The sequence below is a fragment of the Girardinichthys multiradiatus genome, chromosome 3 (genome assembly GCF_021462225.1).
Source record: "Girardinichthys multiradiatus isolate DD_20200921_A chromosome 3, DD_fGirMul_XY1, whole genome shotgun sequence".
Lineage (NCBI taxonomy): Eukaryota > Metazoa > Chordata > Actinopteri > Cyprinodontiformes > Goodeidae > Girardinichthys > Girardinichthys multiradiatus.
This window is the reverse complement of record NC_061796.1, coordinates 45795784-45867872: the sequence shown is the minus strand read 5'-3', so window position 1 is coordinate 45867872 and position 72089 is coordinate 45795784. Positions and strand designations below refer to the sequence as shown.

Sequence of the window (72089 nt, the reverse complement as noted above, 5' to 3'; positions counted from 1 at the left end):
AAATATTTTATGGAAGAAGCCTGAGTAATCATCATGGACCATAAATATTAACCAGGGTGACATGAGTAGAGTAGCGCTGTCCAGTTACAATTAAAAATCTGCCACTATCATCACTGATGAGTTTTTATATGCTGAAAGGTATATTCTTTTTAATTTGGGTCATTGTCTGAAACATAAATGAAAATGGAATACAATGATTTGCAAATCCTGTTACTTATTTGCAATTGAATCCACCACAAAGATAAGATATTTAATGTTCATAATGATTATATTTATACCGAATCATGGCATTCACTTTTTCCCAGTTAACCTATTCACCTGTGGTTTGTTCCAAACAGGTGTTTGTGGAGCATTTCTAAACTCTTCCACTCATTTGTTGTCCCTGTCCCAGCTTTGTTGGAACGTGTTTCAAGTATCAAATTTATAATGAACAGGATTTGCAAATCATTGTATTCTGCTTTTATTTACGATTTGCACAAGGTCCAAACTTCATTGCAATTGGGGTTGTACAGGTCCTTCTCAAAATATTAGCATATTGTGATAAAGTTCATTATTTTCCATAATGTCACGATGAAAATTTAACATTCATATATTTTAGATTCATTGCAAACTAACTGAAATATTTCAGGTCTTTTATTGTCTTAATACGGATGATTTTGGCATACAGCTCATGAAAACCCAAAATTCCTATCTCACAAAATTAGCATATTTCATCCGACCAATAAAAGAAAAGTGTTTTTAATACAAAAAACATCGACCTTCAAATAATCATGTACAGTTATGCACTCAGTTATGCGGCGTGGCATGGAGGCAATCAGCCTGTGGCACTGCTGAGGTCTTATGGAGGCCCAAGATGCTTCGATAGCGGCCTTTAGCTCATCCAGAGTGTTGGGTCTTGAGTCTCTCAACGTTCTCTTCACAATATCCCACAGATTCTCTATGGGGTTCAGGTCAGGAGAGTTGGCAGGCCAATTGAGCACAGTGATACCATGGTCAGTAAACCATTTACCAGTGGGTTTGGCACTGTGAGCAGGTGCCAGGTCGTGCTGAAAAATGAAATCTTCATCTCCATAAAGCTTTTCAGCAGATGGAAACATGAAGTGCTCCAAAATCTCCTGATAGCTAGCTGCATTGACCCTGCTCTTGATAAAACACAGTGACCAACACCAGCAGCTGACACGGCACCCCAGACCATCACTGACTGTGGGTACTTGACACTGGACTTCTGGCATTTTGGCATTTCCTTCTCCCCAGTCTTCCTCCAGACTCTGGCACCTTGATTTCCGAATGACATGCAGAATTTGCTTTCATCCGAAAAAAGTACTTTGGACCACTGAGCAACAGTCCAGTGCTGCTTCTCTGTAGCCCAGGTCAGGCTGAATGTTAAACTTTCATCATGACATTATGGAAAATAATGAACTTTATCACAATATGCTAATATTTTGAGAAGGACCTGTATATATGGCAACATGACAATTGACAATATAACCAAATAGAACCTAATCATACCTATACAAACATCTACTTGTGGATAATAGACAGTTAGGAGAAAGGCCTTATGCCTTATAGTTTCAAGTGGGTTTAATATTATGCAGACTGCAGAAGATTAAAGAGCAGGACAACAGAGCTTGCATGAGATTAAAAAACTATGTCATCAGCATAAATATGTTAAGAGACATCATTAATCTTCTGTCCACAAAGTTAATGTATGAAGACAGCAGGCAACACAGTGGACAACTTGAACTGTTGCTACACATGTTTTGTGTTGCCCTGAAACTTGTCATCATTCTGCCTCCATCTTATTCAGTTGTCATGGAATACGTTTTTGAGGTGTTGCATCAGCATATAGGCTGCCTTATCAAGATGTCTGATAATCGTTATTTCCCTGCATTTGCACAATTTTTTGTAACCACTCTAACCAGTCATCCTGTTTGTGTTGTGTACTTGAAAAGAAAACAAAAAAGAAAATATTTTGCGCTGATATATCAATATAAAGAGAGGTGTTGCTAGGCCTTGGTAATCCAATCAATTTGTTCCCATGTTTTGCATTTCTAAAAAAATATTGAAGTTGGAATGTGAAATAAATTTCAAAAAATAAAGCAGTGTCCAATGAGAAAAGCACTCAGTGAGCGCAGACATCTGCCAAGGTATGTCAGCTGCTGACAGGGTGAGGAAACATGATAGAAGTTATCAAACCATGGTCTAGCAATGACAAACATTCTTCCAAAAAATTCTAGGTTCAGGTATTGCTCTGCATCACCACTGAAATCTAAGCATTTTTTCCTTGTCATCCTGCTTCTAACTTTTTCAGTTATTTTGCAAACAGACAGAAAATTGAGTCATACAATTCTCAAGTCAGGTTCATACATTCCAAATAATCCTAACTATCAAACAATGCAGTCAGATTCATTTTATTATTCAAATTGGTTAAAAGGTTTTCTATCTAAGGAAACCCAGCAGATTGTATCCAGTCAGTGACTTGCAGAATTCACTCCTCCTGGATGAGCATGTAGAGACAGTGGACAGGTTTGACTGGGGGTTTGAGAGAAAAGAGCAGAAACACAAAAAGAACACAGAAGCACTGATCCAGGAGTACTTTCTATGGCAAGGAAAGTGAAACATTAATAGTTATTGCTCCTTTAGAGGCTTCAACTAGGAGAGAAAGACAGCTAAGCAGATTAATTCTGAGCCAGTTTTCAAGTCTAGAGGATGAAAGAGAGCACATACAGGTCCTTCTCAAAATATTAGCATTTTGCGATAAAGTTCATTATTTTCCATAATGTCATGATGAAAATGTAACATTCATATATTTTAGATTCATTGCACACTAACTGAAATATTTCAGGTCTTTTATTGTCTTAATACGGTTGATTTTGGCATACAGCTCATGAAAACCCAAAATTCCTATCTCACAAAATTAGCATATTTCATCCGACCAATAAAAGAAAAGTGTTTTTAATACAAAAAACGTCAACCTTCAAATAATCATGTACAGTTATGCACTCAATACTTGGTCGGGAATCCTTTTGCAGAAATGACTGCTTCAATGCGGCGTGGCATGGAGGCAATCAGCCTGTGGCACTGCTGAGGTCTTATGGAGGCCCAGGATGCTTCGATAGCGGCCTTTAGCTCATCCAGAGTGTTGGGTCTTGAGTCTCTCAACGTTCTCTTCACAATATCCCACAGATTCTCTATGGGGTTCAGGTCAGGAGAGCTGGCAGGCCAATTGAGCACAGTGATACCATGGTCAGTAAACCATTTACCAGTGGTTTTGGCATTGTGAGCAGGTGCCAGGTCGTGCTGAAAAATGAAATCTTCATCTCCATAAAGCTTTTCAGCAGATGGAAGCATGAAGTGCTCCAAAATCTCCTGATAGCTAGCTGCATTGACCCTGCCCTTGATAAAACACAGTGGACCAACACCAGCAGCTGACACGGCACCCCAGACCATCACTGACTGTGGGTACTTGACACTGGACTTCTGGCATTTTGGCATTTCCTTCTCCCCAGTCTTCCTCCAGACTCTGGCACCTTGATTTCCGAATGACATGCAGAATTTGCTTTCATCCGAAAAAAGTACTTTGGACCACTGAGCAACAGTCCAGTGCTGCTTCTCTGTAGCCCAGGTCAGGCGCTTCTGCCGCTGTTTCTGGTTCAAAAGTGGCTTGACCTGGGGAATGCGGCACCTGTAGCCCATTTCCTGCACACGCCTGTGCACGGTGGTTCTGGATGTTTCTACTCCAGACTCAGTCCACTGTTTCCGCAGGTCCCCCAAGGTCTGGAATCGGCCCTTCTCCACAATCTTCCTCAGGGTCCGGTCACCTCTTCTCATTGTGCCGCGTTTTCTGCCACATTTTTTCCTTCCCACAGACTTCCCACTGAGGTGCCTTGATACAGCACTCTGGGAACAGCCTATTCGTTCAGAAATTTCTTTCTGTGTCTTACCCTCTTGCTTGAGTGTGTCAATAGTGGCCTTCTGGACAGCAGTCAGGTCGGCAGTCTTACCCATGATTGGGGTTTTGAGTGATGAACCAGGCTGGGAGTTTTAAAGGCCTCAGGAATCTTTTGCAGGTGTTTAGAGTTAACTCGTTGATTCAGATGATTAGGTTCATAGCTCGTTTAGAGACCCTTTTAATGATATGCTAATTTTGTGAGATAGGAATTTTGGGTTTTCATGAGCTGTATGCCAAAATCATCCGTATTAAGACAATAAAAGACCTGAAATATTTCAGTTAGTGTGCAATGAATCTAAAATATATGAATGTTAAATTTTCATCATGACATTATGGAAAATAATGAACTTTATCACAATATGCTAATATTTTGAGAAGGACCTGTAGAGTTAGTCACAGTTGAAGCCCAGCCAGTAGATTTGTCTTTGAGAGAAAGAGTTAAACACTGAAAGACGGGGGATCATCTGTAGAAGATGAGCATTAACAGCTGATTGCTCTAAGATTCAAGCTTCTGGAAATCCTGAATCAACCTCATTTATGTCTCCGGGCTTCCTTCAAATCTTCAGCCTCTGGAAACTACTGTCTTTGGAGACATATGACAACAAAGTTCCTGTTTAACCATCAAAGCCTGGAGCATCAGTGCCTGCCACTTAAAGGAAGAAAACTGAAGATTAAGTCATATTCCCTTCAAGAAACCACTCGTTGTTACCAGAAGAAACATCTCCATCAGGTGCATGGATGAGCCTCCGTCTTCAAAGCCTCTCCAACCTCATTAGTTTCAGCATCAGGGAAAGACAGGTTGAATTGATTAATTTATTTCTATTATTGAAATTATTACTTGTTGCTGAATTTAAGCTGTTATTGACCCCTGCAAAAGCGTTGCTAATTAAAGAAAGCATATAAAATTCTAGTTAAATCATGGACATTCAATTAATTGAGTCACCTTATTTTGGTTTTTCATTGGTGGTAAAAAGTCTTGTTGCCTGGTTCTAAGAAATTTTAGGAGGTTTTTATAGGTTGCCTTAGCCAAGTTTGTTAAAACAGTGCCCTTGGGGCTCGTGCCAAGCCACTAAAATTAACCAAGCCCATATACCAAGAGCCAGTTGTAAAATTAGGGAATGAGCAGCCGTGAACAAAAGTGACTGTTAAAGTGTGGATGACTGCGATAGGCTACTCAGTCGTCCAGACAACCAGTTGAAGAAGGGCGAGACTTTTGTATGAAGGCTGTCAGAGGCTAGGCGAGTCATTTCCCGACACCAGCTTAAACAGAACTTTCATTAAACCTGCTTAGTAAGATCTTTCAGGTTTAGGGAAGTTCGGACCCGTTGGAAGGAGAGCTGGTTTGAGCAATCCCTTTAGACATAGGGAAGTAGGAGGGAGGGGTTAGCTCATCGGACAACAAAAAAATAAATAAATAAATATATATATATATATATATATATATATATATATATATATATATATATATGTATATATATATATATACACACAGTGCCTTGCGAAAGTAATTGGCCCCTTGAACTGGTCAACCTCTTGCCACATTTCAGGCTTCAAACATAAAGATATAAAATTCGAATTTTTTGTGAAGAATCAACAAGTGGGACATAATCATGAAGTGGAATGACATTCATTAGATGTGTCAAACTTGGCGTGCAATATTATTCGGCCCCTTTCCTTTCAGTGCAGCAAACTCACTCCAGAAGTTCAGTGAGGATCTCTGAATGATCCAATGTTGTCCCAAATGACTGATGATGATAAATAGAATCTACCTGTGTGTAATCAAGTCTCCGTATAAATGCACCTGCTCTGTGATAGTCTCAGGGTTCTGTTTAAACGCAGAGAGCATCATGAAGACCAAGGAACACACCAGGCAGGTCCAAGATACTGTTGTGGAGAAGTTAAAAGCCGGATTTGGATACAAAAAGATTTCCCAAGCTTTAAACATCCCGAGGAGCACTGTGCAAGCAATCATATTGAAATGGAAGGAGTATCAGACCACTGCAAATCTACCAAGACCCGGCCGTCTCTCTAAACTTTCATCTCGAACAAGGAGAAGACTGATCAGAGATGCAGCCAAGAGGCCCATGATCACTCTGGATGAACTGCAGAGATCTACAGCTGAGGTGGGAGAGTCTGTCCATAGGACAACAATCAGTCGTACACTGCACAAATCTGGCCTTTATGGAAGAGTGGCAAGAAGAAAGCCATTTCTCAAAGATATCTATAAAAAGTCTTGTTTAAAGTTTGTCACAAACCACCTGGGAGACACACCAAACATGTGGAAGAAGGTGCTCTGGTCAGATGAAACCAAAATCCAACTGTTTGGCCACAATGCAAAATGATATGTTTGGTGTAAAAGCAACATAGCTCATCACCCTGAACACACCATCCCCACTGTCAAACATGGTGGTGGCAGCATCATGGTTTGGACCTGCTTTTCATCAGGAGGGACAGGGAAGATGGTCAAAATTGATGGGAAGATGGATGGGGCCAAATACAGGACCATTCTGGAAGAAAACCTGTTGGAGTCTGCAAGAGACCTGAGACTGGGACGGAGATTTATCTTCCAACAAGACAATGATCCAAAACATAAAGCCAAATCTACAATGGAATGGTTCACAAATCAACGTATCCAGGTGTTGGAATGGCCAAGTCAAAGTCCAGACCTGAATCCAATCAAGAATCTGTGGAAAGAGCTGAAGACTGCTGTTCACGAACGCTCTCCATCCAACCTCACTGAGCTCCAGCTGTTTTGCAAGGAAGAATGGGCAAGAATTTCAGTCGATGTGCAAAACTGATAGAGACAAACCCCAAGCGACTTGCAGCTGTAATTGCAGCAAAGGGTGGAGCTACAAAGTATTAATGCAAGGTGGCCGAATAATATTGGACACCCCACTTTTCAGTTTTTATTTGCTAACAAAGTTCGACACATCCAATAAATTTCATTCTACTTCATGATTGTGTCCCACTTATTATTGATTCTTAATAAAAAATTTGAATTTTATATCTTTATGTTTGAAGCCTGAAATGTGGCAAGAGGTTGAAAAGTTCAAGGGGGCCGAGTACTTTCGCAAGGCACTGTATATATACATATACATATATATATATATATATATATATATATATATATATATATATATATATATATATATATATATGCGTGACGCCCCATGACAAAAGTAGGAACAAGTCAGCAGAGCGCAAATGAAAATGCAAAATGTTCAAGTTGAAGTTATGAAGTAACCACTCAGTGCTCTAAATGACAGTTTTGAAGGTTTTAAAATTATAAATTTTGTGTTTAAACTTGGCCTGTTTTCAGCGTAAAACCCAGCCGGCCCGCATCTGCATACTGGTGAGGGAAAACCCACAGCTCATTTATATAGCAGCTTTGTTTGGCTCTTGCTGGCTTTTGTCATGCGTGTCGGCCAATAAGCTGCATGCTTGAAGTAAACACCTGGCTACTTAAAGCAGCTGCTATTTGAAAAAGAATGTGTTTCTTCAAGATGGACCAAGCTGAACGAATGGCCCAAGAACTGAACCGCGGCTGGAGTACTTGTTCACTATGACTAATGATGACGCCGGACTCTCTTCAGATTATGAATCAGAAGAAGATGAAGTGGAAGAAATTCATGATAGCGACTACATAACTTTGGATTCCTAGTTTCCAGCTGACATTAACCCAAGACAAGGCTGACGAAGAAAGCTTTGAACTTGCGGCAGAGGAGCTATAACGTAAGATATCAGAAGCTATTGCCATCACAACATTTGAAGAAGACAGAGACATCAAAATGGAGAAGATCCGTAAGTGTGACTGTAAATGCTAAGGGAGAAGAATGGAGAATTCTTCATTTGGGACATAGTCCTGTAGCCGCAAACTTTCTTCGGAGCTCATGTGCAACATACGGATGGAGTCTTTAGCAGCAGAAAGGGAGTGGCAGGACATGAGAATCATTGGACATCTTGAAGCAAACCAGTGTACATTAGAAACTTTCAAGTCAAGTCAAGTTTATTTATATAGCGCTTTTCAGCAACAAGGCACTCAAAGCTCTGTACATGAGGAAAAACATTATAATGATACAGAAAATCAAACACAGAAAAACAAATCAAATGACACTAATAATCCTTGGGAGTTTACTGGTAAGAGCTGGTTCTAATCCAATCTTTCTAATAGAGGTAATAGCTCATTAAGTCCTCTGTGGTAAGAAATGTATCCGGTGCTAGAAGAAAAATGATAATATTAATCCTTGAGGTCGCTGGTATGAGGCAGTAGTGGTCCCATCATTCAAATAAGCTGGGTCACTGGTATAAAACAGTTTTAGTGCAAACTTTTAAAATACTAATAATATTTGGCTTTCGCTCGTAATCCTTCTGAGAAATCTGAAAATCTATGAAAAGTAATGAAATCACACACTTAGGTAGATGAGAAAAGAGACCAAATTAGGTAAGAAGAGGGGAAAAAAAATCATATTTCACACTTTATCCTTAGTAGGATACAGTTTGAGCACAAAGAAGCAGCATATATACGAAACATCATGCAGGGGATCCGGTGAAGGTGGTGTGAAGGGGTGCATATGTTTATCTTGAGCTGTGTGTGTGTGCAAGTGAGTGTGTGCAAAGTAAGTCCATGAAGCACTGTCACAGAGGCCATTGTCCTTGATGGTACGATGGAAGGTTCATCAACCGGCCACAAAGTTCTGAGCAGGTCCACAGATGTCCTCAGAGAAGGGAGGGGGCAGAGGGAGCAGAGCGTCATGTTTACATAACTTCCAGGAGAAGTTAAAGATAGCCAGCCATCAAGGCCGTGCAGGGGAGCCAAATTCAGAAAAACAACAATTATTTAGGTTAGGCTGACTCTTAATTTTCCGTCAGCCTTGAGAGTCTCGCTGGTTCTTCTCAAAGGCGAATCCAAAGAGCCAGATTCCAGGTCCTTTCCACCAGATCCAAGAGAACAACTTTCTCCAAGATTTATCCCATTTCACCTCTGAGTCCAGGAACCGCAACCTGCCTGCGATCCTGTTACAAACTTGACAACATCCACCAAGAAGACACCAATGAAAAGAAAACACACCAGGACAACTTATTTGATCAGAGGCAAGTCTGCAGGAATACCTTTCAGTTTCTCATGGGGTAAGTTTGACAGCTTTTTAAAAACAAATACCATGATGCATCATATTGAAAATAAATAATGTATTTTCAGCGAAGCGGACAAGTTCATGTATACCTGACCAGTTAAATATTAAAAGCTGAGAGAAATATTTCCTTTGTTTTCTCTGTTCAGAATTTCCCCAGAATTACCCCTGTTCAGAAACACCTATTCAAAAGGTGTAAACTATTGGTCCATAGCTCTATTTATACCTTCATTCTGATCAGACACACACACTGATCACCAACCCCCAAACTGCTGTCATTATTGTCTCACCTGGTGAGTGATCGATTGTTGCAACCTGGGAGACAGCTTGGATTTCTTCGTATTTTAAAATGGCCCATAAAGCAATTTATTTGAAAAGTTCCTCTAAAAAACAAAAAGAGCAATTAAAAAGAGCAGGAATAACAATGTATCACCATGTTAATTTCAGACCAAGTCATTATGCAATTTGCAGACACAAATAACATGTAGACATTAAAAAAAACTTGGACAGTTGACATTTCTCAATTTTGTAAATGTCAAGTGTTTTAAGTTATGTTTTTTATTTAGTTTTTCTTGTGTGTGTTACCGTTTAATTTGGTGTTGTAATGGACAATTGAACAATGTCTGGACAATTGAAAGATGTTTGTGAAATGCACAGAAATATTGTAATGCAATGCAGTAAATTATCTTTACCTAGAAAAATAGTGTTGTGAGTTCAAAGACAGGGCAGTCATTGGAGCTTCTGCTGACAAGCATTGTTGGGGGAGGTGTTGCAGCAAGCTATACAAAGTTATTCAAATTAACAGCTTTGGTCACCCCCAACTTCCAGGGTGAGCCTTACAAAACTTTGAAGCCTGTTTTCTCCTTTAGGTACTTTCGGGAATGCCAACATTCAAATGGTCATATGTTCTTCAATTCGTTTTTGATTTCCACAAGTTTGACATCATTGGAAAGCTTAGACTCCACTCTTCCAGGATCTGTAAATAACTTAAAATGACCCCGAGTAGACTTGTTCCTGGTTTTGCCACGGCCTGACACATATGTGTGTGTGTATAAATATATATATGTATATATATATATACACATTGGATCTGAAGAATATCTGTATGGAGGATTGGTCCAAAATCCCTCCTGCTGAGGGTGCAAACCTCGTCAAGAACTAGATGATACGTCTGATATCTGTAATTGCAAACAAAGCTTTTTGTACCAAATATTGAGTTTTGTTTTTCTGATGTATGAAATACTTATGTCATACAATAAAATGCAAATTCATTACTTAAAATCGCACAATGTGATTTTCTGTGTTTGATTAATTGATTGATTACTTTATTGTCACTGCACCCTGTGTTTACAATGAAATTAGTTAAAGGAACTCTCACCTTTGTGTAAAAAATAATAAACAGCATAAATAGAGCACAATAAATATAATGTAAAAACAATATAACAATCAGTCAAAAGTAAATATTAAGTCTGACACATACATGTATTGCATATAGTGCTATTCAACAGTCTGATCACCCAGGGGTAGAAGGTGTTTCTGAGCCTGTTTGTGCGATGCTTCAGAAGCCTGTACCTTCTACACCTCCTGCTGCAGAGCAGTGGGGTAAAGTGATTGTGGCCAGGGCGAGATGGAACAGCAAGAATCCTCTCCGCTCTGCATAGCCCCCTGAGACTCTGCAACGTCCTTCAGGGAGGACAAGGGGCAGCCGATGATGTCTGTGGCTGAACACCATGAGACCAGATCCTGAAATTCTTCCGTGTATGCTGACTCATCTCCACCGGAAATAAGGCCCACCACACAGCCCTGAGGCGAACCTGGTGGAGTGTTCTGGTGGAGGATGTGTGGTCCAACCCTCACTGTCTGTGGGTGGTCTGTCAGGAAGCTAGTCATCCAGGCACAAGTGATGGATGGGAAACCCTGGTTAGTTAGCTTTTTGGCAAGGATGTTTGGCAGGATGGTATTAAAAACTGAGCTAAAATCTGCAAAGCATCCTGACATCGCTCCCCCGATTCTCAGCGTGGCTCGCAGCAGTATGAAGGACAGTTGCAACTGCATCGGCTGTTGACCTCTGCTTTATAGGCAAATTAGTCTCGGTCATAGTCCCTGGGTAGATAGGACCTGAGGTGGGGTAAAACTAGCCCCTAAGCAACTTCATGACTACAGAGGTTAATGCCACCAGTCTGTAGTAATTTAGACTATCACTGTTTTTTTTGGGGACAGGTATGATGGTGGCTGCTTTCAGGAAGATGTTCATTATCCTCGTCAGGACGCCTTAGAGGTAGTCTGCACAGGCTTTCAGTACTTTACTCAGTACCACATTTGGTCCCACTGCCTTGTGGGGGTCCACAGCTTTCAAAGCCTCTCTGACTTGATGGTTGGATGGTTGTCATGGGGGCATGAGATTGGGAGGGCAGAATGCAATCTCTCTGCCTCAGAGCGGGTGAAGAAGATATTTAGTTCCACTGCCAGCGAGGTGTCGGCATTTAATGCCTCAGACATTCTGCCTTATTGCTTTAGATTCCGTCACTCACAGTTGAAGAGTATCTATGATAAAAAATAAAAAGACTTCTACATGCTTTGCAAGTGGGAAAATCTGCAAAAAAAGCCATGTAGCAAATACTTATTCTCCCCACTGTGTGTGTATATATATATATATATATATATATATATATATATATATGGAGATATATCTATATCTCTATATACTTAAAGAAATCACAAAATCATCAGATGATAGTTGTTTCTTTGTTTGAATTTATACATTAACTTACATATATAAACATTTGCATCCTGTACAGTTAAGAACATGTCTTTTTTGAGACTGAAACCACTTGTTTGATTATCTGTACAAATAAAGGCAAAGCTAAAAAACTGTCTCATTTAAATCATACAAGTATCTCAGTTCCATTAAATTAGCAATAAACAGACTTCTGTAAAACCTTTTTATTATAGAGAAAGGTGACAAATGAACAGATTGTGTAGATAGTGCTCAAGCAAAATGACTCTTTTAACTTCAGCTGTAAACCAGAAGTCATTCTCACTGCGTCCCCTTGAGTTCATTGTTCAAATTGCTGGAGTTTTCCTGAATTGTACTACATATCATCCACTGCTTGACATAGTTTGAATTTAAGTGTTTGTGGTCAGGAAATGAGTTTGAGTTTGAGTCCGAGGCTCCAGGGCTACTGCACTCTCCGAAACCACTATCGATGGTGTCCAGGTCCACATGCGGGTAGCCATCCTCCGACTGTTCATTTGAGGCAAATGAGTCCAGCGACACCCTCTCGGCTTCGTTAAGCTCAGCATCTGGCTGAAAGTTTTGGTTCTCCAGTATTAAATCATTGGCAAGTTGGTTTTCTCGTAGTGATATCCCACTGTGCCGGTTCAACCGGGAAACCTGTGATTCCCCTAAATCGTAAGGAGCATGCTCCCTGTTGGTATCATCAAATGAGCCAAAGCTTTTCCCATCCTGGTAACTTCTGAGCGAGCTCTGTGATGTGACTTCCTCCTCGAACTCTTCTCCAGATAGGGTCACAGTGTTGATAGAGATATTTCCCGTGGAGTGGACGGTGCCATGTGATGTGCTGCTGTCCTGGAAGTGCAGCAGCAGGTTGTTGGAAAACTGTGGAGCATGATAGAAGGGACCACCATCTTTCACTTTGTTGTCCTCGTTGTAGCTTAGCTTCTCGTTGCTCCAGTGGAGGATTTCGCTCCGATTCTCGCTATACATCGTTACACATGTGGTGATCTTGAGGTAATCGTACTCACTGAACACAGGCTTCACCCACTCCTACAGGAACAAACAGAAAAGATTAACTTGGATAACTCCAGAAGATTATTGCGTTAACATAAATAATTAAACACTTCCATGCTTTAGATTTCATCGGGAATACCTCATACATTTGTGGAGATAAATTGATTGGCATGTTCAGCTGACTGTTTTAAAGAAACTAAACTTAAATTTAAATATGCATCTAAATTTGAAGATCAAAACGGCTCAAATGGCAAATGAAAATATGTTTTACATTTTGGCTACTGAATAATGGTTTGTTACCAATGTGTGAAATGTGTGGGTCATCTGTGCTGTCTTACTGAGTATCCTTGTAATGGCAAAGAAAAACAAAACCTACCAATGATTTAACACCTTGTAAATCACCTTGAGCAGCACGAACTTGATATTTAGATATTGAGATTTTCAGTATGACAAGTATTTTTATTGTTGTGGAGGAATTTTGGTCCACTTATTTTTACAACCTTACTTCGCTTTATTAAGGTTTGCAACGGTTAATTTCCACACTCTCCCAGTCTCTCATAGAGGACTTCATGGATGGACACAATGACTGCAAGATGACCAGATCCTACGGCCAAGTCACCGACTATCAAGCTTGATGGTTGTTTTAAAGTGTTTGGTTTCTACCAATAACTATATAAGTTATTATTTGGTCAAAGGACATTGTTCTAAACGTCCGGTGGTTTATTCACATCCATTTTTGTAACCCTAATTCATGACGACAAGCTTTCTATGAATTGGTCTTTCTCTGTGTAGGATGATGGACTTCAAATAGTTTGAATTCTAACCAATCCAGGTTGCTGAGTAACATTTGCTTCTTTAGGATAAATGCTGAGGTGCATTTTCCCACACACCTGAATGCTCCAGAGCAACAAAACAACAAATCTCCTGCTGGTAGAAATGTGGTCACTTTTACTGATGAATAATTAATCAAGTCCATCTGATTAGCATTATGTAGCAGCTATCTTTCCTCTTAAATCCAATGGAAACAACAAGGGTGTAATTTCTTTTTCCCATTACTTTACATTCTCTTACTTGTCCTGTAGGAAGTCACCAAGGCTCAATGATTACCCCCTTCTGCATAAAGTTCGGACCAACTTCAAGGGTTTTATTACCTTCTTGCATGACTCTTTGTTTTTAACTGATATGCAGATGACATTCAGTTTTACATCACATTACCACAAGATGACCCTTTGGCTTCAGGACAATTCTAGGCTTGTCTCTTTGAAACTTTCACATGGTCGGCCATCTAAGATCAGTTGCTTGGAGACTGAATTAATCATTCTGTAAAAAACATATATATGTAGACTGCCTCTTTCTTTCTCTCAGGTTAATGTGGTGAAAAACCTGTGAGAAACTTTCTGCATTTCTCCCTCTAAGAGCAGTACCAGGCCTTATCTAATTCTCTTTAAAACCACACTCTTGGTACAGGTTTATGTCTATCAGCATGACACAGCAGCTCTCCCATAATGCCCAGTGAACATACAGTGGTTTTAGTAGTAAATGTAAATGGCCTGCACTCTTTATCATCTTTATTGAAACGTCTGCTAAATTATGATGCTAATTTTAAACATGCACATATCAGCGTGGAGGAACAAAAATTGTGACAACCGTTTTAAAAATATGCAAGATATTTACTTTGATGCTAATTTAATGCACAAGCTTCCTTCTTATGTTCACATAAGACATATGCAGCCATCTATAGCCTGAGATGTCCAGATAAGCTTGAATCAGTCTTGACGCCAATGCCACCACATCCTGGCTACAAAGCTCATGATCGGCGCTCGAAATCTGTAAATCGAGAAAGACGCAAGCAGAGTGCACCACAAGGACGTGAGATATGGCAGGAGAACAAAGAGCAAGCTCAGAGATACAACTATGCTTCAGTCAGTCTGAAGTTGCAGAGCAAAAAAGATGTACCTAAAATAAAGAAACAGAGTTTCACTTTTATAGCTTCATGGGCTGGTGATGTGGCAGATTCTTTGTTTAAGTAAACTAAAACAATCTGGATCTTCTCTCATAAAAAGCTTTTTCAGATAAACGCATTTCAAAGTTAAAAGTTTTTCTTAAATTATTTAATCTTTTTCTTTGTCTTTTTAATGTTTTCACAGTAATTAGTTCCAGATTGTTGTTAAGATTTAAAGAACTCACACACACCTTTGTTTTATTTTTTACATCAACTTCACTTCCTTTATGGTGACTTTTCTATTCTGATAAATACTCCAGTATCGCCCTCTGCTGTACAACATATGTACTTGCATATAAATCTCAAGGGTCCTTTTAAAGAAAATCCTTTCTTCTTTGGTTGGAAAGGTTTCTAATTGCCTGAAATGACTGAGGTGCAGCCATAATACCAACTGGTCAAATTCATTAAAATGTGAAGGACAGGTAATTAAAGGGCTCATTTAGCACATCCTTTATGAAAGAGGATTATTCTAATTGGATCGGGAACACCTTGGGATGAGGAGCTGGATAGTCTGTCCAGAGATGTTTCTCTCCACAAAGCAACTCATCACATCTTTCAAAGCAAAGTTCACACAATCTTACCAATAAAGATCAATGTAAATATCAATATATTATATTATATTACATTATATTATATTATATTATATTATATTATATTATATTATATTATATTATATTATATTATATTATATTAATGTAAGTGATGGCTTTGAGTGTGAGATTTGTGTCTTGCTTGATTACATGTTAAGGCCTCGCTTATGCAAAATAATAATAAGAATGTAAGCGTCTAACTACTTCATCTACTTTTTGTGGGAACACTCTGAGAATCCAGTCCCAAGTGGATACAAAAAAACTAGTCTGAGGATTCCTTACTTTTAGGCTGGCCTATTGTTATTCGCAATTGTTTTAATGACCTCTCAGACTAAGCCTTGTCCACCGTTGCCATATAATTGATCATGTGGAGGAAATGTTGTAAAGTGAAAATTTAGTGCCATATGCTGGATTCCTTAGATAGATGAATGTTTTAACAATTTTTACTGTCAGTTTGAGATCACCTCAACTTGAGTGTATTACAATACATTATAGTCAGTAAGTTTGGATTGCCTTAAGATGTTTCTTATGAATAATATATATAACCTCTCTGAAATTGTTCTGGACTACAGATGAAGTGCTCCAGATTCACAGTTTATTGTCAGTGTGGATAAATTCGTGTTGCAATATTTCTATTTTTTGTAAAAATTTCTTGACCTTTCTACATATTTGTTTCAAAGGTATTTTTGTTTTCTGTTGTCCTATGATGCAGGTGCAGTTACAATGATTTCACATGGTAGTTTCATTAAAACCCATGTATGACGCAGGACATTATTATGTTCTGCTATATGCAGAAATATTAAGGTTTTTAGACTCCAACATATCTATAAGTTGTCAGGAAGCATACTGCTTGTTGGGTTGAAATGGAATGCAGCACAACCCATTTGAGAGATGGCTGCCTACACAAACACATAATCTGTCTGCTGATATATAAAAATAGCAAACATGAAAACAGTAAATTTACATTTAGGGGAAAAGACAAGTGTTACAAAGGACAAAGAGCAGAGATAACCATACAACATTTGTGAAAGAATAAAAAAAATTAAACCACAAAGTTCTCAGTATGTGTCTCCATCAGGTAAAAAAACAGGCTGTTTTCAGTGTGACACCACAGCAAACCTCTGGGGGTAATTTCCACAGAGGTGGAACAGGTTTGACTGAGTGAGACAAATATCCACCCACAGTATGTCAGGCTCGTGAAGCCCCTGCAGACTGAGTCATGCACATCACACAGTCACTTCAGTCTGCAGTCAAAGGGAAAGTCCCAGCCAAACAGGGTTCAGATGCTCTGTAAGTCCCCTCTTCAGCAACACCTGCTGGGCCATGTTGGAAACAGAAAACTACAAACGATGTGAAAGGGCACTTCTGCTTTCTCTTACCTTAAAATTGCCTTCGTAGTTTTGGTAGAGAGGCTTGAAATATTCGTTGGGTCTGGGGATGTATGTAATCATTCTGAGTTTCTTCTGCCAACACCTGGACAAAAGCAAAATATAAGTTAAGAGAGATAGATGATGGAGGGCCCTTTCTTGACTTTTTGGTGGCATCGGCCATCTTCTATGGCAGAAGGCAAAAGTTTTAGACCTTTTTTACATTTTGGATCTAACATGAAAACCAACTACTTTGTTTCTTTCATTTAAAAAAAACTTGTTTAGATTATTGTTGAGCATGGTAAAGTAAAAAAAAAAAAATCATTTTGCATTTTTATGTAACTTGGAAGTTTCGAGTAGCAAAAACGTTTGGACACCACTGTTCTGTAGTATTAACTGCTGAAGCAGGAGTTTATCAAGAAGAGAAGGAAACGACTGGATAAGCTCATCAGGAAGACTGGCTCCTTCCTGGGATGTACCTGTGACCCCGTGCAGGTGGTGGGAGACAGAGGAGGTAGCAAAGATAACACCCCTGTTCATAAAATGGCAGAACTCAAGAGCTCGTTTAGTGACGTTTAGTCTTTCCTTCCTCCCTGCAGTTGTACGACTCTCTAACAATCACTGCTTCCAACAAACACAGTGAGCTGTTTATATTCCTGTTGTTCTCTGCACACGTCTCCAAATTCCTGGAAATAGTCTGTTCTTGCACAAATATATAAAAGCACAGCTTGCTGGTTTCTTTTTATTACAGTTTCACAATACAGTTGCATCTGCTATTATTCATAACTTTAGTTATGAGTTTTTCTTATGTTATATATTTGTTTTATTGTAACTAGTATTTCTTATTGTTATTTCTGTCTGTGTGCTTATATTTACTGGTGATACAGCTACATTTCCTTATGGAGGTAGAATAAAGGATAGTTCTATTCTATTCTATTCTATTCTATTTCATGTTTTTAACCTGGATCTTGGCTGCTTTACGGTAAGCCACTTACCATTATAACCAGTAATCTCAGTAAAACAACATGGCTTTCATGTGAATGATTACACAGCAATTTGCTGAATTAATGAGTCAAAGTTGGATCTTAACATTTGATAATAACTGATCCCACGCACCGACTCTCAGAACAAAATTATGATTATCATCAGAATGGATTATCTGCAAGGAGGCTGTGATTGGGAACAAAACTTTGAATATTTTCAGAAAAAAAAAAGGTCTTCTTTATTAGAGGTGATTCCTCTCTTTATTGTGTCCTTAACACAAAACTAGCCCCTTTGAAGGCACACATTATGATTTGGACACTGATGCATGTTGGTTTTAAGGTAAAATGTTAGCAAAATCAGAACTTGTCCTAAAATTTAATGCAGCTCTTCTTGACACACTGAGTTTATCCAAAATGGCTGCTGTTAAATAGGCTAATTCAAATCGAGCTATGTATAAATTAGGGAAAAACATTATTTCTGGACTTTCTTGTCCAGATCTTTATTTTTATGATAGATGTACCAACAGCATTGACAAAAATAAAAAGTCATTTGAGTTAAAAACAACAGAGCAGAGAGTCGCAGAACCTTTAATTTGCTTACTCTATGGCCCTGTCGGGGGTTCACCACTGATCCTTCTTTGGACCACTTAAAACAAACAAATGAAATATTTTATTCTACTAATAAACTAAAACAGTCTGAAATTTGCACCTGTATCAAATATAACAGCTTTGTGGGGTTAGTTTTGGAATTAGCTGATGGGGAAGTGTAAGACTACCTTCATACAACATTGTTTTGAACTTTTAGAAAGGTTTTATATTTTTTATGGAAATGTACTTTTAACAGGGTTCTGCAAGTGAAGCTGTTGGCTTCACTTCTCCATGCAGTGATCTCCGTGATTCTCAGAATCAGGATCACTTTGTCTGATGCAGGTAAATCACTAACTTTTAATCACACGGTAAAAATAAAATGGATCTTTATTTTGGAATGTGCAACTTTCTTCAAACAAAACAGTACACCATAAACATCCTGTTTAGTGAATAACTCAAACTGTTGTGGAAGCTGGTGTCTGAGTCATATATCCATATTCAGTACTGAATTAAGGGGGATCATCATTCTGTTTTAAGAAATCTGAACTCCACCTGATCATCCCTGCATTGATCTACACTAAACAGAAATTCTTTGAAACACAGTATATGATTAATTAGGCTTTTATTGTGTTTGAGAAGGTCCCTAAAGGGCATTTTCAGTGTTAAGGCCTTTGATTTGATTGATACCTGTTTTTCCTGGACTTAATTTTTCTATAATAATCACAGAATTTTTTCATTTAAGATTCAGAATTTGTGAAACCTTTATTTATTTATTTATTTATGAAAACAAAACAATAAAGTATTTGGAAAGGCTCGCCCAGGGAAGCATTTATGCAATAACCGCCATTGAGTGCATGTGAATACCAAAACTAAAAGTGTGAAAACTATTTTTCACAAAGACTTGTAACGTCATCCTATAACAACAAGAGAAAAGACTATCCGGTTGGTTACTCTTCAGATTTTGCGTTGGCTTCATGAAACTGTGGTGACCTAAAGCAAGTTGATCTCGGCTCTCTGATGCTCTGCTGCATGACTTCCTATGTCTGTGAGCCATTCAGTGCAATGTGCCACTGCACGTATAGCAGTGCCGTGGTTTAACGTATGTGGGAGGTGATGCCAGGAATCAACTGATGCGGTGAAATGTGTTGCTAATCATTTACTGGAAGGCAGCATGATGGTGACCTTTAACCCCTACACTCCACTTTATTAGTTAATTTTTACTGAGTAATTAATCAGAATGTGATAGAACAGAAGCTAAAAACCAGGGTTCAATAAAATATTTTAGGGTTGAAAACCTTTTGTTCGGTAATAACTACAATCAGGTGTGAGTAGGTGGGAAAATCCACTTAAAAACACAAGATACTACAGTTTTAAAAATACTCACGGTTTTTGTAGGTATCCCAATAACAGGAGGGCGAGGATGAGAATGATGGGCATTGAGAAATAAACCCAGTAAATGTTAATTCCTGGAAAAGAGACAAAGATCACATAAATATGATATGAACTTTGAATATTTAAGAACACTGGTTTTGGCGTAAGATGCGTTGTTGAACTCCTTTCACCTTTTACATCTGTATACGGTGTGGCTGTGCGCAACTCAGCACCAGAACTCCATTCACTCCATGGGCCTTGCATGTAAGAATCAGGACAGACTTTTTCCTGAATGTTCACAATGTAGGCGGCATCGGGTTGCAGATTTTCCTGATCCAGCTCATAGTACTTCTCACTTCCCTGTAAATACACATAGATTGGATCCTGTTTGGAAGAAACAACAAATTAAATTCAGCATTAATTCATCAGCAAATAATTTGTCTTTATCAGTTACCGTTCAAATGAGAGATTCAACATTACTTTTTGTGCTCAGATTACCTGAAATGGGTCTTTAGCATTTCTTATGCGGACTCTGCCTATGACACAGAATATTTTGTTGCCGCTCCAGGTAATGTTGTAGATTCCAGAGTCTGTGGCGTTTGCCACTTTGACATCAAAAGGAGGCTCAGGTTTCACTGTAAAAAAGAGTCCGGTAGGTTCAGAGGAAACATGAGGTTAAAAGGCATTTATTCCAACAAATGATGGTTAAGTAGAATAATATTTGTTTTATTGTGAAAAACAGATGGACGGATTTTTTTAACACATTTTCACTGCACTTTCAATTGATAAAGGTACAATTAAGAAAATATTCTTTAATTGCCAAAGATTGCTGACATTAAAACAGTTCTAAGTGGCATTTCAGTTCGTTTATCACTTAAACAGAAATGATATGTACCGATATGGGTTATTATCTGTTGAACCTACCCACACTAGAGAGCTCCCAGCTGGATGACTCACTGGGATCCATAAACTCCTCGCTGCCAGGCTGACTGGCTGCAGCAGTGCAGGTTGTGTCAGAAGATGCAACGTAGGTGAGATCCTCAAGGATTATGCACCAGGACTGAGGTGGCTTGATCTCACAGCTGACTTTTAACACTGTATCAAAACTTCTGTAAGAGAACAATTGGGTGTCGGTATAGGAATTTGCAGCAGGCAAAGACAAATATAATTACTGGTGTTTGGTAATAACAATAAAAAAGTGTATTACTGCTAATGTCCTTTAATATCCGAATCCCACAAGGAATTATTTTGCAGATGAGCATAGATGGTGCATTCATTTAACTGCTTATTGAGTTTTCAGCATACTTTTATGAGGAGATTATTTTAGTGTGCAAAGCGTTCCACAGTAGTATTTCACAGCCCACCATTGAACTAGTATCCAAAATAATTTCATATTTATATAGTTTACCTGTAATAAGCTAAGCAATCACTTTTCATGGTGCCAATGTAAACAAAAAGTAAAGCATGCAGAAGTTTAACATAAAATATGGTTTCACACATGTTGGTTTTGCTGCAAACTCTGGAAACTATAACTCTAAGATGATTTCACACATAAGAACTGAAACGAGCAGAATGTTTGTCAAGACCTTTGCTTTAGTCAGACATCTGTACAGCCAGAGGTTTGGTTTGGGGGGGGGGGGGGGGGGGGCGTGGGTTGAAAACCTATGTTCATGTTCCAAGTAAATATCTGGAGATTTATTGTTCTTCTCATCCCATTGACTTATCCCTGTTATTAAAATGTGGAACATCAACAATAGAAACTCAGACCAAATGCTGCAGAAGCTTGCATTCATAAATAACAGATCTGTGTGACATATGTAGAAATGCCTCATGTGCCATCTGTCTCTGTACGGAGAGTTTAACAAATAATGTTTCTGCAGGTTGTTCTTTGTTAGTTCCAATTAAAACTAAATGAGGATAATTCATGGACATATGTGCATTTTGTTGTGAAATATAGGTCCTGAGAAATAGATTAACATGCTCATGCAATAGTGCAAAATGACATTAATCTTTAGTCTAATGATGACAGGACAATGTTTACCTGCAAGTCACATTAAGAATAACAGGAAGCGCTGGCACAGAGTCTGAGCAGGAGCAGTTTAGCTTCTCATTGTAGTCAGTGGTGCAGGTGACATTGCAGACAGATGCAGCTGCTGCAGAGGAGAGAAAGGAGGTCAGTTGCAGAAGTTGCAATACCTAGATGTGCTGTTTCTAATTCCAAATGTCACCCAAACTAAAGGTTGACTCAACAAAGAAGTTTCACTAATTTTAAAAAACAAAAGCCATGTTAATTTAGGGATTATTGAAATGCAGATATTAAGGCAGGATTAAAACACTCTTACAATGAAAAATAATATTTTACAAGGAAAACCATCTTCAGAAATGTTAATAAACAGAACAGAAGAAAAGACTTATTAGATCCATTAAAAACCATCTTACCTCCACCAAGAAATAACGTGAGACCCCACAGTAATGATAGGAACAGAGGTGGAGGAGCCATGGGGATGACTCACTGTTATCAGAAGTTGGGCAGGCAGGGGAAAACACAGCAGAAGAGGCTGAAAACAGAAACAGAGTTTTGTAATTTACTTCTAATTTAGGCTTCGACTTTCATCTGTTGCTAAACTGGAGCAAAGATTAATCATTACAATGAAACAAAAACTAACAGTCCGATAAGAGATAATGACATTTCATCAGCATCAATAAGAACAGTCAAAATTATATGAAGATAAATAAATTATACTTACATTAGTATACAACAATACATTCTATATGAAGCACAGTTTATAAACCAGGCAAATAATTTCTCAAAATCATGATATTTTATGCATAAATACAGAAGAGATGGCAGTTTTACCTTTTTTAACGAGAATTTCTACAACTTGTTGAGTGAAGTCGGTGTGGGAATCACTAAAGCATTGACGCCTGAAGACTGAGTGGAAGAACGCTCAAGCAGCAAGCTAAAGGCGTCACTGTCAGCACAGTGACTCAGGATGTGGCTTCAGAGCGGTGTAATGTGGTACCTTCCCACCACTTCCACTTTTCAGCTATGAATATGCATCAGCTACTCAGGCTAAAATAAAAGTCAACAGGAAACTGAAAATGTTTTCTGCAAAATAATTCAGACGTCATGTTCGATTCATCTACTTCAACCATAAAGGAGGACAATTATGGACTTTTGCAGTTGCATTTGAAAAGTGGAGTCCCTCAAGACTTGACTGTTTACGCTCTAAACAAATAAATTCATTCATTTAAATTAAAGTATTCCAAAAGGCATCTAGTGGTTGCTGACTTTAGTCACATTTTAATCAGAGGCAATGCCAACAGACCCAAGATGCTAATTAATCAAAACAAGAATGAAGAAACAGGATGGCAGAATAAAAACAATATATAATGTATACATATACAATACAAACATTTTAGTATATTTATCTAAATTCAAATTAGGGGTTTTTAAAAATGTACTTTAGTGTTAGCTTTGTTTGAGACTTAGTTTGGTGTTTTTATGAACTGAGGAATGGCTGAGGTGTGTTATGATGAGAGATCACTGATCGTCAAACAATTTGGTTGGAATTAATTAGTCAAACTATTTGGTTTTTAATCTGAGCCCCATCTAAAGGGGGTCTACATGCCCAAAAAATAGAAGGCAGTCAGCATTTTCATCTAGAGTGAATATAAAGAAGTTTTGGTTTCAGCTAAGTCTGTTGCTTTGTAAAGAAAAAGATTGAGCTTTGCATGAAAAACATAAACATGCAACTTCCCTTTGGTTATATACAGGGGTTGGACAATGAAACTGAAACACCTGGTTTTAGACCACAATAATTTATTAGTATGGTGTAGGACCTCCTTTTGCGGCCAATGCAGCATCAATTCATCTTGGGAATGACATATACAAGTCCTGCACAGTGGTCAGAGGGATTTTAAGCCATTCTTCTTGCAGGATGGTGAGCCAGGTCACTACGTGATACTGGTGGAGGAAAACGTTTCCTGACTTGCTCCTCCAAAACACCCCAAAGTGGCTCAATAATATTTAGATCTGGTGACTGTGCAGGCCATGGGAGATGTTCAACTTCACTTTCATGTTCATCAAACCAATCTTTCACCAGTCTTGCTGTGTGTATTGGTGCATTGTCATCCTGATACACGGCACCGCCTTCAGGATACAATGTTTGAACCATTGGATGCACATGGTCCTCAAGAATGGTTCGGTAGTCCTTGGCAGTGACGCGCCCATCTAGCACAAGTATTGGGCCAAGGGAATGCCATGATATGGCAGCCCAAACCATCACTGATCCACCCCCATGCTTCACTCTGGGCATGCAACAGTCTGGGTGGTACGCTTCTTTGGGGCTTCTCCACACCGTAACTCTCTTGGATGTGGGGAAAACAGTAAAGGTGGACTCATCAGAGAACAATACATGTTTCACATTGTCCACAGCCCAAGATTTGCGCTCCTTGCACCATTGAAACCGACGTTTGGCATTGGCATGAATGACCAAAAGTTTGGCTATAGCAGCCCGGCCGTGTAGATTGACCCTGTGGAGCTCCTGATGGACAGTTCTGGTGGAAACTGGAGAGTTGAGGTGCACATTTTATTCTGCCGTGATTTGGGCAGCCGTGGTTTTATGTTTTTTGGATACAATCCGGGTTAGCACCCGAACATCCCTTTCATACAGCTTCCTCTTGCGTCCACAGTTAATCCTGTTGGATGTGGTTCGTCCTTCTTGGTGGTATGCTGACATTACTTTGGATACCGTGGCTCTTGATACATCACAAAGACTTGCTGTCTTGGTCACAGATGCGCCAGCAAGACGTGTACCAACAATTTGTCCTGTTTTGAACTCTGGTATGTCACCCATAATGTTGTGTGCATTTCAATATTTTGAGCAAAATTGTGCTCTTACCCTGATAATTGAACCTTCACACTCTGCTCTTACTGGTGCAATGTGCAATCAATGAAGACTGGCTACCAGGCTGGTCCAATTTAGCCATGAAACCTCCCACACTAAAATGACAGGTGTTTCAGTTTCATTGTCCAACCCCTGTATAGTCTGCTAGTACCATGTGCTGTAAGACAGATATATTTTACCTGCAGACCACCATGATGTCCCTAAAACCTCAGTTTAAGCATGGTGTTTTTGAGGTGATGTTAAGAACCATTCTTCCTCCTAACACAGTGAGCACCGTGACATCCAAAGAGCTCAACTTTGGCCTCATCTGACCTGACTATGGTCTCTCTATATTTCATTGGCTAGTCCAAATCTTCTGCACCAAACTTTGAAAAGCTTTTGCATGCTTTTTCTTTAGCAGTAGAGTCCTGATTAGCATTGAGTGGATGTTTTTGTAATACTGGATTGCATAACATGATCTTTAATTTATACAATCCTAATGAACTTTTACCTTGTTTCAAACTTATCTTGATTTTCTTATCTTTCTGACCTGCCACCCGGACTAAAGATGGAAATGAGCTAAGAAGCCAAAATCTGGTTCAGTGCGTCCTTGCTCTATTATTGTGTAATGTTTTTTGTTCATTATCCCTGGTTAAATTTATAAAATCAATATTCAAATTCAAATCTTCTTTACACCACTATATAGATCAGTTCGTATTAGTTTGAAACTCTATTACAAACCGCAGCCTTGCTATTCAGTGCCCAAGTGACCAAATATATAATTCAAGGATAAATTGAGAATTTACTGGGGTTTAGGGCCCAATGTTTGCAGTTTGTATGAATGGAAACTTCAGGTACAACATGACTTTTGCATTCTTTCCTTTCTATAGAAGTCAGTGGGAGAGTCCCAACCTGTTTTAACCCCCCCAGTCTCATTCAGGGGTCTTCAAAAAAAACTTCCAAAGGAAGGCACCGAGAAGGCATCTTGATCAGATCCATGAACAAACTTAAATGACTGCTTTTGATGTGGAGGAGCAGCAAATCTACTTTAGGCTCCTCCTGGATGATCAAACTTGTAACCCTTTCTCTGAGGCGGAGGCCAGCCACCCTATGTAGGAAGCTCATTTGAGCCACTTGTGTCTCTTGTTCTTTCAATCATGCTCCATACCTCATGACCATAGTGGAGAATCAGAATGTATACAGACTGGTCAATTGAGAACTTTTCTTTGTGGCTCGATGATTTCTCCACCATGGCAGACGGGCGCAGCAGCCATATTATGGCAGACGAGGCCCCAATTCATCCCTCCATTCGTACCATCTCTCCTGAGCAAGACATGAAGATAATTGAACTCCTTCACTTGAGACTGAGACTGAGCTCCAATCAAAAGGAATCAAACTTTTTCCACTTGAGAACAGTGGCCTCAGATTTACAGGAATTTTCTGACCTGAAGCACCCTGCTTGGGCGAGGGATGTCTGCGTTTCCCTCCAGGTCCTTTTACTGGATGGATAGATAGATAGATAGATAGATAGATAGATAGATAGATAGATAGATAGATAGATAGATAGATAGATAGATAGATAGATAGATAGATAGATAGATAGATAGATAGATAGATAGATAGATAGATAGATAGATAGATAGATAGATAGATAGATAGATAGATAGATAGATAGATAGATAGATAGATAGATAGATAGATAGATAGATAGATAGATAGATAGATAGATAGATAGATAGATAGATAGATAGATAGATAGATAGATAGATAGATAGATAGATAGATAGATAGATAGATAGATAGATAGATAGATAGACAATTTCACCCTTCAGATTTAGTACTGCAAAGCATCGCTGCTTATATTGTTTTTAATATCAGTTTAACACACAAAAAAGTCCTGTTTCAGAACTAAAGCCCCTCTAAATGGTGAACATCACAGTTGTTTTGACACATTTCGAAAGACCCTAATCTTTCACCTACCATAAAGTTTTATCAGGGGCTTTTAGTAGACTCCAGCTGAGTGGAGGTGTCTGAACTGTTGTGAGTCATAAAAATCTTCCTGTCAGTCCTCTCTACCCTCTTTTTTTAAATAATCAAATTGAAGTTAAAAGTGCATGTATCATGACTTTAAACCATGTTTTAAAAGAGTGAGATAAATAGTGTTAAGTTGTATTATAAGTTGCAGATTGCTTTGTGCAGTTTGGATGGCTTTTGTTGTATTCAAATCACTTTGTAGGTGTGTGAGCTAGTGCTGTTAAATCTCATGATACCAAACTTCATTCACACCAAATTACACAAAGTGTAGCTCCTGTACTCCTTTGCATTTTTTAGTTATTATGATCACAAGCCAGAAATCTTTATGTATAAGGGTAAAATTACTTTGTTTTTAAAAAGGAATAGAGGCAATCGAGAATCAAAAGAAATCTGAGTATCCCTCGAATTTCAAGATCATGTCAACAGTACAATAAAAAAACTGAATCTAACAAAAACATTTCACGCTGACTGTGCTAATGATCAGCATATCTGACAATAAAGAAAAGAGTTGATTTTTAACAAAGCAGATCAAAAATAACAAAAAACAGCAAAGAACTATAATAAACTATAAAACTATAACTGATGCAATTGGGAGGGATAGCTTTCTAATCTTCACAAGATGGTGAAAGGTAATGGAAACAAGAACATTCATTTCATCACATTGTAGAAAGGTAGATTGTTATTTTGAAGTGTTATTGTCTCTGTGTTGACATGGGTGTTTAGTTGCTGAGAGACAGTATTACCAATGTCTCTGGAACACCTACACAAGCAGTTTGTAGCAGTGTTTTTATTCATCAATGACCAGATGGAAGCAACACAATTGTGTCAGATAAAGCAACGCTTTTACAGCTGCTGATATAATTAAGAAGTTAAGAAGGAATATGGATTTGATTAATTCTGGAATTTTCTAAATAAATCACAGTAACCTACTTCCAGTACAGCCAGGAACAGGAACAAGAATTGCACTAAATTCAATTAAATTCAGTTTTATTTATATAGCGCCAATTCAGAACACATGTCGTCTCACAGCACTTCACAAAGGGTTTGGAATGGTGGGGGGTTGTTGGGGAGGTTAAAATAAACTACTGAGTGTTAGAGTTTGGCCATTTTAGGATGGGCTATGTGTAGGGGTACTAAGTAATATGATAAACTGATAAAGTTTGTCCATCTACAGCCCACTGATGGTCATTGTTATACTAAAAACCACAAGGATTGGGATACCTCTCTCTGTCAGATTGATTATAACCACTGAAAAAGAGAAGGGGTCACACAGGTAGCAGAAATGGAGGGTGTGTTTGCATCTCAACCTTAACTGAGCTGGTTTAGGCTAAACCTGACTCCCCCTTACTCCATCCAATAGGGAGGGTGGAAGGCAGTGGTAAAAATAATTGGCGAGTGTTGTTTCCTGTTGCATTGTGTGAAAGGTGGGTAACTTTAAAATAGGAAAGTCATTTCAGTCGAATCATACAGATTTCAAGTCAGGTACATACATTCCAAATAATCCTAACTATCAAACAGATTCAGTTATTTATTCAAATTGGTTAAAAGGTTTTTCTGTCTAAGGAAACCCAGCAGATTGCATCCAGTCAGTGACTTGCAGCATTCACTCCTCCTGGATGAGCATGTAGAGACAGTGGACAGTCACTGGCGTTGACTTTGCAGCAATCCCTCATACTGAGCATGCATGTAGCGACAGCGGAGAGGAAAAACTCCCTTTTAACAGGAAGAAACCTCCAGCAGAACCAGAACCAGGCTCAGTGTGAGCGGCCATCTGCCACGACCGACTGGAGGTTTGAGAGAACAGAGCAGAGACACAAAGAGAACAAAGAAGCACTGATCCAGGAGTCCTTTCTATGGGAAGGAAAAGTAAATATTAATGGATGTAGCTCCTTTAGTCGTTTCATCTAGAAAGAAAAAACAGATAAACTCTGAGCCAGTTTTCAAGGTTAGAGTCTGAAAGAGAGAACATAGAGTTAGTTACAGTAGAAGCTCAGTAAGGTAAGGTAAGGTAAGGTAAGGTAAGGTAAGGTAAGGTAAGGTAAGGTAAGGTAAGGTAAGGTAAGGTAAGGTAAGGTAAGGTAAGTTTATTTATTTAGCACTTTTCAGTAATGAGACACTCAAAGCGCTGTACATACAATTACAATACAATCGCAAAGAAAATAAACACAGATACAGACACAGACACAGAAAAAATATCAAATGATACTACAATCCTATAAGAAATCTAAAAATCTATGAAAAGGAGAAGAAATGAAGAAATGAAATCCACATTTAGGTAAAAATAAGGAGCATGGGAAAGCATCACACATAAGCAAAGATTTTGCAGGGGCATGGTGGACTCATGAGGGTGCCAATATTTAAGTATGATCATGTGTGCAAAGAATTAGACTGTCAACACTGACGAAGGTGCCATTGTCCTTGAAAAAGATATGGAAGTTTTATCAAACAGCCATACAGTTCAGTTCACAGATGAGGGGGTTGCTGGGGCAGAGCGTCGTGTTTACAGAACATCCAGGAGAAATGTTTTCATAAGAAGCCTGTGAAGGCCATATCGGGGCGACTGATTTAGACAAACAATAAATGTTTTGGTTCAGTCTTACTGGCATTCTCAATTTCGAATCCAAATAGCCAAATTTCTGGTACTTTCAGTAGATCCTGAGCAAACAACTTTCTTCAAGATTAAATCACATCACCTTTGAGTCCAGGAAACGCAGCCATCCTGCGATTCTGTGCAAGGATCACGTCCAGCTTGCGATTCTGCTCTCTTAACATATCAGTCTGAGTCCTGAGAGCTCTAAAGATCCCTTCAAACATCCCAGGCAGCTTAGGAGTGCCTTCATGTGTGCAAGTCCAGGTAGTGAGAGTGTCAGGATCTGTGCTTTGTGTGTCTGTTGGTGCTTTTACTGTGCTCAGCCCCTAGATGGCGTTGAATCTGGAGGAGAGGTGACAGGTGTTCGCTATTCCCCTGATTATTCTGCAGAGGACTATTTAAGGAGGAGGCTGCCAGCAACTCACTGCCAGAGTGTTGCCCTTAGTGGTACTACTCAGCAACGTTACCTTTGCCTTTGACCTTGCCCTGTACACCAAGTAACTTTATCTTTGTATCCTGCAGGTTTCCTGAACCTGATTTTGCCTTGCATTGAATCCTGCCTGGATAAACCGTCTTCTGGAAGGAAGCAATCCAGTTCCATGAACAATGACTCAAGTCTCTCATGACTTCGTTGGATCACGCCGGCTGGCAACCTCCTGATGCGTACCTCGGACCTCCATCTGCGAACCCTGTTCACCCTCCTCCCTCCATCGCACCTCATGGACTACAAACTCTCCTGGCTTACCATATCCACCAACATCAGTCTCACCAGCAAACAACCACTTGGTTTTTCCACTCCCCCTCTGGCGGATCCCTCCACCATTCTTTGTAAGACAGATTTATTATTTTCATGAGTTCAGCCCCAGAGTTATCCCTGCTTACCTTCTTGTTTATTTCTACAGTTTGCATCCTGGTTCCAGTTCCCTGCATTATTCACCCAGTTGTAAATAAACACTTTACCGAACAATACTGTGTACTGAATTGCTTTCTGCATGTGGGTCAAATCCTTTAAACTCAATATGACAGAAAGCTACCCTGCCGCCATTCAAGGGTCCGAACGTGCCTTTGTCATACGGTTTGGCCGGGCCAGCTAAAAGCCCTTCCTCACAGCTACTGAGGTTAGCTGTAAGTTAACCCTTTGTTTACCCACACGTGGATGTTTTTCCTGACAGCTTCTCTTCAGCACAGTTCACGTAAGAGTTGGTGTTTGAGCAGAGAAGATTAGTTTAGAGTTAAACAATCTAAATAATGTTCGTTTAATGACTTTCTTTGGTTGTGTTGAGAAACTCAGCTAAGGATGTGTTCTGTGTTTTGTTTTTAAAGTTAAGACAAACTTTATTTAAAGGGTGGTATTTAAACACAGATCGGCCATAATGTATTTGTGGTATTTTAAAGGTAAATGTTTGATACCGGTAATAATTCAATTCAATTCAGTTTTATTTATATAGCGCCAGTTCACAACAAATGTTGTCTCAAGGCACTTCACAACAGTCAGGTATATACATTCCAATTAATCCTAACAATTGAACAGTGCAGTCGGAGTTAGCTTTTTATTCAAATTGGATAAAAAGTTTTTCTATCTAAGGAAACCCAGCAGATTGCATCCAGTCAGTGACTTGCAGCATTCACTCCTCCTGGATGAGCATGTAGAGACAGTGGACAGTCACTGGCGTTGACTTTGCAGCAATCTCTCATACTGAGCATGCATGTAGCGACAGCAGAGAGGAAAAACTCCCTTTTAACAGGAAGATACCTCCAGCAGAACCAGAACCAGGCTCAGTGTGAGCGGCCATCTGCCACGACCGACTGGGGGTTTGAGAGAACAGAGCAGAGACACAAAGAGAACAAAGAAGCACTGATCCAGGAGTACTTTCTATGGGAAGGAAAAGTAAATGTTAATGGATGTAGCTCCTTTATTCGTTTCACCTAGAAAGAAAGAACAGATAAACTCTGAGCCAGTTTTCAAGGTTAGAGTCTGAAAAAGAGCACATATAATTAGTTACAGTAAAAGCTCAGTCAATTTCCATGTCTAGGAGAGAGAAAGGGTTAAACACTAAAAGACAGGGCCATGTGGATCATCGGTAGAGGGTGAGGGTAATAACTATAAGCCTCTTTTGTTAGCTCCAGCAGCTAATAGCTCAGAACACGTGCTCCTGCCTTATGAGCCAGCTACAGATTATTTACCCAAAAACGTTATTGGTCCTCATTTAAAGTAATATTTTCTCAAATATTATTTTAAAATTTCCTTAATAATATTTCCTTAATATTTTTTTTAATATTATTTTAATAAATAAAGGCAGCTAATTAAACAGAATTAGTCAACCGGAAGGTTGGTTTTATTCAGCAAATCATTCTTTACAATGTTTTATCAGAATGTTTTATCTGATCTTGCATTGTGAATTGTTGTTTGAAGGTACACCAAGTTAGTTCCAAGACTAAATTAACTTCATTTTCAGATTCTTCAAGATAATCCTTGGTTCTCAAACATAAACATTGCATGGTAATGTTGCATCACTCTTTTGGTCATGATTTTCAATCATCTTTGATTCACTTGTTTATATATACAGGGGTTGGACAATGAAACTGAAACACCTGGTTTTAGACCACAATCATTTATTAGTATGGCGTAGGGCCTCCTTTTGCGGCCAATACAGCGTCAATTCATCTTGGGAATGACATATACAAGTCCTGCACAGTGGTCAGAGGGATTTTAAGCCATTCTTCTTGCAGGATAGTGGCCAGATCACTACGTGATACTGGTGGAGGAAAACGTTTCCTGACTCGCTCCTCCAAAACACCCCAAAGTGGCTCAATAATATTTAGATCTGGTGATTGTGCAGGCCATGGGAGATGTTCAACTTCACTTTCATGTTCATCAAACCAATCTTTCACCAGTCTTGCTGTGTGTATTGGTGCATTGTCATCCTGATACACGGCACCGCCTTCAGGATACAATGTTTGTACCATTGGATGCACATGGTCCTCAAGAATGGTTCGGTAGTCCTTGGCAGTGACGTGCCCATCTAGCACAAGTATTAGGCCAAGGGAATGCCATGATATGGCAGCCCAAACCATCACTGATCCACCCCCATGCTTCACTTTGGGCATGCAACAGTCTGGGTGGTACACTTCTTTGGACTTCTCCACACCGTAACTCTCCTGGATGTGGGGAAAACAGTAAAGGTGGACTCATCAGAGAACAATACATGTTTCACATTGTCCACAGCCCAAGATTTGCGCTCCTTGCACCATTGAAACCGACGTTTGGCATTGGCATGAATGATCAAAGGTTTGGCTATAGCAGCCCGGCCGTGTATATTGACCCTGTGGAGCTCCAGACGGACAGTTCTGGTGGAAACAGGAGAGTTGAGGTGCACATTTTATTCTGCCGTGATTTGGGCAGCCGTGGTTTTATGTTTTTTGGATACAATCCGGGTTAGCACCTGAACATCCCTTTCAGACAGCTTCCTCTTGCGTCCACAGTTAATCCTGTTGGATGTGGTTCGTCCTTCTTGGTGGTATTCTGACATTACCCTGGATATCGTGGCTCTTGATACATCACAAAGACTTGCTGTCTTGGTCACAGATGCGCCAGCAAGACGTGTACCAACAATTTGTCCTGTTTTGAACTCTGGTATGTCACCCATAATGTTATGTGCATTTCAATATTTTGAGCAAAACTGTGCTCTTACCCTGATAATTGAACCTTCACACTCTGCTCTTACTGGTGCAATGTGCAATCAATGAAGACTGGCTACCAGGCTGGTCCAATTTAGCCATGAAACCTCCCACACTAAAATGACAGGTGTTTCAGTTTCATTGTCCAACCCCTGTATAGTCTGCTAGTACCATGTGCTGTAAGACAGATATATTTTACCTGCAGACTACCATGATGTCCCTAAAACCTCAGTTTAAGCATGGTGTTTTTCAGGTGATGTTAAGAACCATTCTTCCTCCTAACACAGTGAGCACCGTGACATCCAAAGAGCTCAACTTTGGCCTCATCTGACCTGACTATGGTCTCCCTATATTTCATTGGCTAGTCCAAATCTTCTGCACCAAACTTTGAAAAGCTTTTGCATGCTTTTTCTTTAGCAGTAGAGTCCTGATTAGCATTGAGTGGATGTTTTTGTAATACTGGATTGCATAACATGATCTTTAATTTATACAATCCTAATGAACTTTTACCTTGTTTCAAACTTATCTTGATTTTCTTATCTTTCTGACCTGCCACCCGGACTAAAGATGGAAATGAGCTAAGAAGCCAAAATCTGGTTCAGTGCGTCCTTGCTCTATTATTGTGTAATGTTTTTTGTTCATTATCCCTGGTTAAATTTATAAAATCAATATTCAAATTCAAATCTTCTTTACACCACTATATAGATCAGTTCGTATTAGTTTGAAACTCTATTACAAACCGCAGCCTTGCTATTCAGTGCCCAAGTGACCAAATATATAATTCAAGGATAAATTGAGAATTTACTGGGGTTTAGGGCCCAATGTTTGCAGTTTGTATGAATGGAAACTTCAGGTACAACATGACTTTTGCATTCTTTCCTTTCTATAGAAGTCAGTGGGAGAGTCCCAACCTGTTTTAACCCCCCCAGTCTCATTCAGGGGTCTTCAAAAAAAACTTCCAAAGGAAGGCACCGAGAAGGCATCTTGATCAGATCCATGAACAAACTTAAATGACTGCTTTTGATGTGGAGGAGCAGCAAATCTACTTTAGGCTCCTCCTGGATGATCAAACTTGTAACCCTTTCTCTGAGGCGGAGGCCAGCCACCCTATGTAGGAAGCTCATTTGAGCCACTTGTGTCTCTTGTTCTTTCAATCATGCTCCATACCTCATGACCATAGTGGAGAATCAGAATGTATACAGACTGGTCAATTGAGAACTTTTCTTTGTGGCTCGATGATTTCTCCACCATGGCAGACAGGCGCAGCAGCCATATTATGGCAGACGAGGCCCCAATTCATCCCTCCATTCGTACCATCATACATGCAATGTGCAATCAATGAAGACTGGCTACCAGGCTGGTCCAATTTAGCCATGAAACCTCCCACCCTGTCAAGCTGAAGAAGGAGTCCTATTGGCTGTGGTTGGCTTGTGGGACTCCTGAGGCGGCTGACGGGTACCGTGGGGCCAAGCATGCCGCGGCCCGGGCAGTGGCAGAGGCAAAAACCCGGACCTGGGAGGAGTTCGGTGAGGCCATGGAGAAGGACTACCGGTTGGCCCTGAAGCAATTCTGGCAAACCGTCTCAGGAGGTGGAAGCAGTGCTTCGCCAACACTGTTTACAGTGGGGGTGGGGAGCTGCTGGAAGGAGTGCTTCGAGGATCTCCTCATTCATGCCATCACGCATTCCCTGGTGGAAACAGAGGCTGGGGACTCGGGGTTGGACTCTTTCATCACCCGGGCTGAAGTCACTGAGGTGGTTAAAAAGCTCCGCGGTGGCAGGGCTTCGGGATTGGATGAGATCCGCCCTGAGTACCTCAAGTCTTTGGATGTTGTGGGGCTGTCGTGGTTGACACGCCTCTTCAACATTGCATGGCGGACGGGGACAGTGCCTTTGGAATGGCAGACTGGGGTGGTGATCCCCCTACATATGAAGGGTGACCGGAGGGTGTGTTCCAACTACAGGGGGATCACACTCCTCAGCCTCCCTGGTAAGGCCTACGCCAGGGTATTGGAGAGGAGAGTCCGGCCGATAGTCGAACCCCGGCTTTAGGAGGAGCAGTGTGGTTTTCGTTACGGCTGTGGAACACTGAACCAGCTCTATACCCTCTATAGGGTACTCAAGGGTTCATGGGAGTTTGCCCAACCGGTCCACATGTGTTTTGTGGACCTGGAGAAAGCATTCGACTGTGTCCCTCGTCATGCCCTGTGGGGTGTGCTCCAGGAGTATGGAATCGGGGGCCCTTCACTAGGGGCAATTGGGTCTCTGTACAAGCGGAGCAGGAGTTTGGTTCGCATTGCCGGCACTAAGTCGGACCTGTTCCCGGTGCATGTTGGACTCCGGCAGGGCTGCCCTTTGTCACCGGTCCTGTTCATAACTTTTATGGACAGGAATTCTAGGCGCAGCCAAGGGTCAGAGGGGTCTGATTTGGGAGGATTTCGTCTCTTCTTTTTGCAGATGGCGTGGTCCTGCTGGCCCCCTCTAGCCAAGACCTACAGCATGCACTGGGGCGGTTCGCAGCCGAGTGTGAAGCAGCTGGGATGAAATTCAGCTCCTCCAAGTGCGAGGCCATGGTTCTCGACCGGAAAAGGGTGGCTTGTCCTCTTCAGGTTGGAGGAGAGTTCCTGCCTCATGTGGAGGAGTTTAAGTATCTCGTGGTCTTGTTCACGAGTGAGGGAAGAATGGAGCAGGAGATCGACAGATGGATCGGTACGGCTGCCACAGTAATGGGGGCGCTGTGCTGGTCCGTTGTGGTGAAGAGAGAGCTGAGCCGAAAAGCGAAGCTCTCGATTTACCGGTCGGTCTACGTTCCTACCCTCACCTATGGCCATGAACTTTGGGTCATGACCGCAAGAACGGGATCCCGGTTACCAGAAGTATGAAAGAAGTATGAAAGTCCAAGAAGTATGAAAATGAGCTTCCTCCGTAGGGTGGCCGGGCACTCCCTTAGAGATAGGGTGAGGAGCTCGCCCATCCGGGAGGGGCTCAGAGTAGAGCCACTGCTCCTCCACATCGAGAGGAGCCAGTTGAGGTGGCTCGGGCATCTATACCGGATGCCTCCTGGACGCCTTCTTCGGGAGGTGTTCCTGGCACGTCCCACCGGGAGGAAGCCCAGGGGACGGCCCAGGACACGCTGGAGGGACTATGTCTCTCGGCTGGCCTGGGAACGCCGTGGGCTCCCCCCGGAGGAGCTGGAGGAAGTGTCTGGGGAGAGGGACGTCTGGGCGTCTCTGCTGAGTCTGCTGCCCCCGCGACCCGGTCCCAGATAAAGCAGAAGACGAGTACGAGTACCTCCCACACTAAAATGACAGGTGTTTCAGTTTCATTGTCCAACCCCTGTACATAGCCCATTAGTCTTCCTTATTCTTTCATTTTGCTTGGTAAAGAGTCAGCATAGTAAAGAGTTTCCAAGGCACACCTTGGAAAATCATGAGAGTCTGATTTGGATACACTTCTAGTAATATCAAGTTTGCTGAAGTATTTGAATTCTTCTGGATTTTTTTATTGCAATCACAGTTTTAAATTGTACCAATGAACCTAATTTACAGCGCCAGTTGAAAATTATCAGGTGCAATTTCATGGTTGTTCTTGACTTTAGGAGTCCTCTAATGTTTGAATGGTTCATATATCAGCGTTGAATGGCAAACAATAACCCATTCCTCTGGAAATACTCAGATTTAAACACTTTTTTCAAGGAAAAAAGTTGTCAAGGTTGATCAAGACCACAAAAAGCAACTTCAGTGAAGCCTGCTTGGAAAAAGTCTAACAAAATGAGGGCTGCGTCAATCAAAGGGCTGTAGATTTTAAACCATCTGAAGTGTTAATGCAATGTGAAGACAAGGATAATAGCAATTCTTCTACATCTTCTTTGTGTATCTTCGTCTTTTTTAAAGAATATATGCGGATACAACATGTGGTGTCATCCAGGACATGTTACTGTGGAGTGTCATCTCTGCAGTCCAGATATTGAACTTTTAGCAGTAGGTTGTCGTCCATATTATTTACCCAGAGAGTTCACCAGAGTTAATGTGGGAACAGTTTATGTTCTACTTTTAGCTGTTGCCAACACTGCATGTGATGTCATCAGATCAGTTGTTGCTAAGCTACAGACATAACACCCCAATGCGTTTGTGACAATATTTGATGATTTTAAACATGCTTCACTTTCTGCTACACTTTCAGTGTTTCAACAGTTTGTCAGCTGCTCTACCAGAGAAAATAAAATGTTGGATTTCTTTTCTGCAAATGTCAAGGACTCATACATCTCTAAAGCAAGACCTCCTTTTGGCAAATCAGATCACAATCTTGTTTTTCTCTGCTCAAAATATAAGCCCCTTGTTCAGAAGCAACCTGTAATAAAGAGAACTGTGAGAAAATAGTCACAGGAAGCTGAAGAAGCTCTGCAAAGTTGCTTTGAGGCTACAGACTGGGACGCACTGCGCCACCCACATGGAGAGGACATCAATGCCATGACTAAGTATGTAACCGACTATATAAACTTCTGTGAGGATAACATCATCCCCACCAGAACTGTGAGATGCTTCCCCAGTTACAAACCATGGATCACCATTGACCTGAAGGACCTGCTTAACAAGAAAAAAGATACTTCAGAGAGGGAGACATGCAGTTATTGAGGAGTTTACAGAAGCAACGTAAAGTCAAGATAAGAGACAGCAAGGAGGTGTACAAGACGAAGCTGGAGAGCAAGCTCCAGCAAAACAATATCAGAGATGTTTGGTCAGAGACGAAGAAGATCACAGGCTTCAGGCAGACAGAAGATCGGACTGATGGATGTCTGGACAGAGCCAATGACCTGAATACGTTCTTCAATAGGTTCAGTTCAGAAACAAGCTCAGCATCCTCCTTTCCTGCTCACAGCCAAACAGACATCCCATCCTCCTTTGACCCACAGCTTTCCTGTCACACCTCAAATAATTTATCTTCCATGTCAGCCATGGACCCTTCTGCTTCAACATGTTTGCCTTCAGCCACATCAGAAGACGCTGATGCTCCCTTTGCCTCCCCCTTCCACCTGTGTGTCTCAAGAAGTCAGGTGAAGATGCAACTGGAGAGACTGAATCGGAACAAGGCTGTATGTCCAGATCGAGTCAGCCCTAGAGTCCTGAAGGCCTGTGCAGAGCAGCTCTGTGGGATTCTGCAGCACCTCTTCAACCTTAGCCTGGCCCAGAAGAAGGTTCCTGTGTTGCGGAAGACCTCCTGTCTTGTTCCGGTAACATCAAATTAAGTAAATTATAGCAACAATGTGAAACCCTGACTGGCACATTTTTCTCAGGCTCAATATTGAAAATAGAAAAATATAGACAACAACCCACCTTCATGCTGGTGTTGTTCCTTATTCTGTTGGATCTCCAGTCATCAATCGACATTCTGTCCAATCAGCTGATTGGTAAGGAGGTAAAGAAATGTTTAAAGGAATTCACCCAAGAGTGATTGGAAACTTTTCTAACACGTTCCTTCAGTTTAGGGCAGGGCACCAAAAAAGCTGGAGCCGACTTGATGGTATGGTTCCTTACTAAGAGGCTAACCCATAGCAGAAAGATAAGAAAAAACTTCTGGGGTGTTTTAAAACCTTAGGATTTGAGTTGAAATTGTTTGTTTAAAGGCTGACCTGTCATGAAGCTGACATTTTCCTCCCAGTTTTAAATCTTTACAGGAAAATATTTCCTGAGTCAGGTTATTCTTACCCCTGGAGAGAACAAACGTTAACCCTACAAATTTAAAATTTTTTGTTATTTGGTAAAGAGTTTTCTATTTATAGTAACTGTTGAGCTAATTGAATATTTTGGTAAATCAGTGATTTATTCAGTGTTAAATGCCCTTCTAAAAGAGCTTCATGCTCATCTTCTGATTTATTAAAATAAAATATCTGGGCCCATATTTACAAAGATCCTCAGAGTTCTCTCAGAGTCCTCCTATCTTAGCCTAAAACCAAAGAAAACTCACCCATCATGTTGCCCTGACATCCCAGATCATGAAGGTCCTAGAGAGACTCTTGTTGGTCCACCTGAGTAAGCAAACAATAAACTATCAGGCCCCCCTTCAGTTTCCTTATCGCTCAACAAACCCACTGTCATCTGGACAAAGCCAGCAGCACTGTGAGGATCATGTTCTTTGATTTCTCCAGAACATTTAACACAATTCAACCTGATTTGCTTTGTCAGAAACTCCAGAAGACTCAGGTGGAGCCCTCAACAATCTCCTGGATCAAAGACTACCTGACAAACAGACCACAGTTTGTGAGACTGAAGGGTTGTGAGTCTAACCAGGTAGTCAGCAGCACAGGAGCACCACAGGGGACGTTACTCTCACCATTCCTTTTCACTCTGTACACCTCAGACTTCCAGTACAAGACAGACTTCTGCCATCTGCAGAAATACTCTAATAAAGATGGTTCTGCAGTCGTGGGGTGGATCAGAGAAGCTGAGTACTGGGAGCTGGTGGACCGCTTTGTGGCATGGTGTGGAAACAATCATCTCATCTTGAATGTGAGTAAAACAAAGGAGATAGTTGTAAATTTTTACAGAAACAAGAATAGGTCAAACACTATTTCCATAATGGGAGAAGAAGTGGAGGTGGTGGAGGAGTATAAATACCTCGGTGTTCACCTGGACAACAGACTGGAGTGGAGATGCAACTGTGAAGCCGTCTACAAGAAGGGACAGAGCAGACTGTACTTCTTGAGGAAGCTTAGGACCTTCAGTGTTTGCAGCAAGATGCTGCATATCTTCTATAAGTCTGTTGGGGAGAGTGTAATCTCTTCTGCCATCATCTGCTGGGGAAGCAGCATCAGAGCCAGGGACTTAAAAACCTCAACAAGTTGATAAAGAAGGCTGGCTTTGTTCTGGAGACTCCTCTGGAACCTCTGGAGATCATTGTGCAAGGAAGGATTCTTCATAAAATGAAGAACAGGAGATCCTTCCTGCCCACAGCCATCAGCATCTACAACAGCTCTTTGATGAAACTTGCATAATATGAGCTACAACAACATTTAATTTCTTTTCAGGATTAATAACATATTTTGAATTGAATTGAATCAAAGCAGATGCATGGTCCACACAGGCCTCTGCCACTCCTTTGCTAGTGCATATTGGGGGTTTAAGCACATTGGCCTTTTTACACAGATACTTGATGTTTTTTGAACTACTTCACCTTTACAACAAACATAAACCAGAGAATAAGCACCATTTGCGAGTTTGTTATAAATACAGAATTCAATTTAACAAGAAGAAATAGTACTTTAGATTAATTTGGGGAAAATGTGTAGTAAGATAAACAAAGCTGCAGCACCACAAATAGCCACCAGAGGCCACTGTATGTGAAGTTAAATTTAATCCCACTGTATTATTTTCTTTTTCTCTCATTTTTCCATATACTTATTACTTACCCTATAATGAGTATAGCTTTTATGTATCTATGCAGCCATGCTGCAACAGTAGCATGATTGTTAGAAATAAAACAGAACACATTCATACAGCAATACACACTGATGCACAGATCGGTAGACAACTTGGGGTTAAGTGCCTTGCCAACATGGGCATGTGACAATAAAAGCCTGGAGTCAAACCTAAAAGGTTTGGACTGCAGAACAACTACTCTTCCCATGAAGACAGAGTCGACCCATAAATTTATTTAATTTGTGCATTTTTTGTGTCACAAATTTACGATACCATATGTTTGCATTCTTATTTTTTTTATTAATAGTATTTTTGTTTTAATACATTAATTTGAGAATAAAAATGTAATTTGGTTTAGTGATGCAAATGCCCTTTGAATTGAAATTCTAAGCATGAAAGTCAAAGTTTGATGAGTGTACTTTTTAATATGACTGCAAGAATAAAAATAGTGAAAGATGCAGGAATAAACTACCACCACCCCTGATGATTTATGGCACACTTATGTCTATTCACCCTGTTTGAGATGTTCATTTACTGTTTGACAGATAAAATGAGAGAATAACATTGTAACTAGCTTGTATTGTTGGTAACAGTTAGCATAAAAATAAATAAATCCACCTAATGTTCTGGATTGGACCTAGAATGTGCTGAACTCTGGTGTGATATCACTCCCAGGTTTGAGTCCCAACTTCAGAATGAAACCAGTAGTACCAGATGGGAAGCGCTGGTTCTTGGCATGGCAATTGCTTAAAAAAAAACATCAAATTAAGTAAATTATAGCAACAATGTGAAACCCTGACTGGCACATTTTTCTCAGGCTCAATATTGAAAATAGAAAAATATAGACAACAACCCACCTTCATGCTGGTGTTGTTCCTTATTCTGTTGGATCTCCAGTCATCAATCGACATTCTGTCCAATCAGTTGATTGGTAAGGAGGTAAAGAAATGTTTAAAGGAATTCACCCAAGAGTGATTGGAAACTTTTCTAACACGTTCCTTCAGTTTAGGGCAGGGCACCAAAAAAGCTGGAGCCGACTTGATGGTATGGTTCCTTACTAAGAGGCTAACCCATAGCAGAAAGATAAGAAAAAACTTCTGGGGTGTTTTAAAACCTTAGGATTTGAGTTGAAATTGTTTGTTTAAAGGCTGACCTGTCATGAAGCTGACATTTTCCTCCCAGTTTTAAATCTTTACAGGAAAATATTTCCTGAGTCAGGTTATTCTTACCCCTGGAGGGAACAAACGTTAACCCTACAAATTTAAAATTTTTTGTTATTTGGTAAAGAGTTTTCTATTTATAGTAACTGTTGAGCTAATTGAATATTTTGGTAAATCAGTGATTTATTCAGTGTTAAATGCCCTTCTAAAAGAGCTTCATGCTCATCTTCTGATTTATTAAAATAAAATATCTCGGCCCATATTTACAAAGATCCTCAGAGTTCTCTCAGAGTCCTCCTATCTTAGCCTAAAACTTCCTGCCAAGGACTCCTAGCTTAAGAGATTCACTTCACAGCTGAGAGCGACTCTGAGTGCGGAGACAGCAGAACTTCCTATCTTAGTGAGGAAGTGAAGAGGTGTGGTTGACCCTGTAGCTTTGGTCCTGGGATCACGGTGAGAACCAACAGACATTCCCAGCAGATCAATGTGTTGTTCCCTCTGCTTTCAGCACCAGCCTGGACTGTGAGCAGCTCTGGTTCCTGTTGCATTCAGAAGCTAGAGAGGAGATAGCAGCACCAGAGACCTTCTCCACAGACAGGGAGTGTTGGAGATGACCATTTACACTCAGGTTGCTGACATCATCATGAACAATACAGCAAATACTGATTCACCTCATTTACATCTTCCTTCTATGTATATAATGCTCAGATTATTGGACTGTTTCCAATAATTTTTTGTGTATGTGTATATTTTTTTGAGTTCTTCCAATGTTTTCCAAATGTATCTTTTAAAGCATTTTACATTCTGTAAATACTTAAATAATTCTGTACTATATTGTTTGTAATTTTGTTTACTTTTTATTCATGGTTATTTAGTATTGTTTCTATTATTTATTTATTTATCCTTCCTGATATTAAAGGTTGACCTTTAACCTGTCCTGCTGCTAAAACTATTTAATCTAAAAATTCGAGAAATTCTAAGATTTTTCTTGCAATGACGTCACTAGGAGCTACTTTAGGTCTGAAAATTCTTTGTGAATACGGGCCCCGATCTTTTAGTTTCATGGGTGTGCTGTACAGGGACAAAACCTCAACAGCCTTTGAACGTCTGGTCAGACAAGGCAGAGATTTTACAAACTCCTAAAGTTGCTTCTGTCATGATCTTAGCAGGAAATCTTCTATATAATTGCCCATAAAATCTGCTGCCTGCTGACCACATAAATCAGCCAAAGGATTCCTTCTGTCTCCTGACTAATCCCTGGTTTCCCTAACAAGAGATATCTCAGTGGAAGGAACTGATTATCCTAAACAGAGCCTGATTAAAGAACTAAAGCTGTGTTGTTGTTGACCTTCCAAGAATGGGGAAGAAATGTTAATCTTTCTTTTAACAAAATCACTGACCTAGAAAAGATTTCCAAGTCCTGCACAAGCATTTAATTAACGTTTACCAAATCAATCTGTCTGTGCTTATCTTCTAAGACATCCAAGTTAAAAGAACTGTATTATTATTTCTGGACAATATATAAATATATTTATGTGTGTGTGTGTGTGTGTGTGTGTGTGTGTGTGTGTGTATATATATGTGTGTGTGTATATGTGTGTGTGTATGTGTGTGTGTGTGTGTGTGTGTATGTGTGTGTGTGTGTGTGTGTATGCCGTACACTTTGCATCTGTACTGGGCTGAAAGACCCAGTCACAACCCATTTTCCTTTCTTTTTTATCAAGACCTATATATATAAAAAGGAAAGGAGACGTTAAGATCAAGAATCTCAAGTTTTTCCTGGCCACGCCAGGCAGTGAACAAAACACAGTTTCTTGTAGATTTGTATTTTCTTGTATTACAAGAGAGAAACAGGTCCAAAGCATCAGAGATCCTCCACTTACACACTCTATACTCTCAGGTCCAGGGACCGATACCCCAGAGAGGCAACCAGCTCCCGGACCTAAGAGGTGGTCCCCTTCATTTCGGAGTGGAGACCGCCCAAGCCATCAGTGGAGACTAGACCGAACAGAAACGCCATGAATCCCCTCCACACAGGAGCACACACACATAAGAGAGCTTAATCTCCGAACAGCTGATGAAGACACATCCACAAAGCACGAGCCCTGGCGCATCCCACCCTCCCACTACAGAGCACCCTGAGACGGCAAGGCAGCAGCCCTTGCAACGCTACCCCAGCCTTGGTCAGGTCACCCACCAAGCACTCCCCGGCAGACGGCTCGCACATGGGCCTGATTGTCTCTAACATGCCCCGCAAACACACAACATCACCGCAACTGCAATGCCAGCCCGGGAAGAACCACCAACCAGCTGGGCACCCCCAACCAGCTGCACCAACACACCGAACACCAGCAGCCCAAGCTCCAAGGGTCCATGGGAGAGAAACAAAAAAAAACAATAAAGAAATTAAACATGCAAAAATATAGCACAAACAACATGAATTCAACTTCAGTGGCATTTACTTGTGAATGCTGTTTGACAAGCAACATTCTTTACAGGGGTCAGTTTGTTGCGCACAAAACGATCCTCAATAAATAGTTCTTTCTTCTCCTTTTATAAATATCTGTAAAAGTATCATGAAGTGATGCATCCTGTAACTAACTGCCACCTCTGTATTGAGTTTTAGAGTATCTTTGCACTCATAAAATCTATGGTTTAGTTAAAAGGTTTGGATGTAAGTCAGTAAACACAGACCTTTGTTCTGGAGATGTATCTCTGATGAAGACTGGAGCAGCAGCCTGATCTTCTTTTACAACAACGTCGGCACAGCTCTTATGTGCATCTCAGTCAGATTCCCATGACTATAACGACACAGCAGAAAATGTTTTTGAACAATAGGATGCAAAAAAGGCGAAGCAGGTCTTCATGGTAAGGGTTGTACTAAACGTCCAAACTTCCTCAAACTAAGAGAGAGGGGAAGATGGAAGGTGGAGAACTACAACTGAGACCTTAAACATGATTGGAAAAGTAACTAAACTGCAAAGGGGGAATAAATTCCAAGATTTGAAAAGGATTATGAGAGGGTTATGTGGTTTGTTGGAAGTCTTGTGGGGGTTTTTGGTTAAAACTTTGGTTAAAACTTTGTTACTTGAGATTTAGCTGAACAACATTACAAAATTTACAACATTAAATGGAGAATAAAAAACAGAGAACAAGGTTTATTTTTATGTTCGAGAAGGGAAGCAGCACATTACTTGTATAAATGGGGAAGTCCGTGAGGTTTTTTTTGTTTTGTTTCATTTTTGTGTGTTGAGCATTTGCAGCACAGCTCAGAAGAAAGATTTAGGCCAAGCTGCTGTAATCCTCTCCTTTAATATGCAGAAAAAGTGAAAAAAAATCATTTTGAATCAATTTCCAAAAAACTTTCAATGTCAGTCAGTTTCTACCACTTATTCCATAGTGGGTTGCAGGGGAGCTGGTGCAGACTATGGGCGAGAAGCAGGGTACACCCTGGACAGGTCGCCAGTCCATCGCAGGGCAACACACAAACAACCATGCATACACTCATACACCTAAGGGCAATTTAGAGAGACCAATTAACCTAACAGGCATGTCTTTGGACTGTGGGAGGAAGCCAGAGTACACGGTGAGAACCCACACATGCACGGGGAGAACATGCAAACTCCATGCAGAAAGACCCCTGGCTGGGAATCAAACCCAGGACCTTCTTGCTGCAAGGCAACAGTGCTACCAACTGCACCACCGTGCAGCCAACTTTCAATGTATTTTAATCTAAAGCAAAAAAATAAACTATTATCCAGCCATTGCTCACACAACAGCTCAGTGCTGACTTGTGGAATAATGTTGCTACAGCAGTATCATCTCAGGCTGCAAAAATCTGTTTTGATAGACAGAGATGACATGAAGTGAAACACGACTGTAGACTGCAGTTTGAAGCGCTGCTCTGGTTTCTATTTTGGGACTTTTACTTCATTTTATTTTCCATGTTACAGAAACATGACCAGATTCAGATACAGTAATTCAAATCAGTGCAAAGCTCTGATCCCAGCAGGCCACAGAGACTCTAACTAAACATTTTACATGTTTTAAACTGTAAGCATGAATTAATGAATTAATGCATTGGTTTGAATCCCTGCAGACATATTTAGACTGTTTAGAAGTGTTTGGAAACGTGAACACAGTTTAAAGCGTTGTCACACAGGATGTGGTAAAATGACTGGTGGTCTGCTCAGTATCAAACTCTGAAGGAAGAACGCTTCTAGATGTTAATCTAGATCTTAATCTTACATCTTAGAATATGGAGACGGCGCTACGAATGTAATGGAACATTATTTGATGATGTACGAGTATCTAAAGCAGGCAAACATCTCTGTTTCCACATCTAGAGTTGACCTTTTAGAACTGCACATTTTAATACTGTTTCTTCTTCGCTTATGGGATGCCTTTGGTAATAAAACTATCAGTTTTACAAGAAATCTTTTTCTTAAAATCCAAAACCAAACTCTGGGCTCAGAAATGTCCCAGCAGAAAAAAACTTAAATAAGTTTAGGAACTCAAGCAGGATCCTTCCTTAAAGTTGCTTGACGGGGCTTCTCCAGGCTAAAGTAAGTAAAAAAAAATGACGGGATTTTTTCCTGAGTGGGTAAAAGATGTTCAGTCATGCAGGGTCACGCGCTGGATGTCTGTTTTTCTCCGCCTCCACGTTTTTTCCAGCCTCCCCACACACACCCGACCCCCCTCTATGCAGCTAACGGTTTTAAAATTAGTCTTTTTGTTTATGAACGTTTCTACAAATTTAATTCACCTTTAATAGGTTAATCACAGAATGATATTTATGCTAGCTGCCAAAGTTTCATGCAAGAAACTATGATTAAAGGACGAAACTCAGATAACCTGTAATTGTTTTACCAACAGGTTTTAAAAAGTTTAACTTTACAATAATCTGAAGAAGATAATCAGTTCAGTCACCAGCCCATGTGTGTAGAGGTGAGGTGGGTACTAAGACATACAATCTTCCATAAATCTAAAGCTGTTCCTTTTTTTTTATATATATATAAAATGAGTTTTCTGTTATATTGTTGTGTGTCTCCCTGCTTGTTTTTGCTATTTATGTATTTTAGTCAATACAAAACCTTTCCTTGTTAAATGTTTGTCACAGTTTTATAAAAACAACTTCATAATTTTACAACACATATTGCTGTTTGCTGTATTTTTTGATTGTATTTATAATTAAAATGGCTAAAAGTTATTTCTCAAAGAAATAAAACAGATTTTTTTTATCATTTTTAAACTATCTGCAACTTTCTACCTGAAGTTTGATTTTTGCCTTAAGGCTATTTCCCACATAAAACCAATTAATCAAACTAAAATACACAGAATAGTATCTTCAAATATTTTATTTTAATTTTATATGTTTGGGTCAGTTTGTAGACATTTCACTGGAGAGGAGCAACACCGAAAGTAGACCATCTTAATCTGTTTTTGCATATTTTTCTCAGTGAAGCTTCATCTTTTATCAAGTAAAACTTTAGAAAATTAATGATGATGTTAGAATCAATTAAAATATGTAATTATGGTATTTTTGGTTCTAAAGGCTCCAGTTTTTCAGACACATATCTGGTTTGGTAGGAAAGTTCCCAAAAAAAGCTCAGTTAAAATATAAGCGATCCAAACTGAGTCACATTAAAAGTGAAAGGTCAGACTGGAGGACCGTATTAACACTACTGATGCACAGGAACTAGACAGAAAATTGATTTTTTTTTTTTTTTTTTTCACCATAACTGAGTTTATATTGGGTCTAAAAGTCAAAGAAATGTTCCAAAATGATGAGAAACATTTCTTCATGTTGTTATAAATTAACGTGCATCTAAATAACCAAAACAGAGGTAGAAAGCAATGAAAAAACTGTTTATTTATAAGATCCACATGAAACAAGCACATTTAATACAATTCAGTTGCAGCTTTGCTTTGTTTTTTTATCAGGCCCAAGGATCCATAGAAGTTTCCTTTGTCAGCGCAGCGGGACCGGTTTCTCTGTCAGAGGAACAGAACGAGGGAGAGAGAAAACGTTTGGTGTGGGAAGGTTTTTCTGTGTAAATAGAATAAAGCTCATTCTAACAGATCGCTAACTGCATGTTCTCCCTCCTCCTCCTCCCTGCTCTGGTGTCTCATTCTTTACAACCAGCAAATTAAAACAAACTGCTGAAAAAAATAAGAAAAAACGTTCACCTTTTTCCTTATTTCTGTCTTTATTTAATGTTTTTAAAAGAAGAATTTTATGCTCTGGCCACATGTTTGACAAATCAACTACAAAAATGGTATTCATATTTTTTTAAATTAAACTTAGAAGTTCAAATGTTTAAATAAGAATTCATTTTTAACTGTTTATGAAAAATAACAAAGCAGGTTGATATCTAAAACCTGTTTAAAACAGTGATCACAGAAAACCCAAGCAAAGAAAACAGAACTGAATATTACTTAATGTATTATTTAATAATAACACCTTCTAAACGTTTTTAAGAGTTCTCTCCAAGTCTTTGATTTAGTTTAAAGTAAATCATCTGGTTGTTAGAGATTTATTTTTGTGGCTGGAAAATAATGTTTCTGGTTGTTTCAATGTTTTAAATAAAGAGTTTTTCTCTGCAGAGCATAAAACTACAAACATTAAGATCTAAGTATGCATGACTCATTTAAATATAGCAATTACTTCTAATGGGAGAAACTTTTATGCTCAGTATGAAGCCTCTTTTTAAGTGTTTTTATGCTGTTTTCCTCACTTTCCAACTTTTGAAAGAGAAACATCAACTTTAATTTTTTCATAAATTTTACATCTTGTCTAATTTTTTTAATCCAGCATCTCAAAATTTATATTTATTTTCTAATTTCTTTTTCAGTTTATGTTACCAATTTTAAGGAAAATTTATTTAAATGTATTTTCTAATAAAACAATTAAAGCAGTTTTTAAGCTTAAATATCTTTATTGATGTAATGTAATATTTATAAACAGTTTAAATCAGACATTAATTAATTAATTAATTAATTTACAGACTGAAAACGTTTCATACATATTTCATATTACCAGCTTCTCTGTGACAAACATTATTTGTAATGATGTTTGATGCAGAGCAGCCAAGGCGCCAACAGGGGGCAGTAAAGATCATTGTTACCTTTCACAACAACATCTCAGTCTTTTGAAAAATGATGTTTCCTTTCACTTGAGTACAAATTACAAAGCTTATGTGCGTGATGTCACACTTTCTCTGCTTCTGTTGCAGTGATTCAGGCTTTATTATTTATGCCTTTGAATATTGGTCAGATCCTTCAGGGTGGATGCGTCTGCTCACAAAATGAGCTGCAAGATGCAAAAATGTCTTTTCAATAATCTGCCGCATGACTGATTGTTGGTGAGTAATATGAAAGGCTCCCTGTGCAGCACTTCAACTAGGACATTTATTCTCATTAAACATTACAACAACGACATCGACGTCAAAACCACTTAATTCGTCTTTAATTGATAAAGTTTCTTTGCTTTACCCATCAGCAGTTAAACTACCCAGGATTTTACTTAGCAGATCAGTTATTAAAGGTTAATTAATGTTTGTTTTGTCCCTTTCTGTGCCTTCCTGTCGTTCTTTAAGGTAAAATCAAAATGATTCAGGTTGCCTGTTATGATTAGATTCCCGTGTTTCTCTTACAGATCTCCAAAAACTGTATCATTTTAGGTGAAATAGTTTTAAATTCCAGAATATGAATGTACTGAATGAAGAAGTCAGTGCTTGTTCGTTTTTAGTTTATTTTCTTTTTATCTTTTAAAGAGTGCTTGACCAATCGTCCTCCAGGCTGTGTGAGAGTCTGTCAGAGATTGTCTTCACACTTTGTTTTTTCATTTATTTTCAGTCCAGCACCTCACCATTTGCAGAGGAATGCTTGTTTATGGCGTCACTAATTCCCTGACCTGCAAATCACCATAGCATTAAAATTAATCCTGAACTCCCAGGATGGATTTGGAACTGGGTTTTATGCAGTATGTGTGGCAGCTATGTTGGATTTTGATGCATCTCTCAAGTCATGTTTCAGATCTTTGTTGGGTTCTTCCTAAATGCGACTTTCAGATATTATTCCTTTACAGGTAGGGCTGAATGATATCAAGGAAAAGTAATACTATTGCTGATTAATACAGTTTACTTATCTGGTGCAGTTAACCCACGCTGTTCTTTTTCATCATCTTGATTTCCCAACGACTCTCTGTGTCATTTAGCACTCAGCTCCACATCAGTGTAAACAATAAGGGCAGTGAGAGTCCATCCAACTGGCTAAATAAATTATTGGCATACAGAGCTCTTCAAATATAAGAGCCAAGCAAAAATTGCATCCAAGCAGTCCTTTGTGATTGTGACTTTTGTTAAAGCAGCAACTGTGATTTGAGGATACCACTCTATCTGCAGGATGTTTTTTAAGGCATTTTGCTGTCCACTCATAGACTTTATAATTTTTGAAGGAAATAATGTCTACATGTGCCTCACCATTACAACATATGTATGTCCTAAAATGGTGAGGTACATAGACTGGGCAGAAAATAGGTGAAAACGCAGCCGAGGTAAAGAGAAAAACTTTTAAAGGATTTCAGGAAGCACAGAAAACTTCTGAGACCACACCTTAAGCTAAATTTAAAAAATACTTTTTCACAGTATTGTATCTGGGCTCGTTATTTTTTTAAGAATTTATTTTTGCTGGGTTAAATTCATTTCTGTATGGGCTGGTCATATTAGATTTATGGATGGATTATTATCCTTTAATAACTCTTATTAAATTCATATAAATTCAATTTAAATAAAATTAAATGTTTTTAATAAAACAAAAATGTTCTTATGTGAATGAAATTCTTTTGTGTTACTTGTGTCAAGCAAAAACAGAAGAAATACAGCTCAAAAAAACATAACAAACTCAACAAATAATTCAACCAGCCGAGTTAGGCTGGAAATCACCTACTGTGAACTGAGTAAATCTTAGATGTGGACCTGGATGACTTTTGTTATATTGAATCTGCTCCATACTGAAAAAAATTGTTAGATTCAAGTTAGATTTAGACCTAATCAACTGAATATTATTCAAATATTTTTCTGTTAACATTAAACATGTGAGATGCCTTGATTAGTTTGAGTGTGTGATTTATTTTTCTTATAGACCATTATGTCTGTAATATAAAGGTATGTTTTACCCTTTTTGGAGATATTCCTCATGTTGTCTAAACTGATATCCTCTTTGCATGAGGTCAAAACTTAGGGAACTATGAGTGTGAACCCATAATGACATCACACCAGGCACACAGCAGCAAATACACCTTTAGACATCCTGACTGTCAACACCATGTTGCACCCATTGGTTTGCAGGGCAGGCAGTACAGAGCCTAACAAGTTCAAAAATGGTTACAACTTGTATGTGTCTGACCTTTACCAGTTTTTGTCATCTTTGAGAGGGTATTCCTCGGGGCGCAGTGTGTTCGCGGGAAGCGGGGATTAGGGGTGCTTTGCTCTTTTTAGTGGAGGTGGCTGAAACAGCTCTCCTCAGGTTCAAAAGGGTTTTTTATCCCTTTCAGAGGGCTGCAGGCTCCTGGTGACTTGTCCTGTCAAGTGACCTGCACTCTAAAGCAAAGTGGTGGAGGTGTCTTTATGGAGAGGGTGGCAAAGGCTGTGGTGTTGAAGGACATTCAGAGGTGGCATTGCTGCTGGTGAAGAGGGGACTGGGGGAAGGTGTTTGGCTCGTAGAGGGCAGATATGCAGTGTTGCAGCTGTTCTTGTCCACGTCTGACTGAATAAGAGGAGAAAGGGAGGGTGGAGGAGGGAAAGATTCAGGTTCAGAAGTGTTGAAGCATAAAATCTGTCTCTCTCTCGCTCTCTTATTCTGTCTTTCTCCCCACTCTGTTGCTGGGCCAGACGCAAAGCAACAGCAATTTGTGCGATTTCACAGCTCACCGAATCCCTAAAACTCTGACAGCCTTGTGCTGGGGTGGGGGGTCATGATTATGGGAGGGAGAGATGAAGGCAATGTGGAAGAATGCATAGAGGATGGACAGAGCAGAGAAGTAGTTGAATGTGAGTAATAATGGAGAATAAAGATGGATAGACTGACCAGGATAGCAAAGAAGATGAGAGGCTGATTGCTGTTCAGGTGGAATTGATGTTTCTGCTTCTCCTTAAAAGCAGCATTCCTTTGTTATCAGTTTATTTTCAGCTAACAGTTTAAACAGCAAGAAGCAATCAGAAGTGAGCATTCTTTTGTTATACTTGGCAAAAGCAAAAAAGTAGGGGCTAAAAAACAACCAAAGCTTTGAAGACGACATAGAGACCTGGACATGTGCAGTTTAACGTACATAGATAAGAATTTTCCACAGGGTTTAGGTCGGAAGAGCAGCACTCCTTTGTTTCATTTTGCGATTCTAAAAACAAAAATCACATGTTGGGTTTGTCAAGGCTCAAGACTCAGGCCATCTTCTGTACATGCTCCCCTAGCTTATATTTTGGGGTATTACAACATGTCTAACCATAACTATGTTGCAGATTATCAGTCGTTTACAATCATTGTTTAACTGTATCCATTATAATAGTGAGTGAATTGGCCAGAATGTCCTCAGTTTTAACACAGGAAAGGCAGAAGTCATTGTTTCTGATTTCAGAAATGCAAGATCAGAAATTGGCACCTAGCAAGTCTCAATCAGGCAAAGAATGAGACGTGTGGATCCAATCCAGGGTACTGACCCTCAGTTCTGGTCAAGGCTTCTTAACATGATTAGTATTGGTGATTCTAACTAAATTCAACAGATACCTGTTGCTGGTCTACTGTCTCCAATTTTATTTGTTACACCCCAGAAAGCCAAAGCTGCCATGTATTGTAAGGCCCATTTTAATAATCACGGCCTTTTTTCATCAAAGGCTTACAATACTGTATTATAGATGATGCAGATCATTATTTTAAATCTGTGTTTTTCCTCACATTCTAAGGCTACATTCACACCACAGGCCTTAATGCTCAATTCAGATTTTCTCATGAGTTTATCAGACTCCAGTGTGAGCAATCTATAGCACAGCACACATTTGTTCTTGTCCAGATGCTTCTTCACTTTTTCTTGCCTTAATCAGAAAGATAAAGACAGCTGATCTGAAAGTTATAAACAAAGCCTGGAGACTAAAGGAATACCACCCACATATGTAGGTAACACACCTTCAGTTACTAAGGTAGCTCTGTTTTGAAACTACAGTTAGCAAGCTACAAACGTCTGTTAAGCAACTGAGTGCAGGCTTGCTACCTGAGGATATAGCCAGATAAACCAGCTGATATCACTTTTATAGACTCTCTGTGTTACTCTATAAAGAGCAGAAAGGCATAGAGTGCAATATGCTGCAGTTAGCATGTTTACCTAAAAAAATCTGTTCATTTGTTAAAAAAAACAGAAAAAGAATCTGAAATAGCTGACTCTGCTTTCCATGATTCTATATAACAAAATAAAAATGCCAATAAATGAATAATAAAGATGGAATTATTCCAACTATAATGATCAATACATTATATTAGCAGAATAGGGAATAATTGTTGCTCTTCAACATTAAATAAAAGCTGCTGAATTACACTAAATGTTTTGTATAATGCTGTGTGTCTTCATTATAATTATTGAAACACATTTAAAATGTTGCTTGCATTTGTTAGAATTACATGAAATATTTACACTGAGAAACATATTGACAGAAGTATTTTTAATGTTGCTGTTTGTGGTTGTGCTGTGGCAGCTTCTTCTCAGCTGGAAATGATAAAACCCTGTCCTGTAAAGAAACGAATAAACGGATAACAAGCACTGCTTTAATTAATCTTTGAAATGAGCGCTAAAGGTTGATATTTTAAAGTGTATTGTGGTATTTGTTGTACAACTGAATTACCTCTGTTCTGGGTGTTCTGGCACGTTTTAAAGGTTACGGAAGAAACCATTTGTGGATTGAGAAGTGGTGGACGTAACTTTGCACTTTAGAAGGGGAAATGTGTTTTTAGACATTTTCCAGTGATTGATGAAGCTTGTTAGAAACAAAATATTTGGACGTTTTAGACATTTTGTAGATGTTTGTTAGTGTATGTATGTGTTCCATTTAACCTTTTTCATGGTAGGTCTGTAAATCGGGGGCTAGCTGCTGTGGGGACCTCATGTGACTTGCTGAACAGGTCTCTCTGTCTCATTGTGTACCTGTTTAATGTTGGTGAAGAAACACCTGGTTGTGCTGCACCAGATCTCTGCCTCAAGCCTCCTGTTTAATCCAGCTGCTGAGGGCCATTCATGAAACTATTATTTTTACTCAAAATGATTATGTTGTGAGAATCTCACACTGGCCCATGACTGCTTGGTTTGTTAGTTTTTCACACTGATTAATGATGAACTTTACAAACAACCCATCACAGATTAATGGGCAGCAACAATTGCTGATGTCTTTCCACCTTGGCATTTTGTTGAGGCAGACCTGGAAGCTCCAGACCAGCAAACTGCAGAACGTTCTGCTAATATAAAGGTGATCAAAATGTTCTACTTTTCCTCCTAAATCTCATAGAAGTAGGGTGTACTTATTTCTTCCACACACAGCTTTTCCATTTTGGCTTCACATTTTCAGTTAAATCATGGAAGGGTGGAATATATTTTGTTTCATTAAAAATTGTAAATTCAAACCATTTTTAGGATGCACTGATACTTTGAAAGGGTGGTTTTCTTTTTACCTCTTTTTGGTATTAGTCTGAGCCAACACAAGAAGACAAAAATACAGAAAATGATTATCAGGATAACCAAGCTCACATATTTGATCTTAAGACTTTACTAATTAAAAATAATCTTGGATTGAGCCACCCTACCTGAGTGGTTTAATTCTTTCATTGTTCATCTTGTCTTTCTTCACCTTAAATGAAGACCCAGTTGGGTGGCCATCAGATTGGATAAGATTTTAAAACCTAAAGAAGGTCACAACCTTAAAAGCCCACCACCATAGTCACAAGGGCCCCTCAGCCAAACTAAATATAAAGCATGCATATAAAGCATCTCTTTCCCCTTTAGAGTGAAACATGTCCTTCAGAATCGCTTCTACCTTTGCCTTTTGACCTTGCTTTCATATTTGCAACCACAGGGCAGCATAGCATTGAAACTGACAGACTCATTTCCATGCTAAGGTCACTGACCACGCTTGTTGTCAACAGACAGCTGATACAGGGGGGAGTCCTCTCTGGGCCACAGGAATGACAAATACACAAAGAAAAAACTGTACAAGACAGGAGATGAGATACCAGAGATATCAAGTCAAAGAATGGGTAAGTGCTCTTGTGATAAGACGTGTCACTTGAGAGCTGTGTTTTGCCTGTGAGGTTGAGTGGGAGTTCAAGAAGGGTAGCGAGGGGGTGTTTGAGAGTGTGTTAGCAATAGTTGGATGTGTAGAGGGGGATCAGGACATTTGCACCAGCTTTGAAGAGGTCAGCCACAGGACAGGAACCATTTTTAATCCCCCAGCTGGGCCTGCAGGAGAGGATTTGGACCTCCGCTCACTCTCTGCCCCCACCCACAACAGTAGCTAATTGAGCTGCAGATCTCTGATCACAGCGCTTCCATGTAAAGTGCTGTGTGCTTTCCCAGGGCTTTGGAGCCTGACCAGGAAATCCCTTTTTTTACTGTCTACCTGCCATCATTAGCAACTTGGCATGGGATTATCCGTATTCTCACATGTACAGGATGCATATGGATGCCTTTTATTTATAGCCGGACAGAGGAAAAGAAAACAGGCATGGTAAAAACAGAGCCAATTCTAAGATATTAACAGTTTGACAATCCATTTTAATGAACCAGATTCTCAAATTACTTAAAACTAACCTCAGAAGTAGAAAACGCAACAAAGATTCCTATATGCTAATGTTTCCTAAACAGCTGAATTCAAAATGAAAACCTCTTTGGAAAATTAAAAACATCCCAAAAGCTCTTGAATCAGAATCAGCTTTATTCTCAAAGTTTGTGCACAGAAACAAGGTTTGTTTGTGTGCTGGTGATGTGAAAATATGCAAAATCATGGAATTTAAAGCGCGTGGACTTTATTGCTGCGACTTTAGGTGAACTTTATTGATCCATTGTAAAATTCATGTTCAGATGCATTAGGCCATCTTTATACTTTAAGTAAGAAGACGGTTTTTATATTTCTACACCAATTTTACTTGCCCAACAGGTTTGTAGCTGCTGCGTTATCAGGCCATCCTGACCACAATGTTACTTTCACTGTTTCCAGCTTTCAGTGTTGATGTATAGCAGGAAACACCATCAATATTTTTATTAGCTAAACAGCGGCATGAGTGGGCACAAGTGATTTCAAGTTGCTGCTGTGCTATGTTTACATATCTGGAAACCAATTACCAGGAAAGGCCTTTTCTTGGCATTAGGAGCATTAGTTGTTCAGGGCCATAGTGCTAAGAACTTTACAATAAGTTGGAGCCCTGCCAGTCTGGTGTGGGCATGATGAGTTTCTACCTCTGGGATGAGGCCAGCAAGGCATACAACATGACAACCTGCTATCGCTGCCACTACAGTCCCACGTGCTGTATCCAGGACCCGGATATGCTGTCAACACTATAATGAACCACTTGGACCTCCTTACACAAGTTTTGTGCATACCTAAAATGGGGAACACATTGCAGTCTTGGTGCAACCAAGAAGGCCTCTCCAAGGCCCTACAGAGGCTATTTGGCTAGTCTAAATCCAGTGTGAAGGGAGACTTAAACATTATGACAAATACAAAATGGTCCACATTTACTCTGACTAGCCATAACATTATGACCTCTAACAGATTCATTGAGAAAGACTTCTTCTAACAAAATGCTATGTAAGAAAAAGTTGCTTTCTATCAGTTACATGGATGTTTTTATCTGGGCATCTGAGTACCTGATTAAGAGCTTACAATTGCTCTCCACAAGGTGCGTGGCCTTTTTTGACAAACAGTCAGAGTTTTCTGCATGGCTATAGCAACATCTACTTGTTGGACATTTTTGACTTTTATAGATCATTGCTGTCTTTTTTTAGATTATGTATTATTCTACATGAACCATCCCTCTGGGAAAAAGCAGAAACTCACAGGTTTATCCTCAGATCTAGTGCTGTGGTATGCTAAACCCAAATGTTCACAACAAAAGGAGAGAAACACATTTCTGTGTACAGATCAGCCTGATAATAGGAAATGATGCTGTTGGTTCTGTTACGACAAAACCCTTAAACCAAATGTGACCCTTAGTCTTATTCTATAAAGCACATGGAAGCTAAGTATTTCCTGAAGTTTCATGAGGAGATTTTTAATCAGTTTCAGTCGAGTTTTGTTTAACATTTCACCAACAGTCGTATGTTTCAATTGTTTGGCACAACTGAGATGCACTAAGACAGTAACCAAACAGGACAACAAATGTTGACATAAACCCACTTCAGATGACATATTTAAGCCTGGATCTGGACACGTTCAGGCTGCAACACGTGTTAACTAAATACAGGGTGAGGGGTCAATGGTAACTCACCACTGAGCCACAAAGGAAGGTAGTTTCAGAGCCAAGTTTAAGATTAGGTGTGAAGTGGAGGGCAACATGAGCAGCTCTCCATTATATCTACTGGTACAGCTTGCACCTGTTGGTGCCACTTCACTACTGTAAGCACAGATCATTATGGGGTGTAGACAGCAGGGGTTGTTGAGCTGTGACTGGCAACTGAAAGAGCGACACAATTTTAAGGCCATATCATGAAACGGTCATAAGTAGTTAAAATTCCACATCTAAGCAAAACAAGCTACTAAAAAGTAAGTAACTGTTTACATTTTTGTTGAATTGATGGTTACATGTGTGTTTTTTTTTTCAACAGTTCGCAGCTCCTTTTTGTCTGTCACACATGATTTTTTCTGGATGTCACAAGATGTAAGGAGGCTGCTGTCCTTGAGCACCTGCTGCAACGTTGCAGTTTGATCAGCGCCCCTCCCCGCTGAGGTCTGATATTAGCATACAGGCCGAGGAGGGTCATGTAAAGGTTCTCGCGCTGATCAGCCAACTGGAAAACTCACAGGTTCAAGGGTCATGCATATGTCACAGTGGTGGCTGATTGGTCAGATAAACCAAATTAGCATCTGTAGGATATCCCTTATTAAACCACCACCCATGCATATAACTATGTGGAAACAGATAGCTAGATGAGGTAAAATTAAAAAGATTATTTTAATCAGTTTTATTCTTTCAATTGTATGTTCTCCATATGCAACGTTTCGTGTTAATCTACCACTGGAAACAATAATTTCTCCCTGCTAATCATTCTGTTTTATGATCAGGCCAGCATGCAACAAGGTAGAAAAATCTAAAATGCACAACTATTTGAAATGTCTGTCCTGGTATCTGTGGTAATGTAGTTTTGGCATGTACTGTGGACTTTGATTCAAAAACACGATAACAAATCCTTAAACTGTCAAGAACTAGGGCTTTCTTGCAGGATCAAGGTGCAAACACGAGCTTTGGAGTCACATGGTGAAGGAGGAATATTTAATAATAATAAAACTGTTGAATTTTAATGGTGAATACAGAACACAGAGCATAGACAACTAGCCAGGCATGGAATAGGCAGGCACAGTGGAAACCAGTGAACGACGAGAGAGCATAAATTCACGACGATAAGTGGAGAAAGGTGAGAGAAATAAGAGAATAAGGAACAGCTGATGACAATAAAGGGAAAGAGACTTGATGTGGGAGAGAAAATGCAGTAATCTAAATGTAGAGAAATACAAGAATAAACAAAGAAATAAATAATTGTAAAGAAATAAATAATTTATTGTATCTCTTTACAATAAACAACTGAAACACCTACAGGTTGTGACATAAACCAAGCTTTGCAGACTTAGTATTAGTATTTTATGAAACAAATTTGAACCTTCTGCTTTGGATTCTTACAGGAATCCAATATGTTGATCATAAAATAAATGAATAAATGCAAAACAATCACAAGGGCATAAACCTGTCTTCATTGTGTCTTTACAATTTCTTTTAACAAGTGGATAGTTAAGGACAAAATATTGGAAAAGATAATGATGGGTAAAGTTTTATGATCTGTAGGACGTAGAGTTTTGCTTTGTGGGTTTCTGCGGATTTTTAAGTTCGGCTTTCTGGTTACCCGTAGTGCTCCTTCATGCTTTATTTCCTGTTGGTGATGTTGGTCTTCACTGCGTTGCCTTGTACTGGGTTTATCGTTCGGTATTCTCCTCTCGTCTCTTTCATTCCTCAGTTGCTCAGCCCTCTGCCCTTGCGCAACACATTAACCAGTCTCACCTGTTCATTGTTTCACACATCACCTCTGCTCTATATTTACTCCCCTGGCTGTTGCTAATGGTACCTTCTTGCTCCTCACGGACTACATTTTGTTTGCCTAATTAAAAATCTATTTCACTTTGATACTGCCTGCCTCCTCTCTGCATTTGGGTCCTCACTAAACAAAATACATCAAATGAAGTTATCTGAAAGCAATTTTAAAACATAAATAAATGGTTAACGAAGCATAAATATCAAGTTGTGTGTGTGAGCCTATTTAAGTGATTACATTATATAGCACTGTTTTTAAATACCATTATGTGTTACTAAATTGAAATATTTGGAATAATAAATTAAAATATGCAAACATTAAACACTAGAAAAGACACTAAAACAAATCTGTAAAAAGTCAGAATAAAATCCATCTTCCTTACAGCTCAACTCACCCGAAAACATATTTAACTAAATCTGTAAAAAGATAACTTTTTTCCTTGATTACAAAGTGACTGCATGAAGTCTGATAATACCAGTAATTTTTGGCAAAAGGAGCCAATATGTTTAAAACAAGTGAATTTAGTTTAACTAAAAAACATTTACTAGAAGATGCAGCGTTTTTAAATATAACTATCGTCCCCTTTTTCTATCTGCGCCCTCACAGATATACACGGATGCATCTGCTCCTCGTATTTTATTACTGCAGCTAATACTTGAGCCATATTTATATGTAGTGTGAAAAAGGCCCAAGGGTCTGAAGCTGTTTCACGTGTTAGTTTAATGCTGATGGGAAACGGCTGCTTCTCTACTGTTTGCTGGAAATAAATAAATAGTGGTCAAACAAGCTGAGTTTTAAATCTGTTGAGTCAAGAAAATGCTCTACCCACAATTAAATTATGTTTTTTATTATCTTCAATGTTCACAAAAAAAACTGGTTCTGTCAAAGCAGATTTAAAGCAGTATATTCATTTAAGCAGCCGGTCTGACTCCCTGTCTCAATAATTTCAATTTTATCCTTTTCCCCAACTGTGACCTTGTATCGACCTGCATTTGGTATACAGTGATTTATCTGCCAAATAAATTGTTAACTCCATTGGAATGCATTTAAGGTGCTGGGGGACTCAGTAGGTCAAAAATGGCAGCTCATAAATTGAAGTAAAGCATTAAAACAAAAGTAAGGAGATTGGGAATTTTTGCATCCAGGTTTCAAATGAAAAAATTAGATGACCTTTTCCAAAAAAAAAAAAAAGAATTATGAAACAATCTGGGGCTGCAGATTTGAGTTGCTTAAAAACCAAGGTGCAGAAGACGGCATCATTGGACGCTTTACCTTGAGTCAGATCCAGAGTTAAGATGATACATCAGTCATCCAGACAGCGTGAGGTTAGGCTCATTTAAGGAGTGAAGGCCAGTGTCCCTCTCAGCGATGTGGGATCGTGAAGCTTTAGTTGCGGCTCACCTGCCTAGAAAATCTCTTTTTAACATTGAAGTCTGTCTGAGGAAAGTGTGTGCCTCCTTCTTTGACATTAGGTATCAGTGTGTGGCTTGAAAAACTGCCTCTAGCTTGAAACAACACCTGAAGCTTAAACAAAGACGTTTCCTCTCAGTGTTTTTCTGACATCTGCATCATCATCGATTTAATACTGAAATGACCAGAGGAAATCATACATAAACTTAAAAATAAAAATATTGACACATAGTTGTGATGTTAAGGTAAAATGATACATGGTTTTAAAAATGTTTAAAATAAAACTGTGAAAAGTGCGGCGTGCACATGTATTCATCCTCATGTATTTACTCGTATACCCCTGAATACAATCCAAGTTAAAAAACAATATCCCAAGTTTTGAACATCTCAGAGAGCTCAGTTTATTCCATCATCTGAAAATGAAAAGCTTTGGCCCTACCTGCAGAATGCCATGTGGGTTGAAAAACTAACACCCTAAACAGAATCAGAATCATCTTTATTCGCCAAGTTTGTGCACAGAAACAAGGAATTTTATTTTGGTTTCACTTTGCTCTTAATCAAGACATTTAAAACAAAAATATATATAAAAGGGAAACGAAACTAAAAAGTTATTTTCTGCAAATACTGTATGTGTCGTGAAGCGACATCTTTGGTTTTGTTGTGGTCTTGTGTTTTCTATTAGTTTGGAATTTCTCTAAGATTGTTTAGTAGTTTATTTTCTATTATTTGTTGTGGTTTTCTCATGACTGTTATTATATTCGTTGTATTCTAGTTCTCTTGTCTTCCTTGTAGTTTCTAGTTTAGTTTCCCATTTAGTATCTCTGTGTTTATTTATGTTTTGGTATTTGTTTACCTGCGCTCTTTGTTTACTAGTTTATTTTCTCTGTTCCTCCTCGTCCTGGTTCCCTTTCTGTGGTTTAGGTTTTGTTTATTTACGGTCAGGGTTCCTTTATGGGTTCGTTGTTAATTATTAGGTTTTGGTGTTTCTTCTATTCCCTCTAGTTTCTCGGTTTACTTTAGCAAATGATTATTCTAGGTTCTTATACCTCTTTTGGTTTATTATCTTCGTCCATACATTTGCTTAGTTCTGTTTCCTTGAGCTTTGTTATTTGTAGTTTTGTTTTTGTAGTCAGGTTCTTTTGGTTATGTTCTTATCTGGCTTCCCTCGTGTTTCGTTTTGTTTCTAGCCTTGTCACCTTAGCAACTATTCACATTCCCTCAGTTCTCTACCACCTGGTCCACACCTGAATTCCATCTCATCTGATTACCTGCCTCAGTTTCTCATTGGTCCATTCTCCACTTCCCTCTGTTCCCTCTGTTTTTGTTTGTTCCTCACTGGTTCCATCCGTTCTCCACCCATGTCTATGTGCTTTTTGTACCATGTTCCTGCTAAGCCCAATTTTGTAAGTTGTGGACTTTTCATCTATGTTAAGTACCTGCAATGTTTTGCTTCATTTTGGAAGAACCTTGTAAATAAAGCTGAAGACATCTTTAAACATGCTGCTGCCTAGCTCTTGTCTGCACGTTGGTCACTCGTGCCCTGTTTTGTGGATGAGCCAAACCACACAATGATGGGCAATTAGAAGACATAGTGAATGCTGTTAGTGTAGAAGATGACCAGAAGCTCCTGTGGAAAGTTGTACTTCTTGAGTTGCCACAGGAAGTACAGTCTCCGTGTTTAACCAGGAAAAGAATCTTAATTGTCAATGCCAGAGCTACAAAGGAGTGGTTGTGCTAGAGTGGGCTAAGTGGGCTAAACCTAAACTAACCTTCTCAGACAACCTTCATTTAATCTGACTGAGCCTTAGTTTTTTTTGCAAAGAATAGGCAAAACTTTAGTGTCTACATGTAAAAAGCAAGAGACATATCACCGAAAACTTGCAGCTGCAAATGAATTGACCAGGGGGCTGAATACAAATGCACAGCAGCAGTTTTCAGATTGTTATTTGTAAAACAGTCTTAATATTTTGCTGGTCTATTGCAAACAGTCTCAATAAAATACTTTGAAGTATGTTGTTGTTACATGGCAAAATTAATAAAAGTGTTATGTGAATATGTTTGTAAAAACTGTTGCAAAATCAATACCAGCCTTGAGCAAATAACTTGCATTTGTTTATGACTGGGCTTTTGTTTGGCCTGTGTTTTTAAAATATTTTCTACACAGTGACACCTCCTGCTTATAACTGGGACTGCAGTGAGTGTAACAGATGACCTCATGATGATACTACAATTTACTTGCTGTATTATCAAACTTAGACCATATTCTGGCAAGTATTTACCAGCCAGATAAAAAGACATAAAGTGTAAACAGAGTTTTAAATTACTGGAGTAAAACTGACTTAAACAATGAAAGGCTTTGCTTTTTGCAAAATGTTTACATTAGCGAGACGGAGGAGCAGCACAAGGTAAAACTTGAAATAAAAACAAGTCGGCAGTCTCTTACGAGGCAGATTTGTAAACCTTTTTCTTCGCAGTTTTATTTTGGCGGCTGTTGAATTTTCTTGATTTTCATGTGTGTACAATTTCACAAACTTTAGGAATAATGACTCAGTATTTTATAACAACCTTGAAGATGAAATAACAAAAAATGCTGACAATAAACACTGTTTTCTGCTGCAAACATATAATTTTTTGTACTTTAATGAAGAAAATATGGCTGATTGTGCTGCATCGCTGTCACATTGATAAACATCTGTGAAACGTTTGTGAGGTCCCACTGATAAACAAAATATATTTGACTTGATTCAGTTTGACTTGTAAATTTGAGGTGTGGCCACAGAAAATGATTGTAAAACACTTAAACCACGCTATCTCCCTTGTCAAGCATGTTTTACAAATAGTAGGTACTCTGCCTGCCTTACTTGTGACACTGGTATCTTGGTGCTTAATGTCTGCTCAGCCACTGCACAACTGTAACTTTTGCAATTAGGAAGAACAATGGCAACAAAAAATTATATGGAAGTTTTCCAGGCTTACATTTCAGTCATTTTCAATTTTACATGTGCTGCAAATAACTATTACACCCTGTGATGCTTTGCAAGAGCAAGCGCAATATCTTTCATGAGGCAAGAGGTTTCACAAGGAGGCAGTATGTGTGTGTACTTCTAAAGCATATTTGTATATTTCTTTTATCGCTATCTAAGTCATTTCGGCATTTATAACCATTTTACTGCTGTGCAAATAGAATAAATAACCTAGAATCTACATTTTCATTGAAATTTATAATCTGCAGAAAATCAAGGGAATCTGCAGAAAATAAAGTGAATGTGGCTACAATAGTTTCAAGAGGTAAACGTGACATCTTGATGATTCCTTAGATTTTTTTCCATGATGTCACACATGGAAGAGATGTTGTCTTAAAGGTCTTCCACAGCATGAATGAATGAACCTATTAGAGTTTTACATTGCTGTTGCATACTATCTCTGCTTTCTCAAGTTGTTCAAAGTCAAAGTATAAGTATCCTCTCTCACTTGACCCTTTGAACCCTCCCTACTAGCTCAATATGATCCATGCAACGGCCAAGTAGACCTGGGCAGTTGACGTTAACGCATCGCTGTTAAGTCCTGAGCTTTCAAGGGAGAAAGTCACATTGTCATTGTTTTCATAATAGCTCTGACCCACATACAGAGAACACTTCAGAGAAAATAGAAAGAGTGAAATGATATTTATTGTGCCACAAAATAATCAGGAACGAAAACGGGCGAAACTCCAACTGTAAGGGGAGAGGGGAAGAGAACTGGTGAAAACAGGGAACAAACGTAACTGAGCAAATGACAAGAATTTCAGGTAGAGAAGTGAACGGCTTACTAAGTGGGTGCGGTCAGGTCGCCAGGGGTAGAGGGATTCGGGATCCAAGTTGTCGTAGCATTGTTTGTTCAGTTGGTTTCTTAGGTGCTTCTTGGGTGAGCGTGGAGATGATTTAGTTAGTTCGTTTGTGCTGATACTTGGGTTGGAAGGTGGACAGGGTACGCTTAGGCTTAGATCCTGGAGATGGAGGAAGCACAAAACTGCCAGCTTGGTCGGTAATCCAGACGGGAACAATAGTTAGGAAACGAAGTCCTCAGAACGTAGATAATCTTGGTCATCCAGAAAACTCCTGGACACAAAGTCAGTTGTCCAGTGACATAAATTCAAAGTTCAGATTCTTAGTCTGCGAAGGGATATAAACAAAGTTATTCCAGAACGAAACACAAAGCATAGACTTAGCATTGGCTGAGCTTGTTACCACAGTAGGCAAACACTCTTGCGTCAAAGTGCAGGCAGCCTCCTGCTAAAGTACTCCTCCAAGCAATCAGCAGAATAAGTCGCACCTGTCCCCCAGCACACCTGAGAACTCCAGCACCATCTGAAACACTGAGGCAATGTTGCAAGCACAATACAAACACACACACACACACACACACACAACCCAGATCCCAACATCATCCCCCCTAAACGGCCGCCGCCTGGCAGCCCTGAAGAAGTGGAAGGCAGGGAGGCACGGTAGTCATCAACCAAGGAAGAGTCACGAACCACTAGAAATCACAGGGTTCAGTTGCGACACATAGAACCTAGGATGAATCCAAAGACTTGCAGGCAGACAATGGCAAACTGCAGAGGGACTAATCACAGTCTCTACTTCATAGGGACCGATGAAACGAGGCGAAAGTTTCCAAAACATGGATTTGAGAGGTATATCTTGTGCTGACAAACATACCCTCTGTCCAGGCTGGTATTCCGGTGCCAGTTGGCGTTTCCAGTCAGCGAAACGTTTGTTTTGGTCAGCGGTGCGGTGTAGGGTCTGGATAGTAGAAGTCCAGATGGACTTGCAGCGTTGGATGTGTTGGTGAACTGATGAAACCATGATGTCCCTTTCGTCAGCGGCAAACAAAGGGGGCTGATAACCAAGGGAAGCTTCAAAAGGGGAATGACCAGTAGCTGAAGAAACGTGAGAATTGAGTGCATACTCAACCCAGGGCAGATATGAGCACCAATCAGTAGGATTTGTGGAAGTGAGGCAACATAATGTGGATTCCAGTTGTTGGTTTAATCTTTCAGTTTGGCCATTGGACTGAGGGTGATAACCTGATGTCAGTGAGACTTTAGCTCCTAGGGCTAAACAAAACTGTTTTCAAACCTGAGAGATGAACTGTGGACCACCGTCAGAGAGAACATCCTGTGGGATTCCATGAAGGCGAAAAACACGTTTTGTGAGTAGTTTGGCTGTTTGTAGGGCTGATGGAAGCTTCCTGAGGGGGATGAGATGACAAGCCTTAGAGAAACGATCAACAATCGTGAGAACTGTAGTCATACCTGAGGAAAGGGATAGTCCAGTAACGAAATCCAATGCAATATGGGACCAGGGTCGATTTAGAATGCTGAGTGGTTGAAGAAGACCTGCCGGTGGTTGGTTACTGGGCTTATTCCTGGCACAGGTAGCACAAGCCTGAACAAACTCCTTCACATCTTTATGTAGAGAGGGCCACCAAAACCTTCTTTGTACTAATGCACTGGTTCTACTAACACCAGGATGAGCCGAAACCTTAGCTGAGTGAAGCCAGTCGATAAGTCGAAAACGTAGTTGAGACGGAACATAGATGTGGTTTGGTGGTCCAGTGCCAGGGTCAGGTTCCTGTTGTTGAACCCTATAAATAATGTCCTCTATCTCCCACCTGAGTGCTCCTACCATCCAGCTCAGAGGTAAGATGGGTTCTGGTTGCTCCACAGAATCCTCAGTGGCGAACTGTCTAGAGAGGACGTCAGGCTTGGTGGCTCAGCCCCTTCTAGCCAGTGGCGCCACTCTTCAAGGGCCTGTTTGATGCCCGGTAGTTCTCGGTCACCCACGTCATAATTTCTCTCAGTGTTACTGAACCTACGGGAAAAGAAAGCACAAGGATGAAATCTCCCATCCTCTGAGTTTTGTGATAACACAGCTCCAACCCCAATGTCTAAAGCGTCGACCTCCAGAATGAACCATCTTGAAGCATCTGGATGAACTAAGATGGGTGCTTGGGAGAACTTTTTTTAGTTCCTGAAAAGCTGCTTCAGCTTCGGATGACCAGGAGAATGAGACCTTAGTGGAAGTTAAAGCAGTGAGGCGTGCAGCAGTAAGACTGTAATTCTTAATGAATCGTCTGTAAAAATGAGCAAATCCAAGAAAACGCTGTAGTGATTTGCGTGAGTCTGGCTCAGGCCAGTCCAGCACTGCTTTGATCTTCTCTGGATCAGAACGTACCTGTCCACCCTCAAGGATGTAGCCCAAGAAAGCGATTGAAGACTGGTGAAACTCACACTTCTCGGCTTTTACAAACAGGCGGTTCTCCAGAAGACGCTGAAGGACTTAGCGAACGTGTTTGCAATGCTCCTTAATGTCCTTGGAGTAAATCAAGATTTCATCCAAGTATACAAAAACAAAAATGTTCCAAAAATCTCTGAGAATGTTGTTGACTAAGGCTTGAAACACAGGAGCATTACATAGTCCGAAAGGCATGACCAAATACTCAAAATGGTCCAGCGGAGCCTTGAAAGCCGTCTTCCAGTTGTTGTTACCTAGAACTCCTGCGTGCTCGTTTATCATACAATTGTAACCCCACGTGTCCTCTGGATACAGAGGGGCGGGATCGGTGGTAAGACGTGGTCGGGCCGAGGCACAGGCCACACACTCAGCTTTGCTTTGTTCTTTTGCTGTTTGTGTTATCCACTGAAGCCAAAGGTTATCTTCGGTATATCCTGTGGTCATTTGGATTACCTCTATAGGTTTCAATGTGGAATAATCAAGTTCCATCACCTGGGGTTTATTTTTTGGCCTGACTGTCGGTGGGACGGTAATTGTGTTGTCCTGGTGCACAGACGGTGTTCGAAAATTAATTTTTATTGGTCCCCATGTGTCTGTTCCTGACTGTCATACTGCAAGAGTACAATACTCTACAGAGGGTTGAGTGCAGTCAACGTGCATGGAAAGCATAAGGGGGTTACGTCCGTTGCTAATGGCTCCACCTAGCGTGCCGCGCTGGATGCTGATATTTGTCAAATTACCGGGTATTGCTTTTTTATCAGGAGTCCATCCAGAGCCCGTCCAACTAGTCACCCTGCTCCAAGAGCCGCATGGTGGGGGCCTGGGCAAGGAGTACCTCCGTTGTTTACAGTACTTAGACCATCTTTCGTCCATGCATAAATAAATGGCATAACCTTCCCACCCGGTTCCGCCATTCCCGCCATTCACCACCAGAGAGAGGTCAAAAGAAAAGGTGGTGGTGGCCCCACAAACATAATTGAGCTCTACCCCCTCGATTTTATCCATACACCTGTCCACTTTTCCCTTATTGGTTGCGCGTTTCAACATTTGCTCAGTTTGGCGGCCCAGGTGTAGACTGACCTGGAGCCTTGCGTTCTCACACCAGTGGATTATTCTGCCCCTTCAGTGGTGTGAGAAATCTGATCTCCAGCTCTCAGGTGTAGACTGACCTAGAGCTTTGCGTTCTCACCCCTGGGGATTATTCTGCCCCTTCTGTAGGGTGAGAAGGTGGCTGTTCTATTGTCGTGTTCTCTCTCAGGTTTTCCTGGACCTCAGCGAGGGATCTCTGCGGAGCGTCTGTCGCTGTACACTGACTCCAGTGGTTCCAGGTGTCGCCTTTACCCTTGAGTCTCACCGCATGTGAGGTTCTTTCTGTGACCTGGAATGGACCGGTCCACCTGGGTTCTGACCACTTCCTTTTGATCACCTTCAGCAGGACCCACTCAGCTTCCGAGGTTGTGGTTGGCTGGGGTCCCTCGGTTGGTTTCTCTGGAACCTGTTTTGAGAAGGCTGCAACCAAACTGTGGAGAGATCTGTAATAATCACGGTGAGACATAGACTGTTCACATTCATTTAGAAAAGGTAGCCTGGTTTGGGGACCTGGAAATGGTCTACCTGTTTGCAGTTCATGGGGCATCAGACCATGCCTCTGATTTACAGAGCTTCTTACTGACATTAAGGCTAATGGTAAGGCTGTGACCCAATTCATTTTGGTCTGTGCACAGATTTTAGCCAATTTGGTTTTGAGGGTCTGATTCATTCTTTCCACCTTTCCCTGGGACTGTGGATGATACACTGTCCCAAAGGAATGTTTAAGTCCCAAAAATTTCTCCACTTCTCTGAGCTCCTCGTTTTTGAAGTGGGTGCCATTGTCTGATCTTATTTTGGCTGGGAAACCGTGTCTGGGGATGTAATGGTTGATCAGATACTTTACCACTGCTTTGCTGTCCTCCTTTTTTGTAGGCCATGCTTCTGGCCATCCTGTGAATGCATCCACACATACCAACAGATATCTGAACCCATTCACTCTCTCAGTCATATCTGTATAGTCAATGATGATTTCTTTCCCTGCAATAGGATCCACTGGGAATTTCCCTGCCGCTGGCTTCAGGGTAGGTTTGGCATTGAACTGTCTGCAAATTTCACATGGGTTTATCCAATGCACTACCATTGGTTTTAAATAAGGATGCCACCAGTGTTCGAGATTTTTTATCATTTGTGTGGTCCCTACATGCCCCATGCCATGGGCTTCCTCCAGGGCTGCTGTAGTGAGCCCTGGTGGCAGGATTGGACGTCCGTCTGGACTTCTCCAAAGTCCATTTTGGTCCTCACTGCCTCCTCTCGCCTTCGACATCGACTTTTCTTCTGGTGAGGCCCCCTTTTGTAGTTTCACTACTTCCTCCAGAGTGGGCTCTGGTGTCCACCCTACCTCCGAACACAACAATATATTTTTTGGTTGATACCCAGCACACTGCTTCGCTGCTTGATCTGCCGCCTGGTTACCCTGTGCTACTCTGGTATTGCTGCTGTCATGTCCTTTGCACTTGATAACTGCCACCTCCTGTGGTAATAGCAATGCTTCAACCAGCGTTTTCATTTCCTGTTCATGCTTAATGGGTTTCTGTCCTGCTGTCCTGAACCCTGTTCTCAACCATTGCTTTAGTTCCACGTGAACTGCACTTGTGGCATATGCTGAGTCTGTGTAAATGTTTACTTTCTGTCCTTCTCCTAATTCTAGGGCCGCTATCACTGCCAAAACTTCTGCTCTCTGTGCTGATTGTGTGTCTGTCAGCCTTTCCGCTTTAACTGTTACAAAGTCTGACCCTGAGTCTTCCACCACTGCATACGCTGCTTTAAGTCCTTGTGTGTCATGTCTGAAACAGCAACCATCTGTATACAGATTTCTAGCATCTGTCAGAGGGATTGTAGGTCTGGTCTGATTTTTTTATTAAACTCAACTTTTTCTGCACAGACATGCGGTTCTCCTGATGTCATTCTGTCTGCCATGTTTATGCCTTCATGTGTGTATGTGATGTTAGGAGCTTCCAGCACCCTGCTCAGTCTCTGTTGCCTCAGTGGTGATAGTGTGAATGTTTTTGAGTTCACAAAAGCCACCACGCCATGTGATGTGAGAATATGAAGAGAGTGTCCCATAACTACATGGGCTGTTTTCTAGATTATTTTGGCCATCCCTGCTGCATGTCTGGTGCATTCGTGATGCCTTTGTTCCATGTTGTCAAGTATAACACATAAGGACAGTTCTATTTCCCCCCTTTTTCTGGAACAGCACTCCATTCGCTGTGTGTGCTGTTACAGAAACATCCAAATAAAATGGCAAGGTGTAGTCAGGGTGTGCCAAGTGTGCAGCTTGGAATAAGCTTGTTTTGAGAGTGATAAAAGCTTCTTCAGCCTCTCGGGTCCATTCCAGGGGGGCAGTGAGATTTCTCATGCCCTGTTTTTTCACTAGATCTCTAAGGGGAGCTGCGAGATCAGTGTAGCCGGGGACAAATGATCTACTGTATCCTGTAAGGCCCAGAAATGACAACATGTCTTTTACAAAGAGTGGTTTTGGATGAGAAAGCACTGCAGATTGATGCGCAGGGGACATGCCTGTACCTGGCTGGGAGATTACCCTGCCCAAGAAGTCGACCTGTCTTCTGCAGATTTGAAGTTTAGCTTTACTGACTTTATAGCCTGTCTTGGCCAAATGTGAAAGAACTACAGCAGTAGCCTCCAAACATTCAGTTACAGTAGGTGTGGCCAAAAGAATGTCATCAACATACTGGATGAGTGTAGTATGTGGTGGGAGTGGGCAGTCTTGTAAGGAGTCCTTAAGAACTTGGTTAAATATTCCTGGGGAGAGAGCAAAACCCTGTGGCAAATGAGTGTATCGGTACCTATGTGATCTATAGGTGAAAGCAAAAATGTCCCTGCATTCTTCAGCTAAAGGCAGGCAAAAGAAAGCATTTGCCAGGTCAGCCGACTCTAATACACCGGCATTCCACAGACCCTCAATTGTGTCCTCAATGCCCAGTTCAGCAGCGGGTTTATGAGGGTATTGGGACCTCCAGATTGGTTGATCAGAAGTAAGCTGAAAAGTAATGGGAGTACAGTGTATGAGGCCCACGTCCGTGGGACCTTCTGCCCAGAGTGTGGAGGGCATGTTTTGTACAACTGCAGCTGCCAGTGGGTGATCTGATTTTTCACTATTTTTCACATGATATCTGTCTAACTGTACATGTTCCAGGGTGCCTACATCTGTGGAATGATTAAGAATGCGATAAGTGTTCCCTGTTCCCCCAAGGTGAATAGGAGAGGTTAGGAGTGGAAGAGAGATGCCAATCCTGTAGGGAGAGGGAGCGTTTTAACACACCCCTTAACTCACGTGCTTCATGTCCTGGATGAAGGGCTAAAGAAACATGTGGAACGCCATCAGACCACATTTTAAACCATCCTTCCTGTTCTTTGGATAACTGTATGCCTTCTGGAGCTGCATAAATGTCGGTGGTGACAATGTCCCACATCTTACCCTCCAGCTCATCAGCAAAGCTTACCTGGTAGCATTCACAGTTATTTCTGTCATAAAACAGGGTGACATGCAGCAGGTCAGGGGGAGGGATATAGGGTGCCAGTGTGGAGATCCAGGATTTCCACCAAAAAAAAGAAGAGAGAACACCTCTGCATGCTGTGGTTTCTGGGTGTAGCAAGACCCAGTAAATATCAGCCATAGGATCAGGCAAGGGCTGGATTAAATACTGGCCATGTGAAAAGTTTGTGTTGCTGCCACAGGAAACTCAGGAGCCATTAGGAAGGTGCACCTGCAGTACATCTGAACCACACAGAATGGTTGCGCACATTTTGATCAACATGTCTCTGCCCAGTAAATTTACTGGTGTGTCTGCAGACACTAAGTAGCTGTGGTTCAAAGTTTGCCCTCCTATTTCAGTTCTTAGGGGCTTGGTGTAAGGTAGGACCTGTTTAGCCCCAGAAAACCCCATGACAGTGGTAGTCCTTGTGGAGAGAGTGTTGGGAGGTGCTTGTTTGATGGTTGAGCATGTAGCCCCAGTGTCCACTAGAAAAGGAAGACTTTGTCCATACACCATCACGGACAGTAAGGGGTCCTCAGTCCCTCTGTCCGGGGGGTTCTGTGGGGACCCTCAGTGGTGGTCCGACCAGAGACTGGGCTCATCCCAGGCTGGCAGTTGAAGTGAAGGCTGCTGCTGTTGGCTTCCACGTGGTGGACCACCTCTCCCTCTACGGGGGTGGGCTGGACCATGCCATCCATATCCACCATGGTCATTTTTGTAGGGACATTCGCGGCTCCAGTGGCCTGGCTCTTCACAATAATAGCACACATCAGCATTTCCCCACCGCTTTGGCGGTCCTCACTGGAATCCCCTTCCCCTGTACCCACCCCGTCCCCTGAAACAACCAGCATGTCCCTGATGAGGACCAGAGGTCATAGGCCCCTGTACAAACGTGTCCTGGTGGCCAGGAAATGGAGGAGCTCGTGGTGTTTGGGACACAGAACCCTCATACATTATTTTAGGGGTTTTATTTTCTTTTTTCTTGTCCC

General features: G+C 40.3%; 1 protein-coding gene and 1 long non-coding RNA gene across 3 annotated transcripts; both read right to left on the bottom strand.

Annotated features, from left to right (window-relative positions):
* Positions 1 to 11812: 11812 nt before the first annotated feature.
* Positions 11813 to 44336, bottom strand: il21r.1 (interleukin 21 receptor, tandem duplicate 1). 2 transcript variants are annotated; one of them, XM_047361509.1, is made up of 9 exons: positions 44192 to 44336; positions 22173 to 22291; positions 21775 to 21886; positions 20658 to 20842; positions 20232 to 20368; positions 19925 to 20117; positions 19747 to 19828; positions 16804 to 16897; positions 11813 to 12868 (listed from the first exon to the last, which is right to left on the bottom strand). In XM_047361509.1, the coding sequence occupies exons 2-9, from the start codon at positions 22231 to 22233 to the stop codon at positions 12119 to 12121; spliced, it is 1614 nt and encodes a 537-aa protein (XP_047217465.1). In that variant the 5' UTR covers positions 22234 to 22291; positions 44192 to 44336; the 3' UTR covers positions 11813 to 12118. The 2 variants fall into 2 exon arrangements, with proteins under 2 accessions (XP_047217465.1, XP_047217464.1); XM_047361508.1 differs by lacking the exon at positions 44192 to 44336 and adding an exon at positions 22591 to 23068.
* A 19551-nt stretch (positions 44337 to 63887) lies between these two features.
* Positions 63888 to 64613, bottom strand: LOC124864030. The gene is made up of 2 exons (XR_007037251.1): positions 64048 to 64613; positions 63888 to 63952 (listed from the first exon to the last, which is right to left on the bottom strand). It is a non-coding gene; the product is annotated as an uncharacterized LOC124864030 (long non-coding RNA).
* Between the last annotated feature and the right edge of the window lie 7476 nt (positions 64614 to 72089).

Bases quoted from the DNA above. Each gene is read 5' to 3' on its own strand.
- il21r.1 (XM_047361509.1), bottom strand. From the start codon at position 22,233: ATGGCTCCTCCACCTCTGTTCCTATCATTACTGTGGGGTCTCACGTTA. The intron at 20,843-21,774 runs GTAAACATTGTC...GTTCTCTTACAG, and splicing joins ATTCTTAATGTGACTTGCAG to AAGTTTTGATACAGTGTTAA. The intron at 12,869-16,803 runs GTAAGAGAAAGC...TTGTTCCTGTAG, and splicing joins ACTACGAAGGCAATTTTAAG to GAGTGGGTGAAGCCTGTGTT.